At 44.3% G+C, this 71,465-nt stretch overlaps 2 protein-coding genes and 1 pseudogene across 3 annotated transcripts; all 3 read right to left on the reverse strand.

Moving 5' to 3' along the window:
- Positions 1 to 4,608: 4,608 nt before the first annotated feature.
- On the reverse strand, positions 4,609 to 13,087 carry SIRPD (signal regulatory protein delta). The gene is made up of 5 exons (XM_030309911.1): positions 12,016 to 13,087; positions 11,486 to 11,623; positions 7,566 to 7,911; positions 5,296 to 5,646; positions 4,609 to 4,901 (listed from the first exon to the last, which is right to left on the reverse strand). The coding sequence occupies exons 3-5, from the start codon at positions 7,747 to 7,749 to the stop codon at positions 4,816 to 4,818; spliced, it is 621 nt and encodes a 206-aa protein (XP_030165771.1). The 5' UTR covers positions 7,750 to 7,911; positions 11,486 to 11,623; positions 12,016 to 13,087; the 3' UTR covers positions 4,609 to 4,815.
- A 160-nt stretch (positions 13,088 to 13,247) lies between these two features.
- LOC115510255 (signal-regulatory protein beta-1-like) lies at positions 13,248 to 35,614 on the reverse strand. Of its 2 annotated transcripts, XR_003967648.1 has the most exons (7): positions 35,495 to 35,614; positions 26,412 to 26,768; positions 25,401 to 25,721; positions 24,490 to 24,828; positions 17,985 to 18,093; positions 15,669 to 17,461; positions 13,248 to 15,454 (listed from the first exon to the last, which is right to left on the reverse strand). XR_003967648.1 is itself a non-coding variant. In XM_030309905.1 (6 exons), the coding sequence occupies exons 1-6, from the start codon at positions 35,562 to 35,564 to the stop codon at positions 17,458 to 17,460; spliced, it is 1,200 nt and encodes a 399-aa protein (XP_030165765.1). In that variant the 5' UTR covers positions 35,565 to 35,614; the 3' UTR covers positions 13,248 to 17,457. The 2 variants fall into 2 exon arrangements, 1 of the variants encoding a protein (XP_030165765.1); XM_030309905.1 differs by having other exon boundaries at positions 13,248 to 17,461.
- Positions 35,615 to 42,981: 7,367 nt separating this feature from the next.
- LOC115510254 lies at positions 42,982 to 68,301 on the reverse strand (annotated as a pseudogene).
- Positions 68,302 to 71,465: the final 3,164 nt, after the last annotated feature.

Raw genomic sequence — 71,465 nt, forward strand, 5'->3', positions numbered from 1 at the left:
TGAAATCTCCTTCTCTTATTGTATTTCTCCCTTCAATCCTGTCAATATTTGCTACCAAAATTTAGAGATCTGATGTGTAGTGAATAAATATTTTTATATACTTTTGGTTGAGTCAACCCTTTGATTATTATGTAATGTCCTCTTTGTTTGTTGTATCAGATTTTTATTTAAAGTGTATTTTATCTGGGATCAGAATAGCCACATATGCTCTCTTTTGGTTATCATTTGAATGGAACATCTTTTTCCCTTCTTTCATTTTCAGCCTCTGTATGTTCTTAGATGTAAAGGGAGTCTCTTATAGATAGCATATAGCTGGATCCACATTTTCAAAAAATCAGTTAGCCAATTTATATCTTTTTATTAGGGAGTTTAGTCCATTTAAATTCAAAGTAATTACTAATAGGGAAGGACTTAACTATAGTCATTTTGTTCATTGTTTCCTGCATGTCTTGTACCTTTTTTTGCCCTTTCTTTCCTCTCTTACTGCCTTCTTTTGTTTTTCATTGATTTTGCAGTGGAATCCTTGGATTTCTTTTTCATTTTGTTTTGTCTGTATTTATAGATCTTTTCTTTGTGGTTACCATTGCAAAAATACCTTAAAGTTATAACAATCTATTTTATTTTATTTTTTTAATGTTTATTTATTTTTGAGAGAGAGAGACAGAGACAGAGACAGAGAGGAGAGAGAGAGTGAGATGAGGAGGAGCAGAGAGAAGGAGACACACAGAATCTGAAATGGGCTCCAGGCTCTGAGCTGTCAGCAGAGCCCAACACAGGGCTCGAACTCATGAACTGCGAGATCATGACCTGAACTGAAGTCAGATGCTTAACCGATTGAGTCACCCAGGCACCCCTACAACAATCTATTTTAAACTGATGGCAACTTAACTTCAATTGCATACAGAAATGCCACCACTTACATCTCCACCACCCCAACTTTGTTACTGATATCACAAATTACATGTTTATATATTGTATACTCAATATAGATTTATAGCTTTTTGTTTTTCTCACTTAAATTCTGTACAAGAATTAAGAGTGAACTTATGCACCAAAATTACAATAATACAGATTACTGTGTTTGTACATGTATTTTCCTTTTACTGGAGAACTTTATAGTTTTGTATAGCTTCATTTTGCTGTCCAGTATCCTTTCTTTTTTTAAAAAAAATTTTTAATGTTTATTTATTTTTGAGAGACAGAGAGACAGAATGAGTGGGGGAAAGGCAGAGAGAGAGAAGGAGAGACAGACTCTGAAGCAGGCTCCAGGCTCTGAGCTGTCAGCACAGAGCCCGACGCGGGGCTCAAACTCATGAACCATGAGATCATGACCGGAGCCAAAGTCGGATGCTCAACCGACTGATCCACCCAGGCGCCCCTGCTGTCCATTATCTTTTTACTTAGACTTGAAGGGTTCCCTTTAGCATTCTAATAGGGAAGCTCTAGAGGTAATGAATGCTTTCTACATTTGTTTAATTGGGGAAGTCTTAATATCGCTTTCATTTTTGAGGGACAGTTTTGTTAGATATAGTATTCTTGGTTGACAGATTTGTTCTTTCAGCAATCTGAATATATCATTCCATTGCCTTCTGGGCTGCATGGATTCATCCAAGAAATTCACTAATGATCTTACAGAAGCTCCTTTTTATGTAATGAGCTGCTTTTCTCTTGATGCTTTCAAGTTACTCCCTTTGTCTTTGACTTTCAATTGTTTGATTATAACGTTTCTCCTTGTGGGTATTTTTGGATTTATCCTGGTTGGAGTTATTTGAATTTATATGTCAATTTATTTCTTCAGATTCAGAAAGTTTTGGGGCCATTTTTCCCCCCAAATAAATTGTCTGCTTCTTTCTCTCTCTCGGGATTCCTATAATGTGTATATTGGTCTGTTTGATGGTAACATAAATGTTTTAGGTTGTCTTCACTTTCTTAACTCTTTTGTCTTCTGTGACTCAGTGATTTCAAGTGAATTGTGTTAAGGTTCTCTGGTTCTTTCTCTTACCTCATCAAGTCTGCTGTTTAACCCCTCTGGTAAATATTCAATTCACTATTGTATTTTTCAGGTCCAGAATTTGTTAGGTTCTTTATTACAGTTTTTTGTTGTTGTTGTTGTTGATATTCTCATTTTGTTCATATGTTGTTTTTTTTTATATGTTGTTTTCTTGATTTCATTTCATTGGTTATCCATGTTCTCTTTTAGTATATTGAGTAGCTTTAACATAGTTGTTTTGAGTTATTTGGCAGGAAGTCCAGCCATCTGAGTTTCTTAAGGGGGTTGGCTTCTGGAGTTTTATGTTTTTCATTTCATTGGGCCATGTTTTCCTGGTTCTTTGTGTGTTTTTTTTTGCTCTTTTTTTGGGATTTGGGCATTTGAAAAAACCATGTTTGCATCCTCCCCCAAATTCATATGTTGAAATTCTACTCCCCAAAGGTGATGGTATTAGTAGGTGGAGCTTTCAGGAGGTGCTTAGGTCATGAGAGTGGATGCTTTATGAATGAGATTAGTGCCTTATAAAAGAGACCCCACAGAGGTCCCTAGCCCCTTTTACCATGTTAAGCCACAATGAGCCTCACCTGACCATGCTAGTGCCATAATCTTGGATTTCCAGCCTCCAGAACTGTAGGGAACAAATTTCTATTATTTATAAGCTACCCAGTCTAGTATTTTGTTATAGCAGCCTGAATGGACTAAGATAACCATCGTTTTATGGACTGGCTTACTTCCTCAGTCAGCCTGGCAAGAAGTTCTGGGACCTTTCAAATGTTTTCTGGGGATGTAACTTCTCTGGGCTTGTGTATGGTTTTTTAGCTGCCTGAAATTCTCTAAGCAGCTTGCCTTTTCTTCTCGAGAGATCACAGTCTCTTATTCTTCCTGGTGTCTTCTTGTGGAGCTGCATAACATGTGTAGCTTTAATAAGCCATTTTGATGGTCTCTGTTTTCAGCACTTCTAACCTGCACTGCTGTTCCTTTTAGTGCACTGAATCAGATGAGACAGAAACCATCCCCTCAGGCAGCCCCCAGACAATCCAGAGTGTTTGATGTATGATCTGTTCTGTTTCCATCCTGAGGGTGAAACATGTATGGGAGGTTTCCTCCTTAACTGTGCCCTATACCAGGTTGGGAGTGGGGTATGAGTATACAAAACATCGCAAACTTTACTACAGCTTTCACTGGAATCCCTTCCTGGTTTTCCATTGGTCTGGGGGCTGCTGCTTCTCAGCTGATTTCTAACATTCTTACAAAGGTATTCTGGTCCATAGAGGGTTGTTGTTTGGTTGTCTCCATGGGAGAGGAAGGCTTGGGGACTTCCTAGTCTGCTCATCTTGCTGATGTCACTACTTTAAATGATTAAAAACAATTTCTTTTCACCAAATTTTTTTTTTCTGGGAGTAGAGGCACAGAGCTCCTCACACTGTCATACCACTCACATAGGACTATTTCTGTTTTAAACCCTGAAGTTTGTGACAGTTAGTTATAACAACTACAGCAAACTTAGCTCAGTATTTCAAAACTGTATGTATATATGCTTTTTATTTATTATGTAGAAATGGTATAAATTAATACATTTCTGACTCTGGCTTTTAACAGGGAGCTTGAACTCATTCACAGTATTTTTTTGGTAAATTATCTTTATGCACATCCACACCCCCACTCTAACTCGAGTCTTCTTATTAGGAAGAAGATAAAGTCATAAACCCAAGGATTATGGGAGTAAGAGATCAGAGTTCTGTTAACCGTTGTGACTTTAGGCAAGCCCAATCTCTGGGTCTCAACTTCTTAATATGTTACATGATGGGTTTGGACCTTGGTGGGGACACACATCGTCTGTTGGACATTCATTTCATTGGGTTGGGTTGATGGATTCCCTACCTAGCACCTTCTTTCCTTTGTAATAATGGGTAAGTGGAAGGCACAGGAAAGGCAATTTCAAATGATTCTCTGGGATTCATTTGTGGAAGCTGGGAAGAAGAAGCTCTCTTCCCATCCTGGCCGCTGAGATGACGTAATGAATGTCAACATTTATCCCTTATCCCTTCCGTTATACAGATACTTATCCCTTATCCCTTCCGTTATACAGATAAGGCCTGTGTGCATCAGGAGAGACAAAGCCAGGCAGAGATGAATAGAGATGAGAGAATTTAAAAGAATAAGATTCTTGGTGGCCCTGAGTCCTTAGTCCTAAAGCTCTGCCTTGGATGCCGGGAGGAACCTAGAATCCTTCTCAGCTACTGGATCACTTTAAACCAATATTTTGGGTTCTTATTTCTTGTAAGGAAAGGCTCTTCACTAATAGGTAAAGTGAAGAGAGAGAGCCCAGACCAACCTCACCTCTTTCTCCTACTCTCTGTACCCCTGATTCCTCTGGAGCCCCAGTTTTCACATGAGTACAAAAAGGACAATCCCTCTTCTACTCAAGTTGCTATGTAGGTGAAGACAGTAGTATGGGAAAGGTAGATCCTTGATATATAGTAGATGCCTCCAAAATAGTAGTATTGTAGTATCACCAACATAATCATTTCTCAGGCTGGGTATTACTCAGAGTTCAGAGATTATCACAAAATAGAAAAATAAAATTAAAAAGTAAGGCTTTAGGAACAGAAAAAAACCATGATTTGAAATCGTACTTTAGTGCTCCGTGGACGTGGGAACTTTATCACCTGGCATCCCTTAGGACAGTGCTAACTTTCAGCAAACTGGATTAACAAGGAGATGTTTTCTCTCCCATAACTGGAGGTCCAGAAATGGGGTTGGAACCAGGAACAACATGGCGGTGCAATGTCATCAACCCACATTCTTTATATCTTTGCACTTCTCTAGAGCAGATTTTTCCTCAACTTGGTTCCCCTCATGGTCATAAGATGTCTCTCAGGAGCACCTGGGGCAATTTGACTGCTTGTTCCTAGCCAACAAGAAAGAGAATTGCATTAGTTTCCCAGATTTCTCTGCAAGCCTATTCTTTTCTCTTAGGGACACAAACTGGCTTAAGACAGTCTCATATTTGAGTTAATCACTGGTAGGGAGTCATGAAATTACCCTTAACTGGTTTAGTCTAGGCTATTGGGGGTGGGTTGAATATTGGGATGTCAACCAAAATGTCCTTCATCACTCAATTGACCTTTCTGAATCCGTTTCTTCTCCTGTAAAACACTTAATTCGCAAGTTGCTGAGAGAATGACAGAAGAATGTATATTGCACCTTCAATAATATTTAGCATAATCTAGTTGTTCGATGAGTAGAGGACTTGGTTAACTGAGATAGCAGCCCATAACAGGGGAAGGAAGAGACAAACTTACTAGTCACAAACACCTCAGTGCCTGGACCTGACTGGAACTCCAGGTCAGGTTTCCCCTCCTTGAACTTCACGCAGTAGTAGGTGCCGGTGTCTGCAAGAGAGATTTCACTGATGTGGATGGAAAAGTCTGTGTTGCCAGCTTTGGTGGTGCGTCCAATTTCTTTTACTCTGGGAAAGATGCCTCCTTTGAAATTGTAGATTAATTCCCAGTGTGGCCCAGTTCCCTTGAACCATAAGACAGGTCCTTTGGGGAACGAATCTGGTACCCTGCAACTCAAGGTGACTGTGTCTCCGGTCGATACAGTCTGTGTCATCTCAGCTTGTTGCACCTGGAATAGCTCATGTGAGGCTCCTGCAAAGAAACTCAAAATCATTTCTTACTTCCCATGCTCTGACCTAGAGAGGATGGGAGAGAACTTGGATCCAGATCATGGTCGGACCTCATTCATTAATTAGTTCTTTTAATGCCACATGGGAGCACGCACACGCTGAGTTTAGAGGGGCCTCTGCAAGTGGTGGAAGCTCCTGACCTCACCGACTGAGGGGGGGTCAGTGCAGGGAATCAGATGTGTCACCTCCCCAGTTCCACGTCTCAGCCCCTAATCAAGGTAAGAAGACAGGGAGGAAGAGGGCTGGGATTATGAATTGGTAGTGTTCATGGAGAGAGACTAGTCCCTCCCCCATCTAAATGCCAAAGATCACTCAGTACATTTGGAGATGGGTCCAAGTACTCTCTGCCCACCTCATACTTACAGTGAGTTTGGGATTGACCTTCATCTTTTTTCTGAAGGGTGAGCAGCCACGGAATTTGTGGAGATATTAGTGCTGACGGGTATGGAGAAAGGGGAAGTCGAGAGAGAGTAAACCTAAAGAATTGGGGGGGGCATTTAGGATTACTATATGTGCATGCAGGCAGGGTGTGGTTCCTCTGCTTATCTCTCAAGATAGAAGAGAGAGACAGTTTCCTCTTCCCAACAAAAGAGAGTAGAGCCTCAAGGGACCTTGTCAATTTTGAAGGGTCCACGACTGACCCCCGACACCCACTGCCACCAACATCCCTACCACGCGCTGTGTCAGGTCCTGGTAATATCTCTCCTTTCAGGTTGGCAAACCATCAACGTCACTGATGGGGTGAGGTGCAGGTTAGAGAGACAAGGGAACTCCTGGCTGGGGAGGCTGGGAGAGAATGGCAGGTAAGCTGCCTACACTCACATTTTCTAGCTTGAGGGAAATGTGGAAATGTTCCATGGCCAGTTGGATGGCCTAGAACGTGGGTGGACTTGAGGAGAACATGACTGGGAAAGACTGGTTTTCCTAGCAGAACAGATGGATACCCTAATCTCACTGTATTTAATGGAATTAACTCAGAGAGTAGGAAGAAGCAGGAAACACTGCTTGTCCTCAGAGAATCAGAGAACAGCAGAGCTGAGGGTAGCCCAGGGCAGACCAGGGAAGGATCAAGTGTGAGGAGAGTGAGTCAACCCCTCCAGGACAGCTTTTCCAAACAAGACCTGGGAGTGGGTGACACACAAGGACACTCCGATTGGTCCCTAGGTTCCCCAGAAGCCATAGTAGGAGACCACACTCACTCATGGACTTCCTGTGTGGGGAATGAAGTCCCTGACTGCATTGTGGTGGTTGCTCAGGAACCTTCCACCAGGCCCCAGTGACATTCAAGTTAGAAATGGGCAAGTGGAATTGTGCAGGCTTGTAGAGGTTCTGCCTGGCTGTGGCAGAACCTTTGTTTTGGCTCAGGAGATATTAGGCTTGGGGGCAAACTTCAACTGGGTTGAGATTCCATCCAAATCCGGAAGCTAATATGTGGCTGCAACTGTCTGGGACTGATGCTTAGAGTCAGGATATAAGCCACAAGAGACACAATGCATATTCTTGAGCTCAAGTTTGTCCCTAAACCTCTGAAAGGGCACTCAGACTTCTAGGCCCATTTTACCAAGTTTTTGGACCATGAGGTACACACATGTAGTTGCATTTTACCTACTGAACATCTTTTTATTTTGGAGTATCTCTGTGTTCGGGTTTTAGTGGTTGGGTCATCAGAGAAGGACCTGGTCTGTAACAAGGCTTGATTCAATAGTGGGCTCAGGGTCCCAGACTAACAGAAGAGCCATGTATAGAATCCTAGCCTGCAGGGTTGTTTGTGGATGAAGGACACAGTATCCAGTGTGTTGTGATGATTTGGTACATGTTTCAGATTTTGGAGAATTTAGTTTTACAAACCAAGGGGATGGAAATCGTCAGACCTGTACTCACCATTCACAGACACATAGGTGCCTGAACCAGATACATACGCCATGTCAGGATGCCCTATTGTTAACTTCACACAGTAATAGGTGCCCGTGTCCTTGGGTGACGCATCACTGATGCGGATGGAATAGTCTGTTTGATTGACCTCTGTGTTTTCCACTTGGTTTACTCGGGGGGAAGTGGCTGCCATTGAAACTGTAGATTAATTGTTGTTCTGGCCCATTCTTCCTGAACCACAAGACAGGCCCTGCTGGGGAGTGAGCAGACACGTTGCAGGCCAGTGTTAAGATGTCTTCAGTGACTGACACTGAACTCTCAGGCTGGTTCACCTGGAACTCTTCACCTGCAGTTCCTGGAAAGAAACTTTGCATCATTTCTCGTGTTCTTTGTCTTGGCCCAAGATGTTCTGAGTGTCTGGTTCTAGGTCAAGGTGGAGTCTCATTACACACTCTTTCAGCTGGCACCAAAGTATGACAATTACAAATTGGGTTGCCATATGGGATGAGGGGAAGGGGACCATTGCACAGAAAGGGGGCAGGTACCTTCTTTTCTGCATCACAATATGAGGATGCGCTGGAGCATAGTAGGCTCTAATAAACAAGGGAACTTGCTGAAAAGCAAATGACCCAAACTTAGTGGTTTAAGAAAATACATACGGTTTCATAGCTCATGTGATCCAGGAGTTGAAGCGCAGCTTAGCTTATCTGTCATGCCCAGAGGGAAGAGGGTGTGAAGTCACAGGGAGAATGCCGTGTACCCTCTGAGGACCATCTGAGGCTACTAGAGGTTAGGAGTGAGACCGGGAACAGATTCCACCTCATAGTTTATAGCAGCTTTATTTATAATTGCCAAGCTTGAAAGCAACCAGGATGACCTTCAGTAGTTGAATGGATAAGGAAATTGTGGTACATCCAGACAGTGGAATATCATCCAGTGCTATAAAAAGAAATGAGCTTTCAAGCAAGCCCTGAAAAGATGTGAAAGGACCTTGAAAGCTTATCATTAATGCAAGAAAAGCCTACATACTACACGATTCCATCTGTATGACATTCTGGAAAAGGCCAAACTATAGAGACTGTAAATACATCAGTGATTGTCAGGGGTTAGGGTGGAAAGAGGTAAATAGAGCACAGAGGGTTTTTAAGGTAGCAAAACTATTCCGTAAAATACTACAAAGGCGGATCTCACTATACATTTGTCCAAACCCATAGACTATACAATACTAAGAGTGAACCATAATGTGTGCTATGGTCTTTGGGTGTTAATGACATTAGTGTAGGTTCATTGTTTGTAATATACGCACCACTCTGGTGGAGGATATTGATAATGGGGGAGGCTGTGATGTGTGGGGGCAGGGAATAGTAAGGGAAATCTCTGCCCCTTCTCCTCCATTTTGGTGTGAACTTAAAACTGCTTTAAAATACAAACCCTGTTTATAAATGAAAGTCATTTCCATATCAAAGATCATCTAGATTTTCTTCTAGGATATCTTCTAGGAATTTTATAGTTTTGTGTTTTACATTATTTTTATGAAGCCTGTTAGGTCTGTGTCTAGAATTTTTTTTTTTTTTTTGCACGTGGATGTGCAGATCTCCAATTGTTATAGCAACATTTGTTGAAAAGATTATCTTTGCTCCTTTCCAACAGATCATTTGGCTGTATTTATGTGAGTCTATTTCTGGACTTCCTATTCTATTGCATTGATTTGTGTGTCTATTCTCTCACCAATGCCACTGTTTCTATTACTGGAACTTTCTAGTACGTCTTGTAGTCGAATGGTGTCAGTCCTCTGACTTGTTCTTCTCCAACGTTGAGTTGGCTATTCTGGATCTTTAACCTCTCCATATACACTTCAGAGTCAGTTTGTCAATATATGTACTTTGCTGGTATTTTGATTGGAATTGCATTTTTCCATAGATCAAATTGGGAAGAACTGACATCTTGGCAATATTGAGTCTTCCTATCCATGAACATGGAATGTATCTCTATTTTTTCTTGATTGCTTTGTTCAGTTCTCTAGCTTTCTTTATATAGATCTTGTGTGTGTATATATATATTTTAATTTTTTTAGTGTTTATTTTTGAAGGAGAGAGAGACAGAGCATGAGTGGGGGAGGGGCAGAGAGAGAGGGAGACACAGAGTCTGAAGCAGGCTCCAGGCTGTGGGCTGTCAGCACAGAGCCTGAGGTGGGACCCGAACTCACAAGCTGTGAGATCGTGACCTGAGCCGAAGTCAGATGCCCAACCGACTGAGCCACCCAGACGCCCCTAGATCTTGTATATATTATATGAAATTTATACCTAAGTATTTCTCTTTTTTTGGGTGCTAATATAAATGGTCACGTGTGTTTTTAGTCTATGGAAATACACTGATTTTTGTGCGTTGATCTCGTTTCCTTGTTGAACTTGCTTATTATCCTGAGTTTTTTGTTGTTTTATTTATTTTTTTTTAGGAGATCCTTTTGGGATTTTCTATGTAGGCAATCATGTCATCTGTAAACAAGGAGGTTTTATTCTTTCCTTTTCAATTTACACTTTTCCTTTCCCTTCCTTCTCTTCCCTTCCTTCCTTCTTGTCCCTCTTTCTGCTACAGCTTCCAGTACTATTTTGAACAAGAGTTGTGAGAATGGACACCCTTGCCTCAGTCCTTGTCTTAGGAAATACATATAATGTCTTTCACCATTAAGTATAATGATAACCGTGGGACTTTTTGTAGATGTTCTTTATCACATAGAGGAAGTTCCCTGCTATTTATGGTTTGCCGAGAGGTTTCATCATGAACGGATTTTGGATTTGTCAAATGCTTCTTCTGCATCAAGTGATGCCGCTATGCAGTTTTTCTCCCTTAACGCTTTGATCTGATGGATTACAATGACTGATTTTCAAAAGTTGAAACAGCTTTGCATGCCTCGAATAAATCCTACTTACGCATGGCATATAACTTTGCACATTGTGAAATTCTATATGCCGACACTTTGTTGAGGATTCTTGCCTTTAGATTCGTGAGGGATATTGGTCTGTAGTTTTCTATTTTATGTAAAGTCTATCTGGTTTTGCTATCAAGATAATAATAACCTCATCAAATGAGTAGGGAAGTGTTTCCTCCACTTCTTTTTTCTGGAAGACGTTGTACAAAATTGGTGTTAATTTCTCTTGAGATGTTTGCTGACATTCTCCAGTGGGCCCGGGTGTCTCCTATACGTTACTCTCAGCTATCCAAGCTTTCTTCCTCTTCCTTAGACTCAGATAATGGTTTTGGCTTCCTCTTTCATCTGATGTGAACCCCTAAGGCCATGTGCTCTGGCACTGGGACTGAAACCTCTGCTAAGATGAACCAATGGCCTTGGGGAAGAGACTCCACATGCTTGCTTGGCTTTTTCAGCAAGCAGAGGAGACCTGCCCAGTCCTGTTGTTGACGCTGCAATGTTCACCTTCCATCAGTGACCCAGACAGACCTCTAGTGACCACTTCTGGCTAAATTCCATGAGCACACACACCTCTGCAAATTTTTAAAGGTGATCATCTTTGGATGGAAGCACCGTGCTTTCTTTCCTTGCTTTATATTTTCATGTTTTCCAACACGTTTTTTTTTTTTTTTTTCCATTGAGAGGTAGCATCTGTGTAGGGGTGATAAGTGTAAAACTCAGGTTCTCTGATCCTAGGGGCTAAGGGATGAGAACTCTCAGGTATGCTGTGCTGAGCCCTGTGACCGTTGGGGGGGTGTATCCATTACCTGAACAAAAGGGTGTGGAACAGAGATGACCACTGGGAGATGTTGTGAGCTGGGAGCCATTCCAGTCTAGTTCTATAAATTCTGGCTGGGACAGAAAAACCTTCCCCCAAGAAATTCTAGGGTGATAGGTGAGGAGAACACAGTAAACAGGCATAGGGGAGCCCCCCAGAAAACACACCTGAGGCCCCCCTCACCTGTGAATCCCAGAAGCAGAGTCAGCAGCAGGGATGGCAGAGTTGGGCAGTGTAGGGAGGAAAGGACAGGCATCATCGTGGCCCCTGGAGCCTTCTCTGTCTTGAGTGTTGTCCTGGAGAGGTCCGGGACTCTGTGCTCTGAGGAGAGAAGACACTCCCTGCTTCCATGATGTCAGAGGAAGGGGATTGTGATGAGAGGAAAGACCATGGGACTGTAACACTTTTTAGATGATCAGCTTAACAGACAAGGTGGCTGTAAGCTGAGAAGTTGCTGCTGGAAATGCTTGGGGTTCCCAGAGTTAAGGGCCTGACACCCACAGGCTTGTGCTCATTCCTGAGCCTCGTCCCATCTGAGGTTCTCGCCAACCTGCCCACCTGCCAGTTTACAGATCCCAGAGATACGGTGTGGGAAAGAGGTTAGAGTTTTGGAGATTGTGAAGATGTGTGCTTTAGAAGATGGAGGGAGTCACAAGGGAGATGGGCTGGGGTGATACTCTGCAAGAGGGAAAGCAACACACCTAGACACATACCTGGGCAGTGGAGGGCTGTCCTGCTGTCTGTGTTGGGTCTTGGGCTGGCTCTGGAGGAAAGGAGTGGAGGGACACAAGAAACACTCTCAGAAAGAGAGAGGACCCAGCACGTTTACTTCCTTCTCTCTCACTACTGGATTGCGCTCTACCCAAGCACACAGGTTGTCTCCAGGGACTCTCAGCCCACGCTCCGCCGTTGACCCTTTAATGTCCAGGAATCCGTAGTCACATGCTGGTGGCTAGGGCTATTTCACTACTGCTTCCTTGGGAGCCCCACCTGCTCTTCGGGATCAACAGGATGTTAAGGCCAAGAGAGGTGTTAGAACAAGAGGAGAGTGCAGAGCGGGCTGAACGTCCTGTACGAGATGACAAGACTCCCCCTCCCTTTGTGATGTCACCTCTGCATCATCTTGTTCTGGAAAGATGAATTCCATGCTGGGAGGCCATCCACGGTTCCTGCTGAGGGATTAATGGGATCTTTCCTTCAGTCTCCAGCCTCTTACCCTTTTGTTCACCTCTGGTAGACTTCATACTTTACAGCAGACTCTAAACTCTTCAGAGATGCAGATTTTTAGTGCCTTGAGGGTCAAGAGCAGTGGATTTGCAACCAGATGCAGTCAAGCTCCTAATCCTGAATCCACTTCTTGGTGGCTCAACCTATACATCCTTTGACGTTGAAATTTTCATTTGTAGAGCTCAAGTATTCAAAACTGAGTTCGTAGTCCCAACTCGGGTGTTCTCTTATCCCCTTCCATCCTGTTCGGTACGTGGCACATCCTCTACCCATTTGGTCAAACCAGAAAGGGACCCATGTTCTACACCCTCACTTGTCCACTCTTGTCTGCCTGCTACAGGCCCTGTTTTACCTCCTAAATACCTGTTGAATCTATTTCTCCATGTCCATCATCATCTCTTGCCTGAATGAAAAATCTCCCCACCACTTACATCTTTCCAGTGTCCCCCAAGGGCATGCAAGAGGCAGAGATCAAGTTGAAGACAAGATGTTGAGATTTTTTTTTAAATGTTTATTTATTTTTAAGAGAGAGAGACAGAGACAGAGACAGAGCACAAGGGGGCCCAGGTGCAGAGAGAGAGGGAGACATAGAATCCGAAGCAGGCTCCAGGCTCTGAGGTGTCAGCACAGGTGGGGCTCGAACTCACGCACCGTGAGATGGTGACCTGAGCCGAAGACGGACGCCCAGCTGACTGAGCCACCCAGGTGCCCCTTGGGATTTTTTTTTTTAATGGACTTCAGTTTTGAAATTTGGAGAAACTTGTGACAATCATACAGCGTTTCCAGGCACAGCTGCCCACCGTTTCCCCCTTATTCACTTCTCACAGTAGTGTGGTGGATCCGTTAAAATTAATGAACCAATATTGGTACGTTGTTATTAAAGAAAGTCCATAGTTTATTTAGATTTTGCCTTAGCTTGGGCCGCTATAAGAAAACGCCACAAACTGGATGCCTTGAATAACAGGAAATTATTTCTCACAATTCTGGAGGCTGGAAGTTGAGATCAGGGTGCTAGGATATTATGCTGTGATTAGAACACTCTTTCCATTTGTAGAACACTCTTTCCATTTGTAGAGTGCCCACTACTTGTATTCTCACAGGGTGCACCCAGGGAGCTGTCCATCTGGTATTTTTCATAAGGGCACTGATCTCATTCATGAGGACTCTACACTCAGGACCTAATTAACTTTTCAAAGACCCACCTCTGTATCCAATCACACTGGGGATTAAATGTCAACACGTGAACTTTGGAGACACACAGACATTCAGTCCAGAGGAGATTTCCTTAGTTTTTAACCATGTATCCATGCAGCATCCCACATTACACTGTCTTGTCATGTCTTTTTAGGCTCCTCTTAGCTGGGACAGCCTCTTAGACTTTGCTTGTTCATGATGGTCTGACAGTTTTTAGGAGCGCCGCTCGGGTATGTTGTGGAATGTCCCTCTTTGCCATTTGTCCGATACTTTTCTCATAATCAGCCAGGGGTGATAGATTTGGGGAGGAAGGTCACAGAGGAAAAATGCCATTTTCATCACATTACATCCAGGGTGCACAGTGTCACCAATGGTGTATGACTGTTGGGGAGATCGTGATCACCTGACTGAACTCTGTCAACTGTCTCCACTGTAGTTACTCCTTTTTCCTCCTTCCATTCTGTCCTCTTTGGAAGGGAGTCACCACAAGCAGCCCACACTTCAGGAATGGGGAGTTAGTCTTTCTCACCCTAGAGTGAAGTATCTTCGTAAATTATCTGGGACTTTTCTGCCCAGGACATGTTTTCTTTCCCTCCATTTATTAATGTGTTCAGTTATTTGTTTATAGCAATATGGACTCATTGATATTTATTTTACATTGGCCTTATCAGTCGTAGTCTATTGAGGCAGCTATAGCAAAATATCCCAGCCTGGGTGGCTGAACAAAAGAAACATCTCGCTCGCACTTGTGGAGGCTGGAGTCTGAGATCAGGGGGCCAGCATGGTTGGGAGAGGGACCGCTATAGAATTTCTCATTGTGGCCTCACAGGGAAGAAGGGTCTCGGGAGCTCTGGGGCAGGGCGGGGGGGGGGGGCGGGCGTCTCTTTTATAAGACTGATCCCATTCATGAGGGTGGAACACTCATGACCTACTCACTTCCAAGAGGCCCCCCCCACCTTCTAACACCATCACGTGGACCAGAGGGATTCTAACACGCGAATTTTCTGGGGACACCAACATTCAGGCCACACCGGAACCAGGCACCACTTTACTTATTTTTCGCTCAGACTCTTGCAGCTTTGGCCCCTGGGGGCTCTTCCGGGTGGTTCCTGTGCTTTACTGTTTTGTTTCCTGAAAATCCGCTCGCTTGCCTCCTGGAGGATGTTATGATATAATATTAAAACACAAAGAAGACAGAGCAGCGTTTAACAGAATGGTTTTGGATACGTGCACCAGCTGATTAAATAAAGAACAATTTCATTTTAAAATCTGACATCTAGTAGAAAGTGAGGTCCTCCGTGAAGCAGTTGCTAGTTTATTTATTTTGTAATGTGATGGTTTAAGATGTGGCGGTCGTTGTTCTGGGAACTGAGGACACAGAGGCCCTTGTCTGTCAGAGTCAACGTCCTCCTTGCGGAAGAGACGAACACACGGAGGCAGTTCTCGCTTCGTATGGTGTCGATGTGCACAAATGTCAGCCAGTCCTTTGACACACGCTTCCAGTTTTATTTACCCCAGGGAATTTACCACGAACAATTGCATGAAGTATAAACGTTCCCGCCGGGTCTTCTTTAGCCACAGGTCCCTACGTAACTAACAGATGCACATTACGATAAGTCAGCATCACGTCTTTCAAAGCCCACAGGGGTTGATCACTGTGACTCTGTCACTCGGTTTACCACAGCAGCAGAGCAGGTGGTCGTGTTGTCTCCTGGTCTCCCGGCGATGAACCTGGGTGACATCGTGCAAAAGTGAGTGATGGCAAAAAGGGAATGGGCCCAAGGCAGACAGTGCAATGGAGAAATGAGAGGGTTGGAGGGGAAGTTCAAACTCAATGGGAGTGGGGTTCATGAAGGCACAGAGACCTTCATGGGAATGCGGCCCGGGATACTGTTCCCAAGCATCCAGATATGCAGCCAGAGGAGGAGAGTGAGGATAAACTTACCACGTCGCTGACGAAAGTGGGGGAGGAAGGTAGGGTGACAATGTCCCGGACGAAGTGATGCCAGCAAATATTCATATTAATGTTGTAAAGATTTCACAGCATCGGAAGGGCCAAGGGTGGAGTGTTGGAAGCTGATCCCAAGTGAGAAAGGAGGGAGATAATCCAGACGCTTGTTCTATATGGGAAACTGTGCCGTCAGAGGAAGGCAAGCCCTCTGCAAACTACTCTTGATAAGTCTTTGCAAACAAATAAAACTCTTCCCTTTTCAACGTTTCTAATATTTCAAAAGCCCGTATACCAGGTGAATAATAGTTTCACTGTTTTTTTATGTCCCGATACATTCCTAACTGACAGTTGGTGGGCTTCCGATGTGTTGAAAAAAGTTTTTCAAGGACACAGAAAATTGTTATGCTTCCCAGTGATTATTGAGATCCCTTCGCGTGGTTTCAGCTGCGCCGTCATTGCTTGGGTCCTGCATCACCGTGCAGAGCGAGCACTGCCTTGTTTATCGTGTCAGCTGATCTTAAGTTCTAGGGAAACAGCTCAGTTTGGGTATGAGCTGTGAAAACACAGAGTGAGAGTGGAATTGATATTTTGCATGGGGTGGCTTTTGGAAGGTGCTTCTCGTAAAGGGACATATCAGCAGAGCTTGAAAGGGGGAGAGACTGAGCCTTGCACGGAAGGGAGACAATTTGACCTCCATTTCCATAGGATCACTGTGGCGGAACCCGGAGAGTCTGTTAGGCACGTGGCAATGGTCCAGGAAGGGATGCTGGTGGCCGGGACCAGGGGGCAGCCCGGGAGCGAGCAGTGTGCAGGTGCTGGGTGGAGCTCCCTGGTGGGCGGGAGGAGGCTTGCCCTCGCTCCTGAGAGCTTTCCAGGAATTTTGCAAGCTAGTTGTTCCACGGTTGGCAGCTTGAAATTGGCCACGTTGGGAGTGTAGATGCCACAGAAGTGGACAAGCACTACAAATCAGGCTTCTTTTTCTTTCTGAGCATGGATTGTTGAACATTTACCATGTCACCACTGGACATAGCATTATGAAGGCAGAATTGAACATGGGGTATAAAGAAGGGAAGGGTCCAGGTTTCTGGACTGCCAGCACCTATACACGAGTGGGGGGATCAGGAAAGATGAAGCTGAACGGGGAGCTGGTGTCCCCGTCACAGGGAGAGGAAGGAAACTTCTCTCTACTTTGAGTAGAAGCACATGTAGGCAAAGGGGAAGGAGAATCATTTCTCTTCTTCCACGCAGGATGGGATTCATTTGCATTCAGGAGGCATTGGAGAACCTCACTGAGGCTGGCGAGTCTGGGGGTTGGCAGGAATGGCCCACGAGAGCACGGCCTTGAGTGTGTACTTAATGGCCACGGTCCGCAGGAAATGGATGAGAGATAGCCTGGTACACATACATGTGACTTGTTTCTCACATTCTAGGAAGATACCCGTCTGTCAGTTTCCAGAGCACGTTCCCATGGCCCCTGCTCAGGGCCAGGTATGAAGACCAGCTCTGGGGGCATCAAGGACTGGGAGAGGAGCAGCAGGAACTGTGGGCAGGTGGGTCTCTGGGGAAGCAGGCATCTGGGGCAGGGTTGTGGAAGCTTCTAGTTGTTCCTTGTCTTAGGCTGGGCCCCTCAGGGAAGGAAGGAGGCAGCAGAGACCGAGGATGGCATGTAGGAGGGGAGGAAGGAAGGAGCCGTGGACCCATGTTCACATTTCATTATCTGCTCATCATTCCAGAAATGTTCTCCACGTGTCTCCTATGTCCTCGGTGCTATTTTCCTCCTGGGTCACCTGTAGTAAGAGGACAGGTGGTCCCTGACATGGACTGTGCCTCCTCAGGCTTCTTCCCTAAGTCCTGATCCCCCTTCCCCATCCTCTCCAGTCTGTCCCATGGAGGGTCAGAGCGGGAGCCGTCGTCAGAGCGGCCAGCGGGCACCCGTCAACATTCCACAGCATTCCTGTGGACTCCTAGTGCCCAAATACTCGAGAGATGCTCTCCAAGGGATCATCCCACCCAGGTGGCCCTCATGCAGCCTCTCTGCCCACTTCCTTACTAGAAGCCCTAGGACTCTGTGCATATCTTTTGACAGCTCTTGACCCCCCTCCCCCACTTCCTGCAGGACCCCACACACTTTCTGGGAGTTGGGAACCTCCCAGAGGGATCCCTGAGGCTCCAGAGGGTATGAAGGGAGGTGCGTCACCTGCTCTTTATTCCAGGTGGGCGCTGACCCTGTGTGACCTGTGGGCTGCCCCTTCCACTGACTTGGCTCCTTCTGGGACTGACCTGGCCCTGTCCTCCTTGTCCATAACTCACCAGTCAATCCGTTGCTTCCTGTGGACATAGATGGCAGAGACAGAGATGAGCAGCAGCAGCTTGGGGCCCAAGGAGAGAGCCACCAGGAGTGGAGTGGACAGTTCTCGATCTGGAAATGAAGGGACAGGAGGCAGCATCAGAGAGGGATCCAGGAGTCCACTCCCAGGGGCCTCGACTTACTCCATCTGAGGAGACCTGGTCCCATCAACGCTCTGAAGCTCATGAATTTCCCCTGGGAGAAGCTCGAGGCAGAATTCAGAATAAGAAGTACCTCATCACGCTCACCCCCTCTCAGGCTACCGGGTGTCCTTCCTGAGGGAAGGGGTGGAGACAAAGAGAACTCAACAACACGCAAGTGAGCTTTACTGACTTGTCCCCACACCCAATGGGGCAGGTCTGATGCTCTCTTTCTGAGAAGGGAACAGGCTCATAGTTTACAGAGGGTCATCGGATGAGTGGGAAATCATTCACTGCTGTCCCGTAGGATGGATCTGCGAACTTGTCTTTGGACCAGGACGCGTTCAACCTTTCAGGGTCATAGAAACGAATATCAGCCCAGCCTCGAGTACAGTGAGGACAGTGTCATGGTGACCGAGGTGCAAGTCTGCCCAGCTTGTTCCACACTCAGGTCTCGATGTTCTCACGTGCTGAGGGAGCTCTCAGAGTGCCCTGACCTCACGAGACCTGCTGGCTGGACAACACCTGAGGGAGGCAAGGAAACTCTCAGGAGGGCTTTCAAACACCATCCAGCCCACCTGGACCCCAGTGCCAGCATCAGGTAGGATATCTTTCTGTTGGACGTAGATCATTGTATCTGGATGCATAGCTGCAGATTCTTTGCCTTTTTATAATGACTGGTTTTGCTCTTAGATTTGCATCAAGAAATTCAAGTTAAGGGGAGCCAGGGTAGCTCAGTTGGTTAAGCATGTGACTTCTGCTCAGGTTATGATCTCATGGTTTGTGGGTTTGATCCCTGCATCGGGCTCTGTGCTGACAGCTCAGAGCCTGGAGCTTGCTTCGGATTCTGTGTCTCCCTCTCTCTCTGCCTCTCCCTCACTTGTGCACGTGCACTCTCTCTCTCTCTCTGTCTCTCTCTCTCAACAATAAATATTAAAGGATAAAAAAAATTCAAATGAGTTTTTGAAATATATGGGATAATCTTAGAGGTAGGAGCAGTGACCCATCATTTTTACTCCTGGTGTGTTGGGGGATGGCAGGTCCCAGCTGGGTGGCCTTCTGCACTTATACTCAGTTGAAAGAGGTGCATTGCCCATGTTTGCACCTGCTTCTAGAGGGCAGCCTGCAGCAGAGGCCTGGAGGAAGAGCGGGTACAGAGGTTTCGCCCCTCCGCTCCATTTTAAAAAGTCAATAATAGCATCCGGCTCGTCCAAGTATGACTCTTCTGTGCTGCCTTGTGTTCACTATCTCCCTTTGCCAGTCTTGCCTCCTTCCCTGTCTCACATGCATGTGAATCGGGCAGCACTCCACAGTGAGCTGTCCCCCTTCTCGTATATCTTAGAGGCTGCTTCCCAAGGCAGGTGACCTGCGGAGTTTGTCTGGGAGGGGTCTGGAAACCCAGCTCTCAGGTGCAGAGACAGACCCGGGTCTCAGTCAGCTGACTGGCCAAGAGGTCCCTAGCCTGGTGGGTGGCGGGGCAGGGGTAGGGCCCAGCCGTTCCTGCTATTGTCACTGCTAAAACCTCACAGTGGTGACCTGGGATGATGTGAGCAGAGGATGGGAGTACCCTGGCAATCTGGAAATGAGTTGGGAATTACAGGAACTATGGGATTGGATGGGTGTTGCTGGGCTGATGCCTTTCAGAGAAAGACGATGCAAACTAAGACCAGTGAATCACACCTGAAAGGTCAAGTGTGAAAGAGGACATCTGGGCCACATTGCAGACTCACACCTCCTAGAGCCGGAGGGAAGAAAAAGCTAAGGATATAATTGGGTCCACCATCACCATAAGAGCATCGGCACTAGAGAAGATTGGATTCTCAGCTTCAGTGCACCTGCTTTGCCAGAACAGGGCCGTAATGGGGAGTGATGGGAGACAGATACTGAGATGTGGGATAGGGACTTTGGAGACAGGGCATTCAAAGCCCTCAGGACACTTGTGTCTGCTGAGGACAAGGCAGCACCTTAGTTACTCATCTCCGAATAGAACTTCTAAACCCAAAGGAAAAAGAATAAAAGGACAGTAAATTCTATGGAAATCTGGTTCTCAATAGTCCTTGAAGAGCAATGCCCAACCTTCAAAATCTCTGGGAGACAAGAGAAAACTCACCAAATCCAAAAGCTCAGTCACTTACACTGCTGTCCTCCTACCCTCACCAGCCACAGGAAAAGGGCAGGTGATGCAAAGGGCAGCGAGTCAAGGAGCCTGAGAGTTATGGAAATACCACAGCCAATATTAAAACCAGCTGAAATTAGAAATTTTTTAAATGTTTATTTATTTTTGAGAGAGACAGAGTGTGAGCAGGGAAGGGGCAGAGAGAGAGAAGGAGATCCAGAACCTGAAGCAGGCTCCAGGCTCTGAGCTGCCAGCACAGAGCCCTATGTGGGGCTCGAACCCACAAGCCGGTGAGATCATGACCTGAGCCAAAGTCGGACGCTTAACCGACTGAGCCACCCAGGCGCCCTGAAATCAGAAAATATTTTAATGTGTCCTGCCCATCAGGACACAGATCTTAGGAATGGGTTTCAAAGTGTGCTTGACTTAAAAGGGTTGGCCCTGAACCTCCAGAGTCTGTGAATATGCGGTACCTTACGTGGCAAGAAAGACTGTGTGGTAATTAGCTATCGTCTTGAGTGGGTCATTATCTGGGACTATTGGAGTGGAGCCAACTTAATTACCGAAACCCTTACAAGCGTAGGAGGCATGCAGAAATTGGGAGCAGGATGCGTGAGGACCACAGCAGAGGTCAAGGGTGCGGGGCCCTTGGCCAAGGAGTGGAGCTGCCAGTAGGAGCTAGAACAGCAAGGACACAGACTCTCCCCGAGAGCCCCCAGAAGAAACGTAGCCCAGCCACCCATTTTAGACATTCCACACTAGAAATGGAAGATAATGAATGTGGGTTGTTTTAAGTCACTAAGCATGTGCCAATTATCGCAACAGCAGTAGGAACCTAAGATCAGGAGGCAGGGGCGTTTTATTTTATTTATTTTTAAATATTTATTTATTTTGAGAGAGAGAGAGAGAGAGCAGAGGAGGGGCAGAGAGTAGGGAGACAGAGAATCCCAAGCCAGCTCTGCACTGCCAGCATTGAGGCCGATGTGGGCTTGAACCCACGAGCCGTGAGATTATGAACCTGAGCTGAAATGAAGAGTCGGACGCTTAACCGACTGAGCCACCCAGGCGCCCCAGGAGACAGGGACATTCAAAAGGGCAAATGGGAATAAAAAGGAGAGGCATGATTTAAAATGGATACTTCAAGGAGGGAAAGGCAAACAAGAAGGAAGAGGTGCTGTGTCATAATTGAGCGGTGAAGGAAGATGGAAAAATGGGGCAGGCAAACTTGGCATCCTGAAGAAGACCCAGAAAGATCAGAGGACTCAGAATCTCTGTCCAAACAGAGCCAGCCAACCCCAGGCCTCAGCAACACACGTGGTCATGCCATATTGAGAGAAAGGAGGTCCATTAAGCTAGGACTATCATAAAACACCTCAATACCATTGACCGAAAGATGTGCATCTTTACATCAGACGCACTGGACCCAGAAAGGCAGTGGCCGGAGCCCTGGGACGTCCATGGAGTGGCATCCTGGTGCGTAGGGTCACAGAAGCATCTTACACTTGGCTCTGGCCTGCCAGCTTAGCCAACCTTAAAATCCTATTTGCAGCCTTAGCACACTAACAAGCTTGCCAGTTAAGGCACACTAGAAATACCAGAAGTAACAGCCCTCGTGTGTGCCCCAGTGTAAGACAGAAGTCTAAAAACCAAACCCAGGCTTGTCAAGATGAGATGCTGTGGACTTGTCTCCTTGTTGAGTGCATGCCTGACCCCTGGAAATGGCATGAGGTCCAAGCATAGGAGGGCTCTGAAAGGTGGAGGAGGAAGGCAGGTAGTTAAGTGTCAGCAGACTGGAGGAAGAACACAGCTTAAGTACCCTGGCTTCGCGTTCCTGAATCCCTGGAAACAAGCAGGCCAAGGTGTGACATTCAAAGAAAAGTCTAGGATCAATCTCAGTTTCCAAAGAAGCAATCCGGTGAAGAAATGGGGGAGCCAAATTAGACTTTTAAATACATAGAACAAACTGAGGGTTGCTGTTGGGGAGGTGGGTGGGGGGATGAGCTAGTGGTAATGGGCATTAAGGAGAGAACTTTTGAGGATAGGCACTGGGTGTCATCTGTAAGAGATGAATCACTGGGTTCTACTCCTGCAGCCAAGACTACAGTGTATGTTAACTAACTTGAATTAAAAACAAACCAACAATGGGCAGAAGGCACTAATTGACACTTTTCCAAACAAGACATCCAGATAACTAACAGACACATGAAAAGATGCTCAACGTCACTCATCATCAGAGAAATACAAATCAAAACTCCAACGAGAAGCTACCTCACTCTGTCAGAATTGCTAACACAAGTAACAACAGTTGTTGGCGAGGATTCGGAGAACGGGGAACCCTCTTGCACTGTTGGTGGGAATGCAGACCGGTGCAGCCACCCTGGAGAACAGTATGGAGGTTCCTCAAAAAGTTAAAAATAGAACTATACTATGACCCAGCAATTGCACTACTAGGTACTTACCCAGAGGATACCAAGATACAGATTCAAAGGGATACATGCACCCCAATGTTTATAGCAACATTATCAACAATAGCCAAACAATGGAAAGAGCCCAAATGTCCATTGACTGATGAATGAGTAAAGTCGTGGAATATATATATATATATATATATATATATATATATACACACACATACATATACACACATATGTATACACAGTGGAAAAGTACTCAGCAATCAAAAAGAAAGAAATCTTGCCATTTGCAACAACATGGATGGAGCTAGAGTGTATTATGCTAAGGGAAAGAAGTCAGTCAGAGAAGGACAAAGGCCATATGATTTCACTCATACATGGAATTTAAGAACCAAAACAAATTTGAAAATTTTCTAGCAATTTTGACAGTGAAAAATATGAAAAATAACACATTATATCAAGAATGAAACAGCGTGTCACTACAGACCCTACAGACATCAACAGGCTATCAAGGTAATATTATGAGCAACTCTGTGGGAAGAAATTTGATAACTCAGAGAAAATGGACCAAACTCCTCAAAAGCACAGTGGGTCCCCAGCGTCCTATATAAAATGATGAATCTGAGTAGCCATTCAGATTATTTTCAAGTCAAGAAAAGAATTGTGGAGGCCTAGGTGGTTTCACAGGAAAGTTCTTCCAAGCATTTACAGATGAATTAAAACCAAGCTAGGTGCACAAAATAAAGTTACAGAAGAAAGTTTTGAAAATCTGAATATAGACCCCATTTTAGATGATAGTAGGAAATTATTTTATGAAGTGTCTAATGGTATATTGGTTTTGTAGAAAAGCCAATGTCATTAGTCACATGACTACACAATTATGGACTCCATTTGCAATGCAAATAGATGCACATAGATGTGCATCCATGACTAAGTCATTAGTGGACACAATTCTGCAACTTCTGTATACCTCTAGTTTTGAAAGAAGTTATTTGTTTTCCTCTTCCTATCTATACTCTCCCAGTTGGGAGGGACATGGACACTCAGTGACCCATTGTTGACCCAGCAGTGACAGTGATGTCATAGTGCATATAGAAGGGACATGGGTCTTTGAAAGGTCTTTTGGAGCAAAGACTACTTGAATCCTGGCTCCACCTGCTCCTGATGTTACATGAGAGAGAAATGAGATATACTTCGGTCATAAAAGGGGGACACTGTAGGTCCTTGGGACAATGACCAGTTGCTATATCTAATACGTGTTTGTTCTACAGGCTGGTGGTCCCTGTCCTCAGGGACTCTCTCTCTCTCTGAAAATAAATCAATAAACTTAAAAAATATTTCTTTATAAAAACAGAAAACCAGACTCCAGGTCCTCTGGACTTTCTTCCAGAATTTCAGAGTGGTGGATGCAGACATTTGCTGGGGTGACGATAGAATGTTCTGAAGGAATATAGAATAGGCGGGTAAGAAAGATCGGGAGGAGGGGGTGGCTGGCCTGGCATGGTGACTTAATCCCTGTCAGGTGAAGGAGCAGGAGGCAGACCCTAGCAACAAGATCATCTCCCTCCCTCTGTTGTTTCTTTCTCTAATGCGTGGTTATGTCAAAAGATCTAAAGAGATCTGTACCAGTGGTCATTCTTGGAATGTAGGCTTTGGGGGAAGTCCCGGACCTCACAGCAAATTTCTACTTCGTATCTATAGACTTCTAGATTATTCTATAATGAGCATGAATAACTACTTTACCATGAGAAAAGAAAATATAAAATTAAATGCCAGATTAGTTGACATCAAGGCTCACCCGAGTTTCCATCTGTGCACTGGTCCTTGGTGTAGCCAGAGGTCTTGAGTATATGCCTTTTGGTGACTGCCTGCTGCCCATGATGCTGCACCTGGCAGGTGAGCACCACGTCCTCTGTGTGGGTAGATAAATTCACCAGGAGCCAGCTCGTCCAGTTAAAGGTCCCATCCTTGTTCTCTATGAGGTTCGAGGCCGTCGAGGCCGTTTCTGTTCGGGACACGTTTCCGTTCTCCAACCAGGTCAGCTGTAGGCGCTGGGGGTAGAACTTCTTCACTTGGCAAATGACCTTCACCTGGTCCCCTGTCACGGGTTGCTGGGCAACCTCCAAGGTGGGTGGAACTGAAACAGCACAGAGCAGAAGCTCTGACCTCATGGAACAGACACATCACTGGGGAGGGGCTCAAGAACTTAGGTCCCCCCACGCAGCAAGGGAATCACCCAGATCAGTGCTAGGCATACAGCTGGTGCTCAAACACTGAGGGTAGGCTTTGCATGCGAAATAAATCCCCTAAGCACAGTGCCCAGTACACAGTAGGTGCTCAAGGTACCTACTGGTAGCTCCTATTAGGGTAATGATGAGTGAAATCGAGCCCCCAGCATGCATTTGGAATCGAGTAACTAGCAAAATCCATGAAGTCACCGAGCACACAGTGGCTGGATTACAGTAGGTGCTCAATAATTGGAGTGGCTATGCGAAAGTAAATCGAACTACCTAGCACGGTAGGTGTTCACCCGGAACTGCCGTTAAAACAGGAGGAGGTGACGGTACCCCTGGGTGCCCGGTGATTGGGAGGGTCTGTCAGGAGGCAGGTTCCAGGGGATGGAAGGCTGGGAGCACGGAGTGGGGGAGGGGCAGGCTGGGAGGCTTGGGGGCCGGAGCTGGGCTTGGGCCGGGGGTGACGGGCATCTACCTCGGAGGGTCTCGGACAAGTTGGCAGTCCCACGAAGAGGAGGGCCCCCCTGCAGGGTCACGTGGGCCACCTCGCAGGTGACCTGGGAGCGAATGTCCCCCGGGGCCAGCGGCAGCGTGGTTGTGCTGAAGATGCTGTAGGAAGCGCTGTCTCCCTCTGGGTCCACGGTGGTCTGGGAGGCTGCCAGCTCCTTCCCGTTTTTGAACCATTTCAGGGTGACGTTTCTGGGGGAGAAGCCGTGGGACTCGCAGGTGAAGCTCACAGTCTGCTCAGGTGTGGCCCTGGCTGTGGGGCCCGACACCACGGGGGGAGAGGGTTTGGCTACAAGAGGAGCATTTACGAGCAGTAAGCATGACTCTGGTCATCCTCAGCAACGACAGGTATGTGACACTGTGCAGAACCCTCGCATGGATTATTTTTTAGCCCTGCTGATAGTGTTGGGAGGGCGGTGTCGGAGACTGAGTCAGGGGCAGGGCCCGCGTGCAATTCCAGCCTAAGTTCAAAGTCCCCGTTGTCTTCTCTGTCAGGGGACTTCCTACCAATCTGGGCACAGGAAGGACATTTCTGGTGGGTGTCACTCTCGGTGTCCACCTCCTCCTCCTACAGTACCCAGAACAGAGCTTGCGCATAGCAAGTGCTTAGTAAGTGCTGAGTGTAGAGGATTCTGGACACATCGACATGAGTGCTATTTGGAGGCAGATGTGAGGATGGGCCTTGTGACTAGCATGTCTCCCAGACTTTCAGTCTCTCATCCTGGGAACCAGAGGGCTGGTCAGGATTGAAAAAGGGAAGAGCTGGGAACCTGCAGACCGCGGTTCCAGATTTCCCCACCGTTTATCAGCCGTGGTGTCTTCAGCAAATAGCAAGGCCTCTCCAGGCCTCAACTTTCCTGATCTGTGGAAGGGGCTGATTCAGGGGCACCCATAACAGCACCTGATCCTTATCTGTTGCTCAGACAGTGGAGGGCATTCTTACTGATTTGTCACAACCAGGGGAAGGAGCGATACTCACCGCTCACGGTGACCTGGGTGCCTGGTCCAGACTTAAACTCCACATCGGGGTTCCCCTTCTGGAACTTCACACAGTAGTAGGTTCCCGTGTCTTCTGGGGTGATGTTACTGATGCGGATGGAAAAGTCCATGTTGTTTCTCCTTGCGGCGTCTGAAACATTTGTTACTCGAGGGGAGTGAGGGTCTCCTCTGAAACTGAAGATTAACTCCCGGCCTGGCCCTGTGCCCCTGAACCACTCGACCTTCCCAGAGGGCTGCAGGGAGGTCAGGGTGCAGTGAAGAGTGGCCGTCTGTCCGGCCGCCACAGACACCGACTTCTCGGGCTGGATCACCTGCAGTTCTGTCTCACCTGCCACACCTGGGGGGAGAACAAAACAGCTATTTACCATCCTTGTGCGATCCTGTCCGTCCACTGAAGTGTTTATCCACAACAGCTTTCACTGAGTGCACACCTTGAGCCCAGCCCGCTGTGTGTACACGGCATGTAGCCCTCGCGACGAGCCTGTCACACGGGACCCTGTTACAGACGAGGAAAGCAAAACACAGAGAGATTCAGTGACGTGGCACACGGCAGGCGGACGGCCCCAGCCCTCTCTGAAAGCGTCGTGCTTCGCCAAATGATTCTGCTTGTCTACGTTCTGGCCCCTTGGGTGTTACACTTTCTGGTCTCTTGCATTAGGTGTGGCCGTGAGACTTCTTTAGACCATTGTGTGTGAGAGGAAGTGATGGATGTAGTTTCTGGGCTGTGTGTTTAACTTCTGGAACCTCTATGGATCAACTTCCCTCCTTCACAAGCATGTGCACATGCTGGGGTCTGTCCCAGCAGCCTGGATGCTTGAGAGACAGTGATGGGCAGAGCTTTAAACACACCATAAGCATGTAGTTTCATAAGAAGTAAAACATTCAAAAATATGTGGTTTTTTCCCCCTCATATCGTAATCATTTTAGTTTCTGAATGCTATTGCAACACTTTTAAAAACTTAATGCCAAAACCTACAGAAGCTTATTATCTTACAATTCTTGAGGTCAGAAGTCCAAAATTGGTGTTGCTGGGTTAAAATCAAGGGTCAGCTGAGCTGCGTTTCTTCTGGAGTTATTGTCTTTGTCTTTCCAAATCCTAGAAGCTGCCCACAATGTTTTTCTCATGGTTTCCCATCTTCCAATCACTCCAGATTCTTGCCTTTCTTGTCACCTGTCCTTCTTTAACTTTGATTTCCATGCCTCATTCTTTTTTTTTTATATGTATATGAAATTTATTGACAAATTGGTTTCCATACAACACCCAGTGCTCATCCCAAAAGGTGCCCTCCTCAATACCCATCACCCACCCTCCCCTCCCTCCCACCCCCCATCAACCCTCAGTTTGTTCTCAGTTTTTAACAGTCTCTTATGCTTTGGCTCTCTCCCACTCTAACCTCTTTTCTTTTTTTTTTCCTTCCCCTCCCCCATGGGTTCCTGTTAAGTTTCTCAGGATCCACATAAGAGTGAAACCATATGGTATCTGTCTTTCTCTGTATGGCTTATTTCACTTAGCATTACACTCTCCAGTTCCATCCACGTTGCTACAAAAGGCCATATTTCATTTTTTCTCATTGCCACATAGTATTCCATTGTGTATATAAACCACAATTTCTTGATCCACTCATCAGTTGATGGACATTTAGGCTCTTTCCATAATTTGGCTATTGTTGAGAGTGCTGCTATGAACATTGGGGTACAAGTGCCCCTATTCCATGCCTCATTCTTATAAGGACTCTTGTGAATATATTTGGGCCACTTTGATAATCTCGGATAATCTCCCCATTTAATAGTCTTGAGTTAATCACTTCTGCAAAATCTCTTTTGCCATGTAAGAGAAAACTATTCACAGGCTCTGGGTATTATAATATGGACTTCTTTTAAGGGGGGATATTGTTCTTTTTACCACATATGTATCCCCAGACTATTACAGAAACCAGTTACTATAAAAAACCTTTGTATGAGCCATTGTTATACAGGCTAAGAAGCAGGCAACTTACTGGAATCTGGAAGAAAGTCTTTTCAAGCAGTGAACTGGTGAAATAGTTTGTGAAATAAAATGAGAAATCAACAACAGAACCAGAAACTGGACATTCTCAAATATATAGAAACAAAACAACTCCTTCTTAAAAAATAAAAACTTAAGCAAAAAGGAATCACAAGGGAATTTAGAGAACACCTTGAGATGAATGAAAATGGAAACACAATTTCCCCAAACTACAGTCTGCAGTGAAAGCAGCTCTAGAGGGAAATTTATGGCTGTAATGCCTACATTTAAAGAGAGGAAAGATCACAATTCAGTTAACAACTATGGACCTTGAGAAATCAGAAAAAGAAGAGGAAAAATAAACCAGAAGGTAGCAGAATGTAGGAAATAAAAAGGAGTAGTATCTCTATGCTATATATAAATAAAATGTGAAAAAAAGAAAACAACAGAGTGGAACCCTTTTGCACTGTCGGTGGGAATCCAGACTGGTGTGGCCACCTGAGAAAACAATATGGAGGTACCTAAAAAAAAAATTAATCATAGCACTACCTTATGACCCAGAAATTGCACTACTAGGTATTTATCCAAAGGATACAAAAATGCTGAATCAAAGGGGCTTATGAATCCCAATGTTTATAGCAGCACTGTCAACAATAGCCAAGTTATGGAAAGAGCCAAAGTATCCATCAACTGATGAATGGATAAAGAAGATGTGGTATGTGTGTGTATATATATATACACACACACACACACACACACACACACACACACATACATGCAATGTATATAATACTATATACATATAATACACTAATATATATACTATATAGTAACATACAATATACATAGTAAATACTATAATACAATGTATATGAATACAGGCACTTGTTGGATGAGCACTGGGCGTTGTATGGAAACCAATTTGACAATAAATTATATTTAAATAAAAAAAGAATGAAATCTTGCCATTTGTGATGACATGGATGGAACTAGAGGGTATTATGCCAAGTGAAATAAGTCAGACAAAGACAGATACCAAATGAGCTCACTCATACATGGAATTTGAGAAACTCAACAGATGAACATAGGGGAAGGGAAGGAAAATGAGATGAAAAGAGAGAGGGAGGCAAACCATAAGAGACTCTTAAATACAGAGAACATACTGAAGGTTGCTGGAGGGGAGAGAGATGGGGGGATGGGTTAAATGTATGACGGGCATTAAGGAGATCACTCTTTGAGATGAGCACTGGGTGTCATATGTTAGAGATGAATCACTGGGTTTTCCTCCTGAAGCCAAGACTACAGTGGGTGTTAACTAACTTGAGTTTAAATAAAATCTTAGAGGAAAAATAAAACCAATATCAACAGTCAAAACCAATATCAACAGTCAGGACTCAAGTGCATTTCTCTAAGTGAGTGGTGACCAATTCAAAAAGGAAATTAGCAAACAATTCCAGTTGCACTAACATCATACTTAGTAGTAAATTGTTTTCATGGGGATGAAAGGCTGTACACCAAAAAGTGTAAAACAATTTTGCTGAAAGAAATGAAAGAAGACATAAATAAATGGAAAAACTTCCTCTGTTTGTGCATTGGAAGACTTGATATTGTTAAGATGTCAATACTACCTAAAGCGATCTACAGATTCAATACAATTGTTATCAAAACCCCCATGGCAGTTTTTTTTTTTTTTTTTTTTGCAGAAATGGAAAAGCCCATTCTAGAATTCATACGCAGTTTCAAGGGTCTCAGATCACCAAACGATCCTGGAAAAGAAAATAGTTGGGAAACTCATACTCCTTGATTTAAAAACCTACTACATAGTATAATAATTAGAGTACTGTAGTACTGAAAGGGAATAGAGATATAGAGCAATGGAATTGAATGGAGAGCCTAACAATAAACCCTCACATATATGGTCAAATGATTTTCAACAAGAGTGCCAAGACCATTCAGTGGGAGAAAGAGTGATCTTTTCAACATGAAAAGAAACACGGGAAAACTGAATATCTACATCCAAATACGGAAGTTGAACCCTCACCGTACTCTGTATAGAACAATGAGCTCAAATTGGATGAAGGGACCTAAATACAAGAGCTAAATCAATAAATCAATAAATCAAACAAATTTTCAGAGAAAAAACTGTAGGGAAAAATTGTGATATTGGATTTGGCAATGATTTATTGTATAAGAAACCAAAAGCAAACATAACAAACTAAAAAATATTTAAAATGGACTTTATGAAAATTTAAAAAAATTGTTGCAGGGGTCCCTGGATGGCTCAGTCCAGTATGTGCCTAACTCAGGCTCAGGTAATGATCTCATGGTTCATGGATTCAAGCCCTCCATTGGGCTCTGTGCTGGTGGCGCAGAGCCTGCTTAGCATTGTCTGTCACTCTCTCTCTTTCTGTCCCTCCCCTACTTCTGTGCTCTCTCTCTTAAAATAAATAAGTAAATTAAAAAAAAAAACAACGAAACTTTCAGGCAGCAGAGGACAAAATCAAAAGTGAAAGAGAACTCACAGAATGGGAGGAAATATTTGCAAAGCATATGTCTCAGAAAGGATTAATAACCAGCATATAAAAAGAACTCGTGCAATTCAACAACGAAATAATGAACAGCCCAGTTGAGAAAAAGGACCTAGGACTCCAATAGACATTTCCTCAAATAAGATATTCAAGTGGTGAGTAAGCACATGAAAAGATGTTGGACATCACTAGTCATTAGAAAAATGAAAATCCAAACCACAGTGAGACATCACTTTCCCTGAGAATGGCTTTTACCAAAAACAAAATAAAGCAAAACCAAAATACATACAAGAAAGTGAAAAATCAGGATAAAAGGATTGGGTAAGCTGTGGATAAATCGAAACCATCGTACATCGTTGGTAGGAATAAAAAAATGGTGCAGTCACTGTGGAAACTGGTGTTTTCACTAAAATTGAAATATAGAATTTACCATATGATCAGAATGTTCCATTCTTAGGCAAACACCCCCCAAATTACTGGTATGTACTCAGATCTTTGTCCATCCGTGTTCATAACAGTATTTTTCATGATAACCAAAAGGTAGCAGAAAAAATTCATATCTATCCATAGATGAGTGGATAAAAGGTGTTGATGTAGATATATACAATGGACTTCTTCTCTTCAACCTTAATAAGCAGTGAGAGTCTGATATGTACTATACAATGGATCAACCTAAGAAAATATCACTTTAAGTGAAATATGCCAAATACAAAAGGACAGGCATATGATTCTACTCACATGAAGTATCTACAAGAGACAGATTCATAGATACAAAAAAATAAAATAGAGATTATCGGTGGCTGTGGGGGAAGACAGAATGGAGAATTCTTGTTTAATGGATGCAAAGTGTCTGCTTCGGTTGTTGAAAAAGTTCCTGAAATGCACAGTGGTGCTGACTTCCCAACTTTGTGAATGTACGTGAGGCCACTGGCTTGTACCCTTAAAAATGGTGAGAGGGTAGATTTTATGTGATGTGTAGTTTAGCATAATTAGAAATATGGCTTCAAAGAAGGTGATCGCCCCATGTAGAGCCTTTGAGTTGGACTAAATGGCTCAAGGACAAAGAAAATGTATTGTTCCAGGGACTGGTAGATTTGAGAAACATGTCCTTGAAGGAGGACATAGCACCATGGGAACAGCTAAACAAAGGAAATAGTAGTCTGCAAATTTTTCCGTGTTCTGAAAAGAGTTGTGGGAGGTGGCCTATGTCTGGACATTATTCATTGAAGGGACACAGTCATTTTGGGGGCATTCATTTCACTGCAAGTGCAAGACTTTACAGTTGGATTTCACTGCCTAAGTGACTAGCCAATCTCTCGAGACATAGAGAAATACAAAATATTTCCTTCCTTTTGAAGTGTCCTAAAAACTAGGCAGGCATATACATCAGAGGAGAGGGCTACTGGAAACCACACATACATACATCCTGTGTTCTTTTCTATTTCTTAGCTACTCAGGGAGAAAAGGTGTGGTTCGCTCTTACAGAGTGTGAGCTGGTAAAACCCTGCACTGAGCACAATTTGAAACCAACCATGCCTCCTAAGGAGGGTACATGCTATCACAGGCAAGTCTTGGGTGTGCCAAGAGCATCAGGTGGTTTGATCTGTAAGTCTGGAGAGGAAAGTTGGGGTCAGGAAGCCGAACTGCTAAGACAAATGGGAAGAAATAGGCATGCATCTTGGGGAAGGAAATGGAGGGAACAGGGGAGGGAGGAGGTGAGAGGGATTAGAGGGTCAAGAGGAGCCAGGGAGAGGTGTAAACTCTGCCATCTGTGTATCTGTAATCCTCATATTTCCATGTCTGGCCCAGGCCTTGCCCTTGAACTCTGGATTTGTATGTCTGACCAGCCACTCACCACTTTACTTCGATAGAGGTAAACTTCTCACGGTTAACTCGTCCCAAACTGAACTCCGTTTCCAATACGTCCTTGTACATCTCAGCTGAGGCACCTTTATTCTCCCAGACGCTCAGGTCCCAACCCTCGGGAGCCTCTCTTTCCACCCCAAATCCTATGTATCAGGAGATCTCCTTCTGCATGCACCCACAATCTGACCTCTTTCCCCTTTCTGTCCTGGCTGCAGTCCTGGGGCACACCATATGTCCTTGTTTGCACGACTGTGGGAAGCTCTTGAATGCTCTAGTTCCTTCTATGTATGCCATGTGATAGTCTAATCTCAACCAAATCCTAGAATAAGTTAAAACGCATGTCGCATCATGCCACTTGTGTCTTCAAAACTTTGCAATGGCAACTGTTTCACTCAGAGTAAAAGCCCAAATCCTTGAACAGAGCGGGAGGGTCAGGGCATGTGCACATGCTGTTCCCATGCTGTTCAGGAAGGCTTTTCTTCCAGAAGATCACATGGCCCACACCCTCACCTTCTCATAATCTTGCTCAAATCTCCCTTCTCAGTGATGCCCACCAAGGCTGCCTCTTTATTTAAAAAAAATTTTTTTTAATGTTTTTATTTATTTTTGAGACAGGGAGAGACAGAGCATGATCGGGGGAGGGGCAGAGAGAGAGGGAGACACAGAATCCGAAGTGGGCTCCAGGCTCTGAGCCATCAGTACAGAGCCTGAAGCGGGGCTCGAACTCACGGAGTGTGAGATCATGATCTGAGCTTAACCGACGCTTAACCGACGCTTAACCGACGGAGCCACCCAGGCGCCCCCAGGCTGCCTCTTTAAATACATCCTACCCTAAAGAGTCTCTCATTATCTTAGCCAGCTGTACTATTGTGTTTCTTCTAACACTCATCGCTTTCTGGTATGTTGTGTTATTTGCTTAATTGGTATATCTATCATTTCCAGTCTTTTTGTTCATCATGATATAACTTCCACGAGGGCCACTACTTTCTCTCTTTTAATAACCAGTACTCCATAAGCTCATGTAACAGTTCTTGGCACCTTGTAGTTATCCAGTTAATATTTATGCGATGTGTGAATTTGCATAGGGCAATCCCTTTCTGAGAACTTGGAGTCTATTTTCGGTGGAGAATTTCTCAGGAAATTATGAGAAGCCAAGTGTCCCATGAAGATGTCTTGGTGAAAACAATCATTTGCATATACCCAGGAAGCAGAAGAGCCCCAGAGAAGCAAACCACAAATGCTGTCACCCACATCGCCTTCCCTACACCCACTGGCAGATCTGCAAACTTCAAGGGATGGATGTGGGGCCACAGGGTTTGAGAAGAGCAATGGTTAGACCCGTGAGATCTAGACTCAGACTGCCTGAGTTCAAACCATAGCCCTGCCTTCACCACTGAGTGACCTTGGACTTTTCTGTGCCTACTTTTCTTATCTGTAAGCTAAGGGACAAAAATGTCTACCTCGGATACAAAGATCCTAGGAAATAACAGACGCGTGCATTTCCAAGTGTGTGTGGCACAGGGTGAGTGCTCAGGAAATTGGAAAGTGATTATGCACGAGATTTCCTGAGGCCTGGAGGCATCAGCCGATGCTAGATAATTGGGATCAGGATATAAGTACCAGTGTAGATCGCATAGGCAGGAATCTCCACTTCTTGTATCCCCCTTTCCCCTCTTCACTCTGATCCAGCATGGAAGAGAGCCACCAAGGCAGTAATACACAAAGTTCTCATCGTTTTACCCAGAAAGAAGTTTACTTGCCTTAAGAGCTTGGTGGAGAGTGAGCAGTAAGTTTAAAGAAGTAGAAAAAGAGGGTGACTAGCTGAGAGGCAGCTAACCAAACGTGTGTTCAGTGTACATTTCATGTAGAGTGGACGTGATGTGAAGGCAACAGTAAGGAAAGCGCTTTCAAATATGCTGTGTGTGTGCACACGCCCATGTGTGTGCCCTTCCTCATGCCCACTCCTACGTGTACACACACAAGTGCATTCCCAAGTATGCATGAAGTGTGGCCCAGCATGCTAGCATACAGATCACTTTGAGGATTCCATGAAATTGTCATACGTGTTAAAAGCCGAGTAAAAGGTTCGGCGCATAGGAATCACCCAACACATCGTTAACCAGAGTTTGGGAGGACACACAGCAGAACTGGAACTCTGGAGACCTCGGAGTGTGCTAAGTGATGCCTCTTCTTCTGTTTCCCTCTCTGTATTTTCTGATGTTTGTTTAGTTAGCCTCCACCGAGAAGCCGAGCAGCATAACACGGTGGAAAGAATGAACCGTGGAGCTGGGTGGCCTGGGCGTGAATCCCGGCAGCTGTACTGACTTAGGTAAGTGACACTGGGCCAGTTCCACTCTCTGCCTGAATTTCTCCATCTGCTGATCAGGAGTACAGTCCTAGCTATCAGGCGGGGGTGTTGTGAGGATTAAATAATTTAATACATACACTTGTCTTTGTGGCTGATGAAAGCACCCGCTGTTTGGATATCGCTGGTAACCAGCTTCAGGTGGTGGATCCATACACACAATGCTCCCTGATTTCCTGCTCTCAGATGACACCCAGTCCTTGGCCTTCTGTGGCAGCCCCGCACAGCACACCTGTCCTTACCTGGAGGCCCTTCAGGTCCAGGGATAGGGGGAGGTGAGGAGGTAGGGAACAGGGATTATACCTCAAGGCAATGCTTACCTGTGAGTCCCAACAGCAGAGGCAGCAGCAGGTAAGAAGGAGGATGGGGCCCGGAGGCAGGGGCTGACATTGTGGAGGTCTGGGGATCCTGCCCTGTGCAAATGAGTGTGCTGGGGAGAATAGGCCCTCTGTTCTGTAGAGAGGAAAAGCCTGCCTCCTCCCATGATTAAGAGGAAGTGCCCATGATAGGGTGATGTGGCTGTGAGTTAGCAATCTGCTTCTAGATTGTGAAATAGAAGTCAGGCAGAGAAGGCCTCCCTTGCTGAGGGATCCTGTCACATTTCAGAGAGAGTGGAGAGGCCCGGGAGAGATCATGCTTCCTCCCTGCACGGGGCCTCTCCCCGCTCTTGAGGCCCCAAGTTGGGTATAGAGATTACCGAAGTCAAATGGAGCAATGTTTTCTTTTATAGATTGTGCTTCCTGTGTCTGATCTAAAATGTCTATGCTAAACCAAGGCCATGAAATTCAGTTTTGTTTTTTTCCTATAGTTTCTTCTAGAAGTTTTATAGGTAGCCTTTCAATTTACGTCTATGATCCATTGATCATATTAAGTTGTTCTTAGTATTTTTGTGTATACTGCATAGTCACATTATGGTAAAGTAATATTTTTTAGACAATATTAAGTTTTGTTTATGTTATAAGGAAACAGTCAAGAATCTTCTCCTTCTTTCTACATATGAATATCTAATTGTTTCAACACCATTTGTTGTAAAGACTATCCTTTCCACATTGAGTTGCGTTGGCACATTTTTCAAACATCTCTTGACCAAATACATATTATGTATGGGTCCAGTTCTTTTTTTTTTCATGCCAGGGCAAATTTTATTTTGGAAATACTTAAAAAAATTTTATTTTTAGGGTTGACATACAGTGCTGTATTCGTCTTAGGTGCACAACACAGTAATTCGATGATTCTATGCATTATGCAACACTCACCATGGTATGCATAGTCACTATCTGTCATCATGTAACATTATTCCAGTACTGTTGACTGTATTTCCCTGTGCTGTTCACTTATCCCTGGGGTTTATAGGGCAAGGTAGTTTTTTGTTTTTTAAGTTTTATTTAAAGTGTAGTTAGTTAACATACAGTGCAAGATTGGTTTCAGGGGTAGATTTCAGTGATTCATCAATTATATTCAACCCCCAGTGCTCATGATAACAAGTGCCTTCCTTAATACCCCAAAGCCATTTAGCCCACCCCCAGCCCACCTTCCTTCATCAACTTTGAGTTTGTTCTTTATCATTAAGACTCTCTCATGGTTTTATTCCCTCTCTTTGTTTTTCCTTCCGCTCATATATGTTCATCGCTATTATTTCTTAAATTCCACATATGGGTGAAATCATATGGTGTTTTTCTTTCTTTGACTTTCTTTAGCTTAGCATAATACATCTAGCTCCATCCCCATCATTGCAAATGACAAGATTTCATTTATTTTGATGGCTGAGTAATGATATTCCACTGTGTGTGTGTGTGTGTGTGTGTGTGTGTGTGTGATCTTTTTGGTTTATATTTGCAACTTAATTGTGTCAAGTATTTAAAAATTGATATTGAAGGATTTAACACAAATACAGACTCCTTACCAGTTTATTAATCCCAGAAATGATAAAGGTTAAAGGAATAGAGGAGAAATTCTTTTCATATATGTGTATATATTGCATAGTTATTACAATATTGAATAGTTTACTCGAAAACAGTTACTGAAGTCCTTCTATACCTAGACCATATACTAGATTAATAGATACACAGAGAGAAATCGAGTAATAGTTCTGTTCTCCAAAAGAATCACCACCATATGACAAACTTCCAAGATATATCACTATATTTCTCTATTGGCTTTTTGACAGTTTGCAAGAAAACACATCACCCCTGGAGAAGTGGCACTTACGCGTCTGACAGAGCTAGACAAATAGATTCAGTCATATGCTTGGTTCAAATGTGGATAGAATCTCTGCACATGGCAGGTAATAGCTACCAAGTCCAAGGAGGGTGAAGACTGGGACATTGTCCCTGTAGGGGGAACTGACACAGCCCAGGGAAAGCAGACAATTACTATAGAAAGTCCACTGTGGGAGCCTGGAAATTCCTGGAGATGGGTCATCTGCCCAGGGTCTGCCCCGGAGGAGGATTCAGGTACTTGTTAACAGATTCCTGCATAGGTAAATGCATGGCTGAATGAGAGTGTGCTTTGAGTGAATGCATGCTTGATGCATGGTGGATCGAGGAATGCATGCAGAAAAGAATGAATGGGATTGACGAAAGCCTCAAAATCTTGCTCTTTTTTTTTTTTTTTTCCACTTTGGCCGTGTAAGATGCAAAGATGAACATTAAATACCATTTAAAAACCTACAGGTCAGGTGACTCACTCTACGATTTGGTAATTCTAATATTTTAAGATTCACAGACTCTACATCTTTTTGACTCCAAGAGACTGAGATTTTACATAGGAAGGAACTAGGATTTGGAGAGTTTCAGTAATCTGCCCAAGGTCACAAGTGGCAAAGCTGGGGTTACACCAGACACAGCGTGTTTTACTGTCATGCTAGTCGGACACCCCAACTTTCAGGCTCTATGCATTTATGATTCCTGGCTTCTGAAATCATGATCTAATGACTTCTAGAACTCTTTGCAACTGGGTTTTCAGCTGTGCAGTAGAATGAGGAAAAACAATGAGGAAAAACGGCACGATTGTTAAATACTATAAGATGTTATATATTTCAGTAGAATTCATAGGAAGTCACAGTATGACATAGGCTAACACTAAGCCAAAGGCAGGGAGAGTGGGTTGTGGTCCCTACACTGACACCACAGCCCAATGCAGGGGAATGGCAGGGAAGCCACATGTTTCAGCTTGAGCGAAAGATGTGAATGTTCCATAGCCAGTGGATGGCATGGAATGTGATTGGACTTGAGAACATTACTGAGGAAAGCTAGTTTTCCCAGAAGAACAGATGGACACCCTAATGACACTGTATTTGACGAAATTAATGCAAATTGAGCAGCAGGAAACACTGGTTGTCCTCAGAGAATCAGAGAACAGCAGAGCTGAGGGTAGACCAGGGCAGACCATGGAAAGATCAAGTGCCAGGAGAGAGACTCAACCCCTCTGGGACAACTTATCCAAACGAGACCTGGGAGCGGGTGACACACAAGAACCTTCCTGCTGGTGTCTCGGCTCCCCAGAGCCATAGGAGTAGACCACAGCCACGTGTGGATTTCCTATGTGGGGATCGATGTCTTGACTGCATTGTGGTGACCCTTCAGGGAGCTGTCACCAGGCCCCGATGACATTCCAGTTAGAAATGAGTGAGTGGAATTGTGCAGGCTTGTAGAGGTTCTGCCTGCCTTTGGATCCCTTTGTTTTGTCTCAGGAGATACTAAGCTTGGGGGCTACCTTTCCCCGTGTTGAGATTCCATCCAAATCCAGAGGATTATATGGGGCTACAGTGTCTGTGATTTAAGTTTGGAGTCAGGAAGTAGGCCAAAACAGACACAATGCATATTCTCGAGCTCAGCTTTGTCCCTAAACCTCAGAAAGGCCAGACAGAGTTGTAGGCTCAGTTTAACAACTTTTTGGACCATTCGGTGCACACATGTAGTTGCGTTTAACCTATTGACTATCTTTTGAGTTTGGAGTTTTTCTGGCTCTGTGTTCATGTTTTGGTAGTTGGGTCATCATAAAGGGCATGGTCTGTCACATGGCTTCATTCAAGAGTGGGCACAGGGCCCAGACTGAAAGAAGAGCCATGTATAGAATCCCAGCCTACAGGGTTGTTTGTGGGTGAAGGGGCACGGTATCCAGTGTGTAGTGATGATTTGGTACATGCTTCAGATTTTGAAAAATTTAGTTTTACAAACCTAGGGGATGGAGTTTCTCAGGCTGTACTCACCGTTCACAGACACAAGGGGCTTGAACCAGATACCTACGCCACATCAGGATGCCCTGTTGTTAACTTCACACAGTAATAGGTGCCCCCATCCTTGGGTGACACATCACTGATGTGGATGGAATAGTCTGTTTGGTTGACCTCTGTGTTTTCCACTTGATTTACTTGGGGGAATGGGCTTCTGGAAGAAGGGAGTGGAGAGATTCTAGAAATGCTCTCAGAAAGTGATGGAACCAGCATGTTGGCTTGTATGTCACACCAGAATGGGCTCTACTCGAGCACAATGCTTGTGTCTGGAGACTCTCAGCCCACACAAGACTGATGACCCTTCATGTCCATGAGTCCATTGCCATGCACTTACTGCCAGGGCTATTTTGCAACTGGTTCATTATGAGCCCTGTCTCCTCTTAGGGATCTACAGGATGTTAAGTTCAGGGGGGTGGTTGAGCAAGAGGAGCATGCAGAGCAGGCCCAAACTGCCCTTAGGAGATGACAAGACTCCCCTCTCCCAGGGATGTCACCATCCTCTCACATTGTCCTGGAATGACGAATTCCATGCTGGGAAGCCATCCATGGCCCCTACTGAGCATCTTTCCTGCAGCCTCCAGCATCTCTCCCTTCCTCCAACCTCCAGGAGACTTCACACCTTCCATCAGACTCTAACCTCTTCAGAGACTGGGATATTTCATGCCTTGGTGGTCAAGGGCAGTGGATTTGTAACCAGATGCAATCAAGGTTCTACTCTTGAATTCACTTCTTGGTGACTGACCTATATCTTTTGACTTTGAGATCTTCATTTGTATAGTTCAAATATTCAACCCTGAGTTCATAGTCTGCACTCAGACATTCTCCTACTCTTTCCACCCCGTTCAGTATGTGGCACATCCTCTATCCATTTGGTCAAACCAAGAAGTAACCCATGTTCTGCATCCTGACTTGTCCACTCTTGTCTGCCTGCTAGAGGCCCTGTTAGTTTTACCTCCTAAATATCTATTTTACCTCCTAAATATCTATTTCTCCATCTCCATCATCATCACTTCCCTCAGTGAAAACTATTACTTCCTAATAGGCTACCCCCGTCTTGTTTTGCCCGGTGTAAGCTCTACCTTCTCCTTTATCCAAGATGGTTTCTACAACACACATCTGATTATACCCCTTCTTGCATAAACAGTTTTGTGGTTTCTCATTGCTTTTATATACCCAGAGTGTTTGGCATAAGATATATGGTATATTTTGTATGGTATATGGAATATGGGATGTGGTATGTGTTATATGTATATGGTATGTGGCAGTGTAAACAATCCATTCTTCCAGGAGTGGCTTGGCCCCTAGAGACAAAAGGATCCCCATCTTTTTCTGGTACCGGTCACAATCTCTTGTTCACCTTGGCTTCCCTGGGCAACAGATGTTGCGATGGATATTAACAAGCAGGTCATTTTCAGGGAGTACTTTTAAGAACAAACCTGTGGAGGGGAGCAGAAGGGAGCAAGAATGTTTAGAAGAAGCTGAGCTGCAGTGAGGTCTCAATGGCAACCTCAGCTGATCTCCCGTGTGTTCCGGAGTTAGGATGTTACCAGGGATGACCTTGGGCATGGTAGCTCTCCTCACCTGAGGCCATCCTAAAGAGGGTGACAGGTGAGGGCCACGTCCTGAGACCTGGTATATCACAGCATCCACCTTGCTCTGCAGAGCCCCTTCCAACTCTGTTCCGTGGGTTCAGGACATGGATTAACTGCCCCCCACATCAGGTCTTAAAACTACCCTGGGGACCAGAGTTCTCTGTTCACACCTGGACTGACCTGGGCTTTACTACTTGGAAGCATTTAGAATGAGTATCATGGGGGACTGGGATTCAGCTCCTTCTGAGATCTCGGAGTGCCTGGCTCTCGAGTGAGCTCTGGCAGAGGACAGAGGAAGGAAGAGAAGGAACCTCAAACCCGAAGTGAAATAAAACCTGAATATTAACACGAAATCCCCCCACCATTTGTTTCCTTAAATTTTCCCCCAAGGGAGCTCAAAAGGCAGAGAGTCAGCTGAAGACAAGAGGTTGCAATTTTTTTTTAATAGACTTAATTTTGTGAAACGGTTTTACATTTAGAAAAAACTGCCACAGTCATACAGAGTTGCAATATACAGCTTCACACAGTTTCCCCTCTTATTAATGTCTTACAGAAGTACAGTACATTTGTTATCATTAATGAGTCAATATTGGTACCTGCTCATTAAGCAAAGTTCATAATTTATTAGATTTTGTCTTGGCTTGTGCTGCTATAAGAAAACACCATAAACTGGATGTCTTGCACAACAGGAACCAATTCCTTCCGTTCTGAATCCTGGAATCCTAAGATCAGGGTGCCAGGATATTGGGGTTGTGATGTTTGTTTACCACAATTGCAAAGCAGGTGGTTATGTTGTCTCCTGGTCCCCCTGCTGCGCGATGAACCCGGGTGACATTGTATGAATGTAAAAAATGAAAAAAGGGGATGGGGACCAAACTGAACGTGTGTAGGAGAAATGAGAAGAGCTGAGGCTGGAGCTGAAGTTCAAAGTCAATGTGAGTGGGGTTCATCAAGACACAGAGACCTTCATGGCAGTGCTGCCAGGGATACCGTTTCCAGAGTCTAGATATGCAGCCAGAGGAGGAGAGTGAATGCAAACTTACCACGTCACTGAGGAAAGTGGGAGGGGTGGGGAGACGATGTCCCAGAAGACATGACACCAGAAAATGTTCACGAATATGTTGTCAGGCGTTCACAGCATTGGAAGTGCAGCAACGTTGCAATCTAATCCCAATTGAGAAGCAGGTGAGATAATTGAGATGCTCGTTTTCTTGTAAACTGTGCAGTTAGTTACAAGAAGGCAAGCACTCTCCAAACTACTCTAGGTAAGTCTTTAAAAAAAATAAACCACTTCCCTTTTCAAGGTTTCTTTTTTTTTTAATTAAAAAAATTTTTTTTAATGTTTTTTGTTTTATTTTTTTAAGACAGAGAGAGCAAGCCAGGGAGAGGCAGAGGGAGGGGGAGAGAGAAATCCCAAGCAGCCTCTGTGCTCTCCAGCCAGAGCCCAATGAAGGGCTCGGAAACCATGAACTGTGAGATCATGACCTGAGCCAAAATCAAAGAGGTGGACGCCTAACTGACTGAACCACCCAGGCGCCCCATCTTTCTTTTTTTTTTTTTTTTTTAAAATTTTTTTTTTCAACGTTTATTTATTTTTGGGACAGAGAGAGACAGAGCATGAACGGGGGGAGGGGCAGAGAGAGAGGGAGACACAGAATCGGAAACAGGCTCCAGGCTCCGAGCCATCAGCCCAGAGCCTGACGCGGGGCTCGAACTCACGGACCGCGAGATCGTGACCTGGCTGAAGTCGGACGCCCAACCGACTGCGCCACCCAGGCGCCCCAGCGCCCCATCTTTCAATGTTTCTAATGTTTCAAATGAGTGTTTACCAAATGGATAATAGTTTTACTGTCTTTTCATGTCTCTGTACATTCATAACTGGCAGTTGGGGGGGTTCCCAATGTGTTGAAAAAAGTTTCTAAAGTTCACAGAAAAATTGTTGCTTTTCCCTCTGATTATTGAGATCACGTCGCCTGGTTTCAGCTGCACCCGTCATTGTTTTGGTCCTGCATCACTGTGCAAGTGAGCACTGTCTCCATTTATCATGTTGGCTGGTCTTAAGTTCTAGGAAAAGAATTCAGTTCAGGTATGAGCTGTGGGAACAAAGAGTGAGAGACAGAAATTGATATTTTATGTGGGTGGTTTAAGGAAGGTGTTTTTAATAAAGTGACATGACTGGCGAGCTTGAAAGAGGGAGAAACCGAGCCATGCATATCTGTAGGGGGAAGAAACAGAGGAAGGATACAATCGGACTTCCGTTTCCGTAGGATCACTGTGGCTGAACCTGGAGAGTCTGTTAGGGACGTGGCAATGGTCCAGGAAGGGATGCTGGTGGCCAGGACCAGGGGGCAGTCCGGGAGCGAGCAGTGTGCAGGTGCTGGGTGGAGCTCCCTGGTGGGTGGGAGGAGGCTTGCCCTCGCTCCTGAGAGCTTTCCAGGAATTTTGCAAGCTAGTTGTTCCACTGTTGGCAGCTTGAAATTGGCCACATTAGGAGTGTAGACGCCACAGAAGTGGACAAGCACCACAAACCGGGCTTCTCTTTCTGTCCAGACGTAGATGGTTTAACACCGTCTGGTCGCTGGACATACATTAGGAAGGCAGATTTGAAATGGGATATAAAGAAGGAAATCAAGGAAGGCTCCTGTCTTCTGTACTGCCAGCGTGTGTACATGAGCAGGGGGGTTGGAAAGGATGAAGGTGACAGAAGAGCCAGTGTTCCCATCACAGGGGGAGGAGGGAATCTTCTCTCTGGGATTGAGGGATAGGGCGGGTAGGCAACGAGGAAGGAGGATCCTTTTTTCCCCTTCAAACCAAGATGGGATTCGTTTATATTTAAGAGGGACTGAAGAACCTTACCAAGGCTGGGGAGACGGGGGTTTGGCAGGAATAACCTGTTGGAGCATGGACTTGAATGTGTAGTTCATGACCACCGTCCCCAGAAGATGGATGAGAGATAGACTGGTGTGTGTACCAGGACTTGCTTCTCTCATTCTAGTAAGATATCCATGTGTCAGTCTCCACAGATGTTCCCATGGCCCCTGCTCTGGAATAGGTGTGAAGACCCAGCTCTGGGGGCATCGAGGTCTTTGAGGAGGAACAGCAGGAACTGTGGGCAGGTGAGTCTCTGGGGAAGCAGGCATCTGGGGCAGGGTTGTGGAAGCTTCTAGTTGTTCCTTGTTTTAGGCTGGGCCCCTCAGGGAAGGAAGGAGGCAGCAGAGACCGAGGATGGCATGTAGCAGGGGAGGAAGGAAGGAGCCGTGGACCCATGTTCACATTTCATTATCTGCTCATCATTCTAGAAATGTTCTCCACGTGTCTCCTATGTCCTCGGTGCTGTTTTCCTCCCGGGACACCTGTAGTGAGAGGGCAGAAAGTCCCTGACATGGACTGTGCCTCCTCAACCTTCCTCCCTAGGTCCTGATCCCCCTTCCCCATCCTCTCCAGTCTGTCCCACGGAGGGTCAGAGCGGGAGCCGTCCTCAGAGCAGCCAGGGGGCACCTGTCAGCATTCCTCTAAATGTGGACACCTTGCGCCCAAATAATCTAGAGATGGTTTCTGTGGGGTTTCCCACCCAGGTGTTGCTCACTTAGCCCACTCCCTTCCCAGAAGCTGTAGGTCTCTCTGTACATCCTTTCATAGCCCTTGACCCCATCCACCTCTTACAGGGCCCAATAGTCATCCTGGGAGTTGGGAACCTCCCAGAGGGATCCCTGAGGCTCCAGAGGGTATGAAGGGAGGTGTGTCACCTGCTCTTTATTCCAGGTGGGCGCTGACCCTGTGTGACCTGCGGGCTGCCCCTTCCACTGACCTGGCTCCTTCTGAGACTGACCTGGCCCTGCCCTCCTTGTCCATATCTCACCAGTGAATCCATTGCTTCCTGTGGCCATAGATGGCAGAGACAGAGACGAGCAGCAGCAGCTTGGGGCCCAGGAAGAGAGCCACCAGGAGTGGAGTGGACAGTTCTCGATCTGGAAATGGACAGGAGGCAGCATCAGAGAGGGATCCAGGAGTCCACTCCCAGGGGCCTCGACTTACTCCATCTGAGGGAACCTGCATCCATCTATGCTCTGAAGCTCATGAATTTCCCCTGTGAGAGGCTCGAGGCAGAATTCAGGATAAGAAGTACCTCATCTTGCTCACCTCTGCTCAGGCTACTGGGTGTCCTTCCTGAGGGAAGGGCTGGAGACATGAGCACTCAGTAACATGTAAGTGAGGTTTGCTGACTTGTTCCCCACACCCAATGGGGCAGGTCTGACACTCTCTTCTGAGGAGGGGACAGGCTCATAATTTACTGAGGGTCACAAGATGAGTGGGACTCTGCTGTCCTTAGGATGAATCTGAGACCTTGTGTTTGGACTAGGACAGTCCAACCTCTCAGGGTCATAGGAACGAATGTCAGCCTGGCCTCAAGTAGAGGAAGGACAGTGTCAAGGTGAGCAAGGTGCAAGTCTGCCCTTCTTTGTTCCACACGCGAGCTTTGATGACCCCATGTTCTTGTGCTGAGGGAGCCCTCGGGGTGGCCTGACCTCACAAGACCTGCTGGCTGGAGAACACCCTGGTTAGGAAAGGAAATGGGGTCTAAACCTGGGAGGGGCTTCAAACACCATCCCGTGCCCCTGGACCCCAGTACCAGCATCAGGTAATAACATCATTCTTTTGCACGTAGATCATTGGGTCTGCATGCATAACTTCAGATTCTTTGCCTTTTTACAGTGACTGGATTTTGCTCTTAGATTTACATCAAGAAATTCAAATATGTTTTTGAAATATATGGAATAATCTTAGAGGAAGGAGCAAAGACCCACCATTTTTACCCCTGATGTGTCGGGGGACGGCAGGTCTCAGCTGGGTGGCCCTCTGGAATTTTTTCTCAGTTGAAAAAGCTGCATTGCCCATGTTTGCACCTGCTCCAGAGGGCAGCGTGCAGCAGAGGACTGGAGGAAGTTGGGGTACAGAGGTTTTGCCCCTCCGCTCCATTTAAAACAAGTCAAAAATAGCATCCAGTTCGCCTGTTCTTTGTGCAAGTATGACTTTGCTGTGCTGCATTGTGTTCAATATCTCCTTTTGCCAGTCTTGCCTCCTTCTCTAACTCATACCTGTGAATGGGCACCACACCACAGTGAGGTTTCTCCCTTCTCATATGATGTTAGAGTTTGCTTCCCAATACAGTTGACCTGTGGAGTTTGTCTGGGAGGGGTCTGGAAACCCAGCTCTAATGTGCAGATACCGACCTGGGTCTCAATCAACTGGCTGGCCAAGAGGTCCCCTGCCTGGAGGGCAGAGGAACAGGGGAAGGTCCCAGCTTTCCCTGCTATTGTCACTGCTAAAAGCTCACAGTGGTGACCTGGGATGGAGTAAGTAGAGGTGGGGGGTAACCTGGTAATCTGGAAATCGGTTGGGAATTGTAAGAACTATTGGGTGGATGAGTGTTGCTGAGCATCAACCCTTTAGGGAAAGACAATGCAGACAGAACTCAGACTGGTTGATCTCTCATGATCGGTCATGTGTGAAAGAGGACTTTTGGGCAACATTGTAGACTCCCACCTATTAGATCCCGAGGGCAGAAAAAGCTGAGGACATAATTGGGTCCAACATAATTATAAGAATATTGGTGCTACAAAGAGGATTGAATTCTCAGTTTCAGTATACTGCTCTGCTAGAACAGGGCCGTGATGGGGAAATACGGGAGACAAGTACTGATGTGGGATAGGGACTTTGGGGACAAGGCATTCAAAGCCCTCAGGGCACTTGTGTCTGCTGAGGACAAGGCAGCAGCTTAGCTACTCATCTCTGAATACAGCTTCTGAACCCAAAGAAAAAACAATAAAAAGACAGAAAATTCTATGGAAACCTGGCTTTCAGAAGTCCTTGAAGAGCAATGGCCAAACTCCAAAATGTCTGGGAGACAAAAGAGAAATATCACACAATCTGAAGGCACAATATCTTACACTGCTGCCCTCCCACCCTCACCAGCCATAGGAAAGGGCAGGTGAAGAAGACAAGGGCAGTTATACAAGATGCCGGAGAGTTTTTTAGAAATCCTACTGCCAATATTAAACCCAACTTCAATGAGAAAATATTGGAAATGTGTCCTGCACATCAGGACACAGATCACAGAAAATAATTCCAAAGTATGCCTGACTTAAGACGGTTGGCCCAGATTCCCCAGAGTCTGTGGTCCCTGACATGGCAAGGTAGACTGTGTGGTAACCAGCTATGGTCTTGAGTGGGTCATTATCTTGGACTATCGGAGTGGAGCCAACAGAATCACAGAGACCTTTACAAGTGAAGGAGGGAGGCAGGAGAGTGGGAGCAGGAGGCATATTGACCGCAGCAGAGGGTAGTCTGGAACGGGACCCTAGGAGCTGGAAGAGCAAGGACACAGACTCTCCCCCTGTTCGCCCAGATGGAATGAAGCCCTGCCAACTCATTGTAGACTTTCTGCCTCTAGAAGTGGAAGAAAAAAATTGTGTTGTTCGAAGCCACTAAGCGTGTGCTAATGATTACAGCAGCAATAGGAACCTGATGCAGGGAGTCAGGGAAATTTAAAAAGATAGATGTGCATAAAGGGGGCAGGCATGATTTAAAATGCATAACTTTGGGGGAAAGACAAACGAGATTCAAGAGGTGCTGTTTCAAAGTTGAGCGGTGAAGGGAAGAAGGAAAAATGGGACAGGCACACGTGGCATCCTGAAAGAAGAACAGAAAGATCAGAGGACTCAGAACCTCTCTCCTCCAAGTGCCCAAACCGGCCAACCAACCCCTGTAACATACCCAGTGATGCTATACTGAGAGAACAGAGGTCTCTTAAACTAGAAGTGTTATAAAATACCTCAATAACATAAACGTGAACCGAAAGATGTGCATTCTTATTCCAACCCATTGGGCCAATTATCGCAGTGACTGGAGCCCTGGGATGCCCAGGGGAGACTGTGGCATCCTGGTGCAGCAGGGTCACATAGGCATCCAGCTCTCCAACCCAGACAACCCTAGTGTCCATTTCCGGTCTTAGCACACAAGCAAGTTTGCTAGTTCAGGCACACTGGAAGCACCAGAAGTAACAGCCCTGGTATGAGTTCTAGTGCAAGGCCAAAGACTAAAAACCTAACCCAGGCCAGTCCAGAATAGGGGGTGTTGATTTGCCTCTTCCTGCCTTCCTGGTTCAGTATAAGACTGACCCCTGGAAATCATATGAGGTCCAAGAATAGGTCCAAGAATCCTCTGAAAGGTGGAAGAGGAAGTCAGGCAGTCTAGATGCCTGCAGTCTGGAAGAACACAGCACCAGATATCCTGGCTCCACACTCCTGACTCCCCAAGTGCAGAAGGAAGTCCAGGTGTGGCATTCAAACAAAGAAAGACTAGTATCAATCATCCTAGCTCCCATTTCAAAAAATGAGGAGGAGCAAAATAAACCCCAGTCAAGCAGAATGGGGAAAAAAAAGAGGAGAAAAAACAATGAAATTGAAAATACACAATAGAGGAAATCACCAAAACAAAAGAGTTTGTGGAAAAGATCAATAAAATGGAAAAACTTCTAGTAATTCTGACAATGAAAAAAAAGGCAAGTAGTTCTGATATCAGGAAAGAAATATGATATCACTACAGAGCCTACAGACATCAAAACGATACCAAGGTAATATGATGAGAACTCTGTGGATAGAAATTGGACAACTCAAGAAAATGGACCAGCTTCCTCAAGCATCCGCAAGCATCCAATATGAAATGAAGAATTTGAGTAGCCCTAGCTATTCATACTCTCTCTCTGTATATATATATCCATATATCCATATCCATATATATATATATATATATATATATATATATGTAAAAAGGAATTGTGGAGTCCCATGTGGTTTCACAGGAAAGTTTTTGCAAGCATTTCGAGATGAAATAAAACCAAGTTTGGTACACAGAATAAAGTCTTAGAAGAAATTTTGGAAAATCTGAATATAGGTTCCATTTTAGCTGATAGTGGGAAATTACTGTTAATTTTACAAAGTATGTAATGGTACTGGCTGTGTTGAAAAACGAAAGTCATTAATCACATGACCACACAATTATGGACTCCATTTGCAACTGGATGTGCATCCATGACTGAGTCATTAGTGGACACAGTTAGGCAGTACCTCTAGTGTTAAGAGAAGTTGTTCTCCCCTTCCTATCTCTCCTCTCCTAGTTGGTAGGGTCATGGACACTCGGTGACCCAGTGTTGACCCAGCAATGAGGACAGTGTCATGGGGTATGTTAGAAGGAAATGGGCCTTTGAAAGGTCTTCTGGAACAAAGACTCCTGGAAACATGGCTCAAACTCCTCCATATATTATAAGAGCGAGATAAGATATAATTTGGTCATAGAAAGGGGACCTGTAGGTCCTTGGGACAATGCCCAGCTGTTTTCTCTAACACGTTTGTCATATAGGCTGGTGGTCCCTGTCCTCGGGGACTCAGGTTTCTCTTGATTGGTTTAGCCCATCACCTGGACTAAGGGCAGGACATCTTCTCCATCTGTCCCCCATTGCTCCCTGAGTTGGTCTATAAACTTCGAAGCTCCCAGGGTGGTTGTAGCAGATCAGAAATGAACTGGAATTGGCATCAAGTAAATGTGCAGTGAGTAATCATGATTATTGCTGGCCTGTTGTCCCAAAGCAGGGGACAAAGGTGGTTTGTGCTGTGAGCACCCATGGTCACCATGGAGTCTGGTCCAGACTCAACACTCTGTCCTCAGGGTTCCCTTCCAGAATTTCAGAGTGGCAAGTGCAGACCTTTGCTGAGAAGGGGATAGAAGGGTGTAAGAAGGATCGATATGAAGCCCAGGTGAGAACGAACAGAAGGAGGAGGTGGCTGGCCTGGCGTGGTGACATAATTACTGTCAGGTGAAGGTGCAGGAGGCAGGATGCTAGCGACAAGATTATCTCCCTCCCTCTGTTGTTTCCTTCTCTAATGCATGTTTCTGTCAAAAGATCTAAAAAGCTATGTACCAAAATCTTAACAGTGGTCACTCTTGGAGCATGAGCTTTGGGGAGGGAAGCTCATATCAAAATTCTGCTTTATGTCTGTAGACCTCTAGATTATTCTATAATAGGCATGAATGACTGCTTTTCACATAAAAAAAGAAAAGATAGAATTTAAAGTGCCAGGTCAGTTGGCATCTCGGACTCACCGTGGGTCGTATGGGCTTCCTGGTCCTTCTGGTGGGCAGAGACCACAAGGGTATCGGTTTTGGTGACCACGGGCTGCCCGTCTTGCTGCACCTGGCAGGTGAAAACCACATCTTCCCTGTGGGCGGATAAATTCACCAGGAGCCGGCTCGTCCAGTTAAAGGTCCCATCCTTGTTCTCTATGAGGTTCGAGGCTGTCGAGGCCGTTTCTGTTCGGGACACGTGTCCGTTCTCCAACCAGGTCAGCTGTAGGCGCTGGGGGTAGAACTTCTTCACTTGGCAAGTGACCTTCACCTGGTCCCCTGTCACGGGTTGCTGGGCAACCTCCAAGGTGGGTGGAACTGAAACAGCACAGAGCAGAAGCTCTGACCTCATGGAACAGACACATCACCGGGGAGGGGCTCGAGAACTTAGGTCCCCCCACGCAGCAAGGGAATCACCCAGATCAGTGCTAGGCATACAGCTGGTGCTCAAACACTCAGGGTAAGCTTTGCATGCGAATGAAATCCCCTAAGCACAGTACCCAGTACACAGTAGGTGCTCAAGGTACCTACTGGTAGCTCCTATTAGGGTAATGATGAGTGAAATCGAGCCCCCAGCATGCATTTGGAATCGAATAACTAGCAAAATCCATGAAATCACTGAGCACACAGTGGCTGGATTACACTAGGTGCTCAATAATTGGAGTGGCTATGGGAAAGTAAATCGAACTACCTAGCACGGTAGGTGTTCACCCGGAACTGCCGTTAAAACAGGAGGCGGTGACGGTACCCCTGGGTGCCCGGTGATTGGGAGGGTCTGTCAGGAGGCAGGTTCCAGGGGATGGAAGGCTGGGAGCACGGAGTGGGGGAGGGGCAGGCTGGGAGGCTTGGGGGCCGGAGCTGGGCTTGGGCCGGGGGTGACGGGCATCTACCTCGGAGGGTCTCGGACAAGTTGGCAGTCCCACGAAGAGGAGGGCCCCCCTGCAGGGTCACGTGGGCCACCTCGCAGGTGACCTGGGAGCGAACGTCCCCCGGGGCCAGCGGCAGCGTGGTTGTGCTGAAGATGCTTAGGAAGCGCTGTCTCCCTCTGGGTCCACGGTGGTCTGGGAGGCTGCCAGCTCCTTCCCATTTTTGAACCATTTCAGGGTGATGTTTCTGGGGGAGAAGCCGTGGGACTCGCAGGTGAAGCTCACAGTCTGCTCAGGTGTGGCCCTGGCCGTGGGACCCGACACCACGGGGGGAGAGGGTTTGGCTACAAGAGGAGCATTTACGAGCAGTAAGCATGACTGTGGTCATCCTCAGCAACGACAGGTATGTGACACTGTGCAGAACCCTCGCATGGATTATTTTTTAGCCCTGCTGATAGTGTTGGGAGGGCGGTGTCGGAGACTGAGTCAGGGGCAGGGCCCGCGTGCAATTCCAGCCTAAGTTCAAAGTCCCCGTTGTCTTCTCTGCCAAGGGACCTCCCACCAATCTGGGCACAGGAAGGACATTTCTGGTGGGTGTCACTCTCGGTGTCCACCTCCTCCTCCTACAGTACCCAGAACAGAGCTTGCGCATAGCAAGTGCTTAGTAAGTGCTGAGTGTGGAGGATTCTGGACACATCGACATGAGTGCTATTTGGAGGCAGATGTGAGGATGGGCCTTGTGACTCGCATGTCTCCCAGACTTTCAGTCTCTCATCCTGGGAACCACAGGGCTGGTCAGGATTGAAAAAGGGAAGAGCTGGGAACCTGCAGACCGCGGTTCCAGATTTTCCCACCGTTTATCAGCCGTGGTGTCTTCAGCAAATAGCAAGGCCTCTCCAGGCCTCAACTTTCCTGATCTGTGGAAGGGGCTGATTCAGGGGCACCCGCCAAAGCACCTGATCCTTATCTGTTGCTCAGACAGTGGAGGGCATTCTTACTGACTTGCCGTCACAACCAGGGGACGGAGCGATACTCACCGCTCACGGTGACCTGGGTGCCTGGTCCAGACTTAAACTCCACACTGGGGTTCCCTTTCTGGAACTTCACACAGTAGTAGGTTCCCGTGTCTTCTGGGGTGATGTTACTGATGCGGATGGAAAAGTCCATGTTGTTTCTCCTTGTGGCGTCTGAAACATTTGTTACTCGAGGGGAGTGAGGGTCTCCTCTGAAACTGAAGATTAACTCCCGGCCTGGCCCTGTGCCCCTGAACCACTCGACCTTCCCAGCGGGGAGCAGGGAGGTCAGGGTGCAGTGAAGAGTGGCCGTCTGTCCGGCCGCCACAGACACCGACTTCTCGGGCTGGATCACCTGCAGTTCTGTTTCACCTGACACACCTGGGGGGAGAACAAAACAGCTATTTACCATCCTTCTGCGATCCTGTCCGTCCGCGCAAGTGTTTATCCACAACAGCTTTCACTGAGTGCACACCTTGAGCCCAGCCCGCTGCGTGTACACGGCATGTAGCCCTCGCGACGAGCCTGTCACATGGGACTCTGTTACAGACGAGGAAAGCAAAACAGAGAGAGATTCAGTGATGTGGCACACGCAGGCGGACGGCCCCAGCCCTCTCTGAAAGCGTCGTGCTTCGCCAAATGATCCTGCATGTCTGTGTTCTGGCCCCTTGGGGTGTTACACTCTCTGATCTCTTGCATTCAGTGGGGCCGTGAGACTTCTTTAGACCATTGTGTGTGAGCGGAAGTGATGGATGTAGTTTCTGGGCTGTGTGTTTAGCTTCTGGAACCTCTATGGATCAACTTCTCTCTTCCACAAGCACATGTACAGGTGGGGGTCTTATCCATCAATCTGGATACGTGAGAGACAGTGATGGGAAGAGCTGCCAACACATAATAAACATGTAGCTAGCTAAATGAAAGGTAAAGGAGTGTTTAAAATACCTAGGTTTTTTTTTTTTACTAGAAAGCAATCATATTATATTAAAATATTTCCTAACGCAATGAAACAAATGATTAAAAATGTAGTGCCTGAAAACTGCATAAAGGTACGATTTTGTTATTCTGGAGATTAAGAGTCCAAAATTGGTGTTGCTGGGCTCAACACAAAGGGCAGCTGAGCTGTATTTCTTCTGGGTATTGTTCCTTGCCATCCAAATTCCAGAAGCTGCCCACAATTCTTTTCATCTTCCCAATTTTCTATCATTCCAAATTCTCGCTTGTATTGTTACTTGTCATTCTCTAACTTTGATTTTCCTGCCCCCTTCTTATAAGGACTCTTGTGAATAAAGTGGGGCCACGGTGATAATCTGGGATAATCTCCTCATGTCAAGAGTCTAACCTAATCATTTTGGCAAAATTTCTTTGGCTGAATAAAGAAAAATATTCACATTTTATGTATATTAAGATGTGGTCATCTTGGAGAAGCCATTGTCCTGTCTCCCACACATGTCTCCCCAGATTGTTACAGAAACCAGTTACCATAAAAAATGAAATGAAACAAAACAAACAAATAAACAAACAAAACCTTTGTATGAGTCCAAATTATACAGGCTGAGAAGGCACCATACTGCAATCTGGAAGAAGGGCTTTTCAAGCAGTGAACTGGTGAGAGTTGTGAAATAAAACTAGAAATCAACAACAGAAGTGAAATTGAATCTTCTCCAATGTATTGAAATAAATCTTCACACTGTATTCTTTAAAGCAGTAAAATAAAATCTTATCCTCTTCTTTTGTTTGAATATTATAGTTTTGTATAAAACTAAAGCTAAATGTGACAGTTCATCCAAAAAGGTATAACAGATAAAAAAAAAAAAAAAGAAATACAAGGACACACTCTTAGGGAAATTAGAGAACACCTTGAGATGAATGGAAATGGAAATACAACATGCCAAAACCTACACTCTGCACTGACAGCCACCATGGAGGGAAATTTATATTTGTAATGCCGACATTTAAAGAGAGGAAAGATCACAAGTCATTAACAAGTATACAGCTTAATAAATCAGGAAAAGAAGAAGAGTTAACACAAAGCAAGCAGAATGAAGGAAATAAAAAGGACTAATGTAGAGATAAGTAAATTGTGAATACATGAACAACAGAGAAAATCAGTAAACCCAAGAGTAGCTCTTCAGAAACCAACATAGTTGACAAAACTTTAGCTAGATTGAGTAACAGAGAGAGATTGAGAAGATTTCATTAACTGAAATCAGATATAAGAGAAAGACATTATTAAGTATTTTTTCTATAAATGCACAGGATTCTAAAAGAGTACATCGAACAATTGTACACTGATAAATTGGAAAACCTAGAGTAAATGGAAAAATTTCTAGACACATACAATTTACCAAGACTGAATAATGAAGACTAGAAAAATGAATAGAATATCGCTAGTAAGGAGTTTGAATCAATCAACAATTTCCCAACAAAGAAAAGCCCATGATCATGAAGATTCACTGGTGAATTCTTCCAAACACTGAAAGATAAACTTAACACTGATCATTTTCAAAGTATTCCCAAAAATAAAAGCGGTAGGAAGACTCCTAAGTTATTTTGGGTCATCCTGAGACTCATTCTCAGGGCAGCGTTATCCTGAGACCAAAGCCAACAAAGGCACTACAACAAAACTACAGACCAGTGTCTTGTCTGGATATTGATGCGACAATGCTTGACAAAACATTAGCAATTACAACTCAACAGCATATTAAAAGAATTATACACAATGACCAAGTGGGATTTCTTTCTGGAATGTAAGAAGGATTCAACATATGAAAATTATACAGTGTAATAGGCCACATTTATAGAATGAAAAAAATAACATAGTCATCATTTGATGCAGAAAATTATTTGGCAAAAGTCAACCTTTTTATGATAAAAACAATAAAAAAAACTCGGAGTAGATGGAAGCTTACACAAAATATAAAGTCATACATGAAGAACCTATAGCTGACATCACCTTTGATGGTGGAAATCTGAACAAGGCAAGGATGCCTGCTTTCAGCACTTCCATTGAACATAATACTAAAAATCCTAGAGAATGCAATTAGGCAAGAAAAAGAAATAACATTCAAATTGCAAAGGAATAAGTGAAAGTATCTCTTTGCACATGACATGATTTCATGCGTTGCAACCCTAAAGTTTCCACATGTAAAAACAAACTGTTAGAGATAATAATGAAATCAGCTAATTTGTGCTATACAAAACCAACAGTCAAAAATCAGGTGCATTTTTATATGCTATTGATGAACAATTGTAAAGAATTTTGCAAACCATTCCACTACGCAAACATCAAAAAGTATAAAATATATAGGAATAGTTTGTGCACGGAGATCAAAGGCCTGTATGCCAAAAAGTACAAAACATTGTGGAAAGAAATGAAATGTGATATAAATAAGTGGAAAAACAAATACCATTTGTGGATTGGAAGAGTTCATCGATACTACCTAAAACGATCTCCAGATTCAATACAATCACCTTTTTTTTTTTTTTTTGCAAATTTCAGAAGTCCTTAAAAATTCATATACGATCTCAAGGGAGCGCAATCATCAAGCAATCCTTAAACAGAACATAGTTGGAGAACTCATATCCTTTTTTAAAAAATTTATTGATTCAAATTCAAGTTAGTTAATATACAGTGTAGTGTTGTTTTCAGGAGTAGAACCCAGGGATTCATCACTTACATATAACATTCAGTGCTCACTCATCCCAACAAGTGCCCTCCTTGTTGGCCCTCACCCATTTAGCCCATCTCCCCACCCACCACCCCTCCAGCAATCATCAGTTTGTTCTCGGCATTTAAGAGTCTCTTGAGTTTTGCCTCCCTTTCTGTTTTTATCCTATTTTTCCTTCCCTTCCCTATGTTCAATAAATGTGGAATTTATTTCTTAATTTCCACATATGAGTAAATCATATGATACTTGTCTTTCACTGCCCGACTTATTTTACTTAGCATAATACACCTAGTTCCATCCACGCTGTTGCAAATGGCAAGATGTCATTCTATTTGATCACCCAGTAATATTCTATTGTACATATATACCACATCTTCTTTATCCATTCATCAGTTGATGGACATTTTGTCTCTTACCATAATTTGGCTATCGTTGATAGCGCTGCTATAAACATTGGGGTGCATGTGTCCCTTTGAATCAGCATTTTTGTATCCTTTGTATCAATACCTAGTAGTGCAATTGCTGGGTCACAGGGCAGTTCTATTTTTAATTTCTTGAGGAACCTACATACTGTTTTCTATAATGGCTGCACCAGTTTGTATTCCTAAAAACACTACAAAAATGGTCCCCTTTCTCCACATCCATCCAACATCTGTTTTTTCCTGTGTTGTGCATTTGAGCCATTTTCCCAGGTGTGAGTTGGTACCTCATTGTGGTTTTTGATTTGTATTTCTCTGATGATGAGTGATCGTTAGCATCTTTTCATGTGTTTGTTAGCTATCTGGATTTTTTTTTTTTTTGAAAAGTATCTATTCATGTCTTTTGCCCGTTTCTTCACTGGGCTATTTGTTTTTCCGGTGTTGAGTTTGATAAGTTCTTTATAGATTATCTGATATGTCACTTGGAAATATCTTCTCACATTCTGTCAGTTGCCCTTTAGTTTTGTTGATTATTTCCTTCACCGTGCAGAAGATTTTTATCTTGATGACGTCCCAATAGTTCATTTTTGCTTTTATTTCCCTTGCGTCTGGAGACGTGTGTAAGAAGTTGCTGTGACTGAAATCAAAGTGGTTGCTGCCTGTTTTCTCCTCTAAGATTTTGATGGTTTTCTGTCTCGCACTTAGGTTATTCATTTATTTTGAATTTATTTTTTTGAATGGTCTAAAAGTGGTCCAGGTTCATTTTTTTGCACATCGCTTTCAAGTTTTCCTAGCAACATTTGCTGAAGAGACTGCCTTTTTTCCATTGGATATTCTATCCTGCTTTGTCGAAGATTATTTAGCTATATATTTTTGGGTCCATTTCTGTGTTCTCTATTCTGTTCTATTGATCCATGTGTTGGTTTAATGGGAGTACCATAGTGTCTTGATGATTCCAGGTTTGTAATAGAGCTGGAAGTCTGGACTTGTGATGCCTCCAGCTTTGGTTTTCTTTTTCAACATTACTTTGTCTATTCAGGGTCTTTTCTGGTATCATACAAATTTTAGAATTGTTTGTTCTAGCTCTAAGAAGGATGCTAGTGTTATGTTGATAGGAATTGCATTAAATGTGTAGATTGCTTTGGGCAATATAGACATTTTGATAGTATTTGTTCTTCCAGTCCATGAAGATGGAATGTTTTTTCATTTCTTTGTGTCTTCTTCAATTTCTTTCATAAGCTTTCTATAGTTTTCAGCAAATAGATATTTTATCTCTTTGGTTAGCTTCAGTCCTAGGCACCTTATGGTTTTTTTTTTTAATACAATTGTAAATGGTATTTATTCTTTGATTTCTCTTCTGCCGCTTCATTATTGGTGTATAGAAATGCAACCGATTTCTGTACATTGATTTTATATTCTGTGGCTTTGCTGAATTCATGATCAGTTCTAGCAAATTTTTGGTGGTATATATCAGATTTTCCACATAGAGTATCATGTTGCTCTGAGAAGAGTGAAAGTGTGACTTCTTCCTTGCCAATTTGTACGTCTTTTATTTCTTTTTGTTGTCTTATTGATGAGGCTCGAAGTTGAATATTATGTACTGTGTTGAATAACAGTGGTGAGGGTGGACATGCCTGTCAAATTCCTGACTTTAGGGGAAAGCTCTCAGTTTTTCCCTACTGACAATAATACTAGCTGTGGGTCCTTGTATATGGCCATTATGATGTTGAAGTATGTTTCTTTCTCTACTTTCTTCAGGGTTTTTATCAAGAAAGGATGTGTGTTTTGTCAAATGCTTTTTTTGCGTCCATTGAGAGGATCATATATTTTTCATCTTTTCTTTTATTAATGTGGCATATTATGGTGAATGATTTGTGAGTATTGAACCAGCCATGCAGCCCAAAAATGATTCCCACTTGAGCAGGGTGAATAATTCTTTTAATATACTTTTGAATTCAGTTTCCTTGTACCTTGTTGAGACATTTTGCATCCAGGTTCATCAGGGCTATTTGGCCTGTCATTGTCCATTTTAGTGGGGTCTTGTCTGTTTCTGGAATAAGAGCTATTGGCTTTGTAGAATGAGTTTGGAAGCTTTCCTTCCATTCTATGTTTTGGAACATTTTGAGATGAATGGGTGTTAACTCTTCTTTAAATGTCTGGTAGAATTCCCCTGGGAAGTCATCTAGCCCAGGAGTCTTGTTTTTTGGGAGATTTTTGATAACTGATTCAATTTCTTTGCTGGTTATGGATCTGTTCAAATTTTCTGTTTCTTCCTATTTCTATTTTGGTAGCGTTTGAGTTTCTAGGAATTTAACCACTTTTTCCAGATTACCCAGTTTGTTGGCATATAATTTTTCATAGTATTCTCTTATTATTGTTTGTATTTCTATGCTTTTGGTTGTGATATATCTTCTTTCATTCGTGATTTTATCTGTTTGGGCCCCCCCTTTTTTTCTTTTTAATAAATCTACCTAAGGATTTATCAATTTTGTTTATTCTTTTTTCTAAATTTTTTTAACGTTTATTTATTTTTGAGACAGAGAGAGACAGAGCATGAATGGGAGGAGGGTCAGAGAGAGAGGGAGACACAGAATCAGAAGCAAGCTCCAGGTTCTGAGCTGTCAGTACAGAGCCCGACGCGGGGCTCGAACTCACGGACCGTGAGATCATGACCTGAGCCGAAGTCGGACGCTTAACCGACTGAGCCACCCAGGCGCCCCCAATTTTGTTTATTCATTCAGAGAACGATTTAGTTTCAATGATCAGTTCTACTTTTTTGCATATTTGTTTTTTTATAATTTATATTCATTTTTGAGAAACAGAGTGCAAGCCGGTGAGAGGCAGAGGGAGAGAGGGAGACACAGAATCTGAAGCAGGCTCCAGGCTCTGAGCTGTCAGCACAGAGCCCAATACTGGGCTCAAACCCACGAACTGTGAGATCATGACCTGAGCCAAAGTCAGACACTTAACTGTCTGAGCCACCCAGAAGCCTCTATCTGTTCTACTTTTTTATTTGTTTGCTTTTATATCATTTATTTCTGCTCTAATCTCCATTACTTCCCTTCTTCTGCTGGTGTTAGGTTTTATTTGCTGCTCCTTTTATGTCTCCTTTATGTGTAAGGTTAGATTGTGTATTTCGGACCTTTCTTCTTGAGATAGGCCTGCATTGCAGTGCATTGTCTCATTCCAAATGGTTTGGACTGCTGTATTTTCATTTTCATTTGCTTTCATGTATTTATTTCTTCTGTAATTTCCTGGTTAAACCATTCATTCTTTAGTAGGATGTTCTTTAATCTCAGTTTATTTAAGAGGGTTCCAAATTTTTTCTGTGGTTGATTTCAAGTTTCATAGCATTATGATTTGAAAATATTCATGGTATGATCATGATCTTGTTGTACCTGTTGAGGGCTGATTTGTGACCCAGTGTATGGAGAACATTCCACGTGCTCTCAAGAACAATGTGTATTTTGCGATTTTAGGATGAAATATTCTGAATATATCTGTTAAGTCCATCTGGTCCAGTGTTTCATTCAAAGCCATTGTTTCCTTCTTGATTTTCTGCTTAGATGATCTGTCCATTGCTGTAAGTGAGGTATTAAAGCCCCTACAATTAAGGTATTATTAACAATGAGTTTCTTTATGTTTGTGATTAATTGATTTACCTATTTGGGTGCTCTCAATTTGGGGGCATAAATATTTAAAATTGTTAGAACTTTTTTTTTTTTTTTGATGGATAGATCCCTTAATTAGGATTCAATGCCCTTCTGCATCTCTTGTTACAGTCTTTGGTTTAAAAATCTAGTTTGTCTGATATCAGTATGTCTACTCTGGCTTTCTTTTGATCTCCATTAGCATGCCAGATGGTTCTCCACCTCCTCACTTAAAATCTGCAGGTGTGTTTTGGTCTACAGTGAGTCTCTTCTAGGCAGCATATAGATGGAACTTTTTTTTTTTTTAACCCATTTTAATCCATTTGATTGGAGCATTTGGTCTATTCAGAGTCATTATTGAAAGATATAAATTTGGTGCCATTGTGCTACCTGTAGAGTTCGTGTTTCTGGTGATGTTCTCTGGCCCTTTGTAGTCTTTGTTGCTTTGATCTTTTTATTTTTTCTTCCACTCAGAGAGTCCCCATTAAAATTTCTTGCAGGGCTGGTTTAGTGGTCACAAACTCCTTCAGTTGTTGTTTGTCTTGGAAAGTCGTTATCTCTGCTGCTGTTCTGAAAGACAGCCTTGCTGTATAAAGAATTGTTGGCTGCATATTTTTCCCATTTAGCACATTGAATATTTCTTGCCACTCCCTTCTGGCCTGCCAAGTTTCAGTGGACAGGTGTGCTACTACCCTTATGTGTCTATCCTTGTAGGTTAAGGACCCTCTGTCCCTAGCTGCTCTGAGAATTCTCTCTTTCTCTTTGCATTTTCCAAGTTTCATTATGAGCTGTTCAGGTGTTGACCTGTTTTTGTCGATTTTGATGTGCGTTTTCTGTGCCTCTTGGACTTGAATGCCTGTTTCCTCCCCCAGATTAGGGAAGTTTTCAGCTATAATTTGTTCAAATAAACCCTTTTCTTTTCTTCTTCTTCTGGGACTCCTATTGGGGAGTAGGGATATTGCCTTGCTTTATGGAATTACTAAGTTCACTAAGTCTCCCCCTCATGATTTATTGATTTCCTTTCCTTTCTCTCTTTTTTGGTTTCATTATTTCCCATACATTATCTTCTATTTCACCTATTATCTCTTCTGCTTCTTCAGTCCTCATTGTGACTGTATCAGGTCGGCTTTGCATCTCAGTTATAGCATTTTTTATTTCAGCCTGATTAGATTTTAGGTCTCTGATCTCTGCAGCAAGGCTTTCTTTGGTGTCTTCTATGCTTTTTCCAAGCCCGGCTGGTAGTCTTATGACTGTTATTCTAAATTGGGATTCAGAGAAATTGCTTATATCTGTTTCCAGCAAGTCCTTGCGTGTGATTTCTTCTTGAACTTTCTTTGGGGAATATTCCTCTGTGTTGTCATTTTGCTAATTTTCTGTTTTTTGCATCTTTTAAAAGCTTGTAAAGTGTCCAGCACCTAAGAGTACTGCTATATTCAAAATATGTCATACACTGTTCAGGGCCTAGAACTTCATGAAATGTCTCTGGTGTATGCTGTGTGCACTCTGACATTGTGTTTTGGTTGCTCTTTCCCACTGTTAAGTCTTCCGCAGAGCTCCTCCTTGCTTGTAGTGGGGATTCTTTAGACCTTTAACTAGGTATGCTTTGATTTGTGTGTTGAAGTAAGCCTGGAAAAGTCAGGGGGAAAAAAAGCCTGAAAACAAACCAAAACAAACCCAAAAGGCTGATCTCCGAAAATAAAAGGGAAGGTAAGAAAACAAGACAAAAATAAAGAAACAAAAAAAGGGGGGGAGGAGAATCAAAAAACTAAGACTGATTCCAAAGGAAAAGAAAGGGGAAAAAAAGAAAAAAAGAAAAGAAAAAAAATAAAAAGCCTTATCTAAAAACGAAAGAGCTAGAAAAGTAAATGGAGAAAAAAAAAAAAGCAAGAAATCATGAGGCTGACTCCAAAAGAAAAAAGGAAGAAAGAAATAAAAGGAAAAATGTAAGCCTTATCCTATTTCCAGAAGTACTGGAAATACTTGGTGTCATATCCAAGAAATCATTCCCTAATCCAATATCATGACCTCAATATAGCTGTGTTTGAGCCAACTATGAAAGCCCAGGGTCCCCCTACTTCTCTGCCATCTTAACTCATAGTAACTATTGGAAATCGTAGGTGTCATTTTGAAGCACTTAATCTTTAGTACAATTCGTGTCTGGAGGGAGCTGGCTAAGCTGGTCTTGTGAAGGAGAGGCTGGCTGCCTGGGTCAGACTCAGTCTTGCCCTAGTAAATAAGCATTTGTCATACCCAGAGCCGGGGTGGGGACAGACGGGGTTTTGTGTGAGTAGGTCCCGCTTCCACTGGCGGCCGCTGCACTGCTCTCTGAAGTCCCACCGTGTTCTCGTGGGGAGAAAGGGGGAGGGAATTGCACCACCCCAATCTCATCCCAGGACTGGGGATCTCACACTTCCCGCTGTTCAGGCAACCCTCACAGAATAATGAAGGCACTCAAATTGCCCTGCACCATAGAAATCCTTTTTTTCTTTGGTATGGGACTGGGATTCAAAACCTGAAGTCTTAAAGGACCCAGCACTATGCTGATCCAGTCCTGTCCTCCAGGGGTAGAGCCTCTCCAGACTGTATCTGGAGTCCCTTGTCCCTCAAAAATAGTCCCCTGCCTGCACAGTGCATGAAATCTATGGTGCAGCACAGCAAAAAGCAGCAAAAGTTACATTCCCCTTGGATGTATCTTTGTCCATTGATAATGAAAGGCCTTTCACTGATGCATGCAGGGTCTTTGGTGCTCGGAGAAGCAATATACCCTCTTCCAAAAGTGCTCCAGGAAGGGGAATGTTTTTTTTTTCCAATGCACCTTGGAGATCCCTACGCTCCCAGGCCAAATCCTTTCTCCCCAGGAGCTCACACCACACCTCCACCCAGAGAAAGTCATGCACTTCCAAAACCTCAGAGTTTGAGTTCCAAATGCTGTTTGCAAAAAATCCCTGTGACACTCAGTACATCCTTCTCCACAGTCCATGCTCCAGAGAGGTTTTCCTCTTGTGCAAATTCGATGCTGCACTTTTTCAACCCATCTCTCTTTCCCTTTTCTGTCTCCGTGGAAAGGGTTGCCCTCCTCTCCATGGCAACACTATTTTTCTCTCACCCACTTCACCGTCCACATACCTCACACCTGCCACACTGTCTCCTTGCAACTGAGGAGATCCTTCTGCCACTGCACGGATCAGTTTCTTGGGTGTTCCAAGTGATCTGACCTCAATATAGGTGTGTTTGGAGAACTATGAAAGCCCAGGGTCTCCCTACTTCCCTGCCATGTTAGTTCCTCTGAGAACTCACACTTCTTGATTTCAAAACTTACTACAAAGTGTTATAGTCAGATTACTGTGGTACTGAAAATATCATAGAGATATAGAGCAATGGAATAGAATAGAAAGCCTAGCAATAAACCCACACATACATGGTCAAATGATTTTCGACAAAAGTGCCAAGATCATGCAACAGGGGAAAGAACAGACTTTTCAACACAAGTTGCTGGGAAAACTGGATATCTACATGCAAAGAATGGGGTTGAACCCTCACCTTTCTCTATATAGATGAATGAACTGAAATTGGATGAAGGACCCAGCACTATGTTGATCCAGCATACATGTAAGAACTAAAACTATAAAATTCAGAGAAAAAAACCTGTAGACAAAATTCATGATATTGGATTAGGGAATGATGTCCTCGTATGACCCCAAAAACACAAGTAACAAATAAAAAAATATACAATTTGGACTTTAGCAAGATTAAAAACTTTTGCACAGCAAAAGTCAATAGACGATATCAAAAGTGAAAGGAGAACTTACAGAAGGAGAGAAAGTATTTGCAAAGCCTATGTCTGAGACAGGATTAATAACCAACATATGTAAAGAACTCCTACAACTCAACAACAAAATAACAAACAGCTCAATTAAAAAATGACCCAAGGACTAGAATAGCTATTACTCCAAAGAAGATATTCAAACAGTGAATAAACCCATAAAAAGATGCTCAACATCACTTGTCATTAGAAAAATGAAAATCAAAACCACAATCCCTTTGAATAGCTTTTATCAAAAACAAAACAAAAGAAAGAAACACCAAAATGAATACAAGAAAATTAAACTTCAGAAAATAAAGATTGAGTAAGCTATGGAGAAATTGCAACTCTTGTATGTCATGGGTAGGAATATATAATGGTGTAGCCCCTCTGGAAACAGTGTTCGTGTTCATGTAGAATTTACCACAGGATCAACCAATTCCACTCTTAGGTAAATACCCCCGAATTAAAAGTACGTACTGAGATACTTGTACATCCATGTTTATAGCAGCATGATACATGATAACCGAAAGGTAGCAGAAAGAATTCATATCTATGCATAAATGAATGGATAAACAAAATGTTGATGTAGACACATACAATGGAATGTTATTCAGCCTTATTAAGAATGGCCACCTGATATGTTCCCTAATTGGATGAACCTCGAAAATATCATTCTAAGTGAAATATGCCAGAGATGAGGACAAATACGTGATTCCGCTTACGTGAAGTATCTAGAAGAAACAGCTTCATAGACACAAGGAAGTAAGATAGAAGTTACCGGTGGCTGTGGAGGAAGGAGGTGTGGGGAATTCTTGCTTAATGGGTGCAGAGTATCTGCTTAGGATGTTGAATAAATTCCTGAAAGGTACAGTGCTACTGGCTTCACAACTATGTGAATACCAGTGAATTGTATCCTTAAAAACGGTTGATATGATACAGATTTTATGTTGTGTATATTTTAGCACAATAAGAAATACGTACTGAAATAAGGGGATCACCCCATGTAGTGCCTTTGAATTGGACTACATGACTCAAGGAAAGAGAAAATGTGTTGTTCTCGGGGCTGGTAGATTTGAGAAAATTGCCCTTGAAGGGGGAGATAGAACCACGGGAGCAACTAAAGCAAGGGCAACAGCAAGCTTCAAACTCATGTTCTCAACAGAGTTGTGGATGGTCGGCTGTGTCTGGACAATGAGTTATGCCTTGAAGGGACACCAGTCACGTTTGGGGCCAACACTGAACTTCAGGGGCCAGATTATGCAGCTGGATTTCACCGCCTCCATGACAATCCAGTGGCTGCAGACCTAGAGAAATACACAATCGTTCCTTCTTACTTGAGATGTCCTAAAAACTTCGGCAGGATATAAATCAGAGGAGCAGGTTGCTGCGACACCACACTTACATCCTGTGTTCTGTTGATTTCTCAGCTACTCCTCGGGGAGAAAATTTGTGGTTCGTTCTTGCAGCGTGTGAGCTGGTAAAACCCTGGCAGTTAGTGGTATTTGCAACTAAACATGTCTCCTAAGGAGAGACCACGCTATTACTGGCAAGTCTTGCACGTACCAGGAAGATCGGGTACTTTGGTTTGTGAGTCTGGAGAAGGAGATTGGGGCTATGAAGCTGAACTGCTAAACAAAAATGGGAAGAAGTAGGACTGCATATGGGAGGGAGACATGGAGAAAACAAGGGAGGGCAGAGGTGAGAGGGATCAGAGCGTCAAGAGGAGCCAAGGAAACGTGTCGACTCTGCCATCTGTGTGTTTATAATTCTCATATTTCCATCATGGGGCCAGGCCTTGCTCCTTCTCTCTGGATTTGTATGTCCAACCAGGACTCAACTTCTTTCTTAGATGGAAGCAAACCTCTCACTGTCAACACTGCCCCCAACTGAACTCCTCGGTTTTCCCCCACATCCTTGTACATCTCAGATGAGGCACCTTTATTCTCCGAGATGCTCAGGTCCAAGCCCTTGGGAACCAACCTCTCTTTCCACCCCAAATCCTATGCATCAGGAGATCCTGTTGTCTCCCCTTCTGCCTGTACCCACAATCTGACCTCTTTCCCCTTTCTCTCCTGGCTGCTGTCTTGGTGCAAAATGCTTTTCCTTGTTTGCACGAACACGACGAACTCTTGAATGCTCTCGTCGCTTCTGTCTGTGCCCTATGGTGTCTAATCTCAACCAAATGCTAGCATAAGTTAAAACTCATGGTGGATCATGTCATTTCTGTCTTCAGAACCTTGCAGGGGCAACCATTTTGCTCAGAGTGATAGCCCAAACCCTTGAACAGAACAGGAGGATTCTACTCTCCTGCTGTTCCCGTGCTGTTCGGGAAGGCTCTTTCCCCAGAAGATCACATGGCTCACACCCTAACTTCTTGTAGTCTTTGCTCTAATCTCCCAGTTCAATGAACACCCACCCAGGCTACCTCTTTAAATACATCCCACCCTGAAGAGTCTCTCATTGTCTTCTCCAGCTGTACTGTCATGTTTTTCCTTAACACTCATCACTTTCTAGTATACTATGTGATTTACTTATTTGGTATGTCTGTTGTTTCTTTTCCTTTTCTCCACTACAATACAACTTCCATGAGGGCCACTGCTTTCCCTCTTTTAATAACCAGTATGCCCTAAGCTCATGTAACAGCTCTGGGCACCTAGGAATTATCCAGTAAATATTTGGGTCATATGTGAATTGCCCAGTGTAACCCCTTTCTGAGACCCTGCCATCTGTTTTCAGTGGAGAATTTCTCGGAAAAAAATATCAGAATCTGGGTTTCCCATGAAGAAGACTTGGGGGAAAGTGCTGGAGAGAAGCAAACCACAAATGCTCTGTCTTCCCCACATCCCACCCTTCCCTCCACCCATTGGCAGATCTGCAGAAACCTCATGGGGATGGAAGTGGGGCCATAGGGTTTGAGAAGAGCCATGGTTAAGCCTGTGAGATCTAGAATCAGACTGCCTGAGTGCAAATCATCACCCTGCCATTCACCACTGAGTGACCTTGGACTTTTCTGTGCCTCCTTTTTTCTCTGTGAGCAAGGGGGACATAGTGTCTACCTTGGATACAAAGATCACAGGACATAACAGACGCGTGCATTTCCAAGTGGGTGTTGCACATGGTGAGTGCTCAGGAAATTGGAAAGCTATTACACATGAGATTTCTTGAGGCATGTAGGCGTCAGCTGACACTAGATGATTGGGATCAGGATGTGAATATGAATAGAATTGCAGGTGCAGATCATACAGGCAGGAGTCCCCACATACTCTATCCCCTTTTTTTCCTCCCCACCCAGTCCAGCATGGAGGAGGACCTTCAAGGTAGTAATGCACAAATTTCTCATTTTACCTAGAGGGAAGTTTGCTTGTCCCAATACCTGGTGGTGAGTGAGCAGTTAGTTTAGAGAAGTAGAAAAAGGGGGTGGGTAGCTGAGAGACAGGGAACCAAACACCTGTTCAGTGTGCATTTCTTTTTTTTTTAATTTTTTTTATGTTTATTTATTTTTGAGACAGAGAGACAGAGCATGAACGGGGGAGGGTCAGAGAGAGAGGGAGACACAGAATCGGAAGCACGCTCCAGGCTCTGAGATGTCAGCCCAGAGCCCGACGCGGGGCTCGAACTCACGGACCGCGAGATCGTGACCTGAACTGAAGTCGGACGCTTAACCAACTGAGCCACCCAGGCGCCCCTCAGTGTGCATTTCACATAGAGTGGATGCGATGTGAAGAGAACAAGAAGGAGAGTGTTGTCAAATTTCCCATATGTATGCATATTCACTTGTGTGTACACTTTCTCAGGTACTCCTATGTGTACACACAGACACACACACACAGACACACACGCACACACACAAGTGCATTCCCAGGTATGTATTAAGGGTAGCCTAGCAGCTAGTATATAGATCATTTTGAGGATCAAATGAAATTGTAATACAGGTTAAAAACTCAGCAAAATATATGGCACATAGGAAACATCCAACACATCGTTAACCAAAGTTTGGGAGGACACACAGCAGAACTGGAACTCTGGAGACCTCAGAGTGTGCTAAGTGATGCCTCTTCTTCTGTTTCCCTCTCTGTATTTTCTGATGTTTGTTTAGTTAGCCTCCACCGAGAAGCCAAGAAGCATAACACGGTGAAAAGAATGAACCGTGGAGCTGGGTGGCCTGGACGTGAATCCCGGCAGCTGTACTGACTTAGGTAGGTGACACTGGCCCAGTTCCACTCTCTGCCTGAGTTTCTCCATCTGCCAATCGAGAGTACAGTCCTAGCTATCAGGCAGGAGTGTTGTGAGAATTAGATCATTTAATACCTACAAACTTGTCCTTGTGACAGATGGAAGCCTCCACTGTCTGGATGCCTCTGGTAACAAGCTGTAGGTGATGGATGCATAGAGGAAATGCTCAGATCCCCGACTTCCTGCTCTCAGATGACACCCAGTCCTTGGTCTTCTGTGGCAGCCCTGGGTAGCACACCTCTGGTTACCTGGAAGCCCTTGATGTCCAGGGACATGGGAGATGTTGTGGGATCAGGAAGAGGGGATTGTACCCCAAGGCAGTGCTTACCTGTGAGTCCCAACAGCAGAGCCAGCAGCAGGTAAGGAGGCAGGTGGGGCCCGGAGGCAGGGGCCAACATCATGGCGGCCTGAGGACCCTCTCTGTGCAAATATGTGTGCTGGGGAGAATGGGCCTCTGTTCTGTGGTGAAAAAACCCCGCTTCCTTCCGTGATTAAGAGGAAGCACCTATGGTGGGGTGATGGCTGTGAGGCAGCAATCTGCTTCTAGATTGTGAAATAGAAGTCAGGCAGAGAAAGCCTCACTTGGTGAAGGGTCCTCTTTTCTTTTTCAGAGAGAGTGGAGAGGCCCAGGAGAAATGATGCTTCCCTCCTACATGGGGCCTCTGTCCCCATCCAGTGGGCCTCCCTCCCCCCCCCCATCTTGAGGCCCCAAATTGGGTGTAGAGATTACTTAGAAAAATTGATAAAATAAAAGAATTTGTATGTGCTCTCCTCTAACCAAAGAAAGAGGAAGTGGGTTATATGTCCCATAAATCACACTCCCAGGCATTTATCTGAGCAGAGAAGACCATGGCCTCACAAAAACCTCGCGAGAGTATTTAAAGCATCTTTCTTTGGCATTGGAAGTAAAGGGAAACATCCAAAATGTCCAGTAATTAGGGAATGCTTGAACAAACTAGTGGATTCATACCAGGAAATACTTCTCAGCGCTAAGAAGGAATAAATTATTTACATGTGCACAACTTGTAAGTTTCCAAAGGCATTATGTTGAGTGAACAAAATCAATCTCAAAACGTCACGTACTGTGGGAATCCACTTACACAACATTGTCAAAGTTGTGGAGAACAGATGGGCATGTGCCAGAGGCTTGGTGTGGTGGGGCAGGTGGGCACTATGAAAGGGTAGCACAAGGGAAACCTTTGTGGCCATGGAGTTGTTCTGTACCCTGAATGCGGTGGTGTTTACACCAAATACACACGAGCGGAAAGACATAAACAAAAGCTGGGGATGTTACAAGATTGAGCTATAAAACACAAGGTCTTTGTCATTATAATCAGCTCAATGACTATGACATTAGCCAAAATTAACGTGGGGGTGCCTGGGTGGCTCAGTCGGTTGAGCGTCCAATTTCAGCTCAGGCCATGATCTCACGGTTTGTGGGTTCGAGCCCCACGTCGGGCTCTGCTGAACAGCTCAGAGCCTGGAGCCTGCTTTGAATTCTGTGTCTCCCTCTCTCTCTGTTCCTCCCCCACTCATGCTCTGTCTCTTTCTCCTTCAAAAATAAATAAAAACACTAAAAATAAAAATAAATTAAGGTATGTGGCACAGGGTCCAGAAAACAGAACATTGTATCCTCGTCATCCGCGGTGGGACATCAGTGAATAATGCCTAAGAGGGAGATGTCTAGAAGTGACAATGTCAGCGTGCTATAAGAGACCTGCCTGTAACTTCTAGAAAAATCAGTTAAAAATAATCAGAAAAGGGCGCAAAATGGTTGCTTTTGGGGTGGAAAACCGTGGAAGGTAGGAGGCTCCAGTTTTCACAGGTAGTGTGTATAGAACCATTTACCTTGTAAGCCGTGTGCGTATGTAACTTTGATGAAGGTAAAAGCTAATCTGGGGTGAGTTGATTGACGTTATAAGAGCTCACATAAGAGAATGTCCATGCTATGAGCACTAGTACGAGTTTGATTAGTTTGCTGGACGGACTATCGACGTTAAAACCCACTTACGGGGCGCCTGGGTGGCGCAGTTGGTTAAGCGTCCGACTTCAGCCAGGTCACGATCTCGCGGTCTGTGAGTTTGAGCCCCGCGTCAGGCTCTGGGCTGATGGCTCAGAGCCTGGAGCCTGTTTCCGATTCTGTGTCTCCCTCTCTCTCTGCCCCTCCCCTGTTCATGCTCTGTCTCTCTCTGTCCCCCAAAAAATAAATAAACGTTGAAAAAAAAAATTAAAAAAAAAAACCCACTTATAATCCTATACAACCTCCCAAACCCAGTGTAAACGGTAATAATAAGTTTTAAATTGTTTAAAATAAATAATTTTTAAAGATGCTATACTAGAAACTGGAAAGTAGTAAAGACAGCCCTAACGAGGGAATTGAGGTATCTCATGTCTGTGAGTTGCAGAGCTCAGTATCGGAAAGATGCCAATTTGCCCAAATGAATATATAAAGACAGTGGAATCAAGCCATATTTGTAAAAGGGTTTATGATAAAAGTTGACAGCGTGATTCCCAAATGCGTGTGAGCCAAGGAGAGCAACAGCCGTCCCAAGCGACAGGACCAGGTGGGAAGGTTTGCCCAAAAAGAGGTATCGAAACGCGTTCTAAAGCCGTCCTAATTAGAGCAGTTAAAAAAAAAACAAAAACATTTTGCGTAAGCGAAACCCTTGTGGCCGCTCATAGATATTCTTTGATGGAACGTTTGGTCAAATCTGTGCATTTAAAAAATGGGATTCTTTGTCTTTTTGCCATTTTATCGTTAGAATCCTTTAAATATTCTCTCTCTGGTGTCGGCAAACTGTGGCCAGATAGTAAATGTTTTATGCCTGTGGGCCGTCAGGTCTGGACCACTATCACTTCTGTCTGACGTTTCAGTCTGAAAGAAGCCACAGATAATAAAACTTGAGTTGCACCAACAGCCGGCTGTAACTTGCCCACCTCTGTCCCAGATACAAGTCCTTGAGCAGATTCTATTGGCAAATATTTTCTCCTACTCGGTAACTTTCTTTTTCTTTTCATTTACGGTATCTTTCGAAGAATAAAAGTTGAAATTTTCATGAAGTCAAATTGATCGATGGTTTCTTTTATCGATTGCACTTCTTGCGTCTTATCTAAAAATGTCTCTGCCAACCCAAGATCATTAGGATTTAGTTTTGGTTTTTTTCCCACAGTTTCTTCTAGAAGTTTTATGGTTTTAGGATGTAAATTTATGTTTGTGACCCATCGGATCATATAAATTTGTTCTTAGTATTTTTGTGTATATTGTACTGTAATATTTCTATAAGATAATATTTTTTTTAATTTTTTTTTCAACGTTTATTTATTTTTGGGACAGAGAGAGACAGAGCATGAACGGGGGAGGGGCAGAGAGAGAGGGAGACACAGAATCGGAAACAGGTTCCAGGCTCCGAGCCATCAGCCCAGAGCCTGACGCGGGGCTCGAACTCACAGACCGCGAGATCGTGACCTGGCTGAAGTCGGACGCTTAACCGACTGCGCCACCCAGGCGCCCCAAGATAATATTTTTAAGACAATATTAAATTTTGTGTATGTTAGAAGGAAATGGTCAAGATTGTCCTTCCTCCTCTTCTCCTTCTCCTCCTTTTTACATATGAATATCTAATTATTTCAA

This window comes from Lynx canadensis, chromosome A3 (genome assembly GCF_007474595.2).
Source record: "Lynx canadensis isolate LIC74 chromosome A3, mLynCan4.pri.v2, whole genome shotgun sequence".
In the NCBI taxonomy this organism is placed as follows: domain Eukaryota; kingdom Metazoa; phylum Chordata; class Mammalia; order Carnivora; family Felidae; genus Lynx; species Lynx canadensis.

Bases quoted from the DNA above. Each gene is read 5' to 3' on its own strand.
- SIRPD (XM_030309911.1), bottom strand. From the start codon at position 7,749: ATGGCAGCCACTTCCCCCCGAGTAAACCAAGTGGAAAACACAGAGGTC. The intron at 5,647-7,565 runs GTGAGTACAGGT...GTTTCTTTGCAG, and splicing joins CACCTATGTGTCTGTGAATG to GAGCCTCACATGAGCTATTC. The intron at 4,902-5,295 runs GTAAGTTTGTCT...CTTGTTGGCTAG, and splicing joins CACTGAGGTGTTTGTGACTA to GAACAAGCAGTCAAATTGCC.
- LOC115510255 (XM_030309905.1), bottom strand. From the start codon at position 35,564: ATGTCAGCCCCTGCCTCCGGGCCCCATCCTCCTTCTTACCTGCTGCTG. The intron at 26,769-35,494 runs GTAAGCATTGCC...TTCTCCCCCCAG, and splicing joins TCTGCTGTTGGGACTCACAG to GTGTGGCAGGTGAGACAGAA. The intron at 24,829-25,400 runs GTAGATGCCCGT...GTGCTGTTTCAG, and splicing joins CTTGTCCGAGACCCTCCGAG to TTCCACCCACCTTGGAGGTT.